The sequence below is a fragment of the Bidens hawaiensis genome, unplaced genomic scaffold (assembly GCF_021521415.1).
Source record: "Bidens hawaiensis isolate Kalapana, Puna unplaced genomic scaffold, B.hawaiensis_p1.1 tig00020431_1, whole genome shotgun sequence".
NCBI classification, from domain to species: Eukaryota; Viridiplantae; Streptophyta; class Magnoliopsida; order Asterales; family Asteraceae; genus Bidens; species Bidens hawaiensis.
In genome coordinates, this window is record NW_027493117.1 from 10,105 (window position 1) to 82,193 (window position 72,089).

Here is a 72,089-nt window from a genome sequence, read left to right on the forward strand (position 1 = left end):
CTTCTTTATCTAGTCTATATATATGCATCACTATATTTTATATATACACACCATTTTTTTTTACAAAGAGGAAATTACGGTAATAGATATATATATATATATATATTATATTATATATTAGTTATATTATATATAGGGTTCTCTGTCGTAAAATCGCCAGATCATGCATCCCCAATGTTTCTCAATCGGTTGGCGGTTTCATTTAGTTCTTCCCCGTATTGACGGAGTTGTGTGGTCAGCTCCGGTGTCATCGTGGGGTAGTTGGTAGTTTCCGGCTGGAATAGTGCGTACGGGTTTGTGGTCATTGTATGGAATTGCCAATCGTTTGTCCATCATTCCTCAACCTGAGATTGGTTTATGAGGTCATCAGGGGGAAGCGGGTTTTCTTGGTTTTGGTTTGGGTTGGTCGAGTGTTGGTGCATAATGTCAGTAGTTCATAGTCTAGTGTCTGTAATCGAGTCTGTAATGATTAATTATGTTTTATATGTCTTAAGCGAAGTTACTGACAAGTTCGCTGTTTAGGCGAACTTGTTAGTCAAGCGAAGTTATGGACAACTTCGCCTGAACATGCCAGGCAAAGTTGTCGTGTATTTAAATAGGTTACGGTTTTGTTTGAGTTGTGTTGTTGAAACAGTTGTTAGTTGAACGATAGTTGAACCAGAGAGTTCGGGTCTGTAATAGTGATATCGTATCACGTGTTTTGGTTATAATATAACGTGTTTGTTTATCGTATCGTGTTTGATCTATTCGTGTCTTCTACGCTCGTAACGACCTACGCATGGATTCCGCACCTACGTAGATCGAGATATCTCGTGTTGATCCGTCCAGGGAACCTACAATTGGTATCAGAACGGAATCCTCACGAGGTCTAGGAGTGCGGAATCCTAGACCCGGGGGGCTTCGCCGAGGGAACCTACAATTGGTATCAGAGCTTTTGCTCGATTGTGTGGTTCGGGATATTCACGCGGGTGTAGAAATCGTCCCGTTTCGACTATTCGCGGGACGTGTTTTCTGTGTTTTTGTGTCAATCTTACCTCCTACCATCGTTTTCAACCCTTTACACCGTCAAAAACCTTGAAAAATCCAGATTCCAGATCTGCAGAAACTTCGTGTTCATCAGGCAAAGTTGCCGTCACTGTTCGTAGGGTTTCGGCGAAGATATAAGGTTAAGCGAAGTTATCCACAACTTCGCCTACCTTCTCAAGTTCGCCTAACTCAAGCGAAATTCTCTACAACCTCGCCTACTTTCTAAGTTCGCTTACCCTAAGCGAAGTTACACTCAACTTCGCCAAGTCACGCGAATTTAAGAAAGATCCAGCGAAGTTAAGACTTAAGCGAAGTTATCCGTAACTTCGCCTACAGTATTTATCGAAAAAAAAAAATTTCGGGTTTCTTAGTTTTCGAGAAAGATGTCATCAATTAACATCTCTGAGTTAGTAAAGATGGAAGTAGAAGCAGGCTCAGCTACAAAAGCACCAAGGTTGCTGAAGGGAACCGATTTCGTTGCATGGAAGGATCGGTTCGAACAATATGTCAAGTACCAGGATGCAAAGATGTGGGTATGCATCCAGGATGGTTATATTCCACCAACTATGGAGTACGAAGGTCGTGATCAGATCAAGAAGTACAGCAAAATGGAAGATGAAGAGAAAAAGATGTATGAGGCCGAGAGCAAGGCTCATGCTGCTATCACTATGGCTCTTCCACAAGAGATCCTTCATACGTTTAGAAAGTACAAGACAGCAAGAGAGCTTTGGGAAGCTCTTGAGAACCGGTTTGAAGGAAATGTGGGAATCCGTGCTTCGAAGATCAAAATTGCTCAAAACCCAGTTCTCAGTCTTCAAGTATTTGAAGAATGAATCTCTAGATGATATCATCACCCGATATTATCATCTGATGACTGAACTGAGCAACTATTCAATTTCTTACCGAGAAGAAGAGATAGTTGAGAAGCTTCTTGATGCTCTCCCACCAAAATTGGAGATGTACACGGTGCTGATGAGGGAAGACAAAGACTTTCCCCAATATGATCTGGAAACGGCAGTCAACAAGCTCCGAACCTTTGAGCTTAACATGGTTAGAAAGGAGACACCTACGGATCAGGTTCAAGATCCAGGTATGTATGGTGCTAAAGTCAACTCTAGCTCAGGTTCGAAGACTGAATCAGCTGCCTACTACTCGAAGGGAGAGTCGGGTGCCAACTCATCACATGAGGGGCATGTGTCAGTCAACACGAATGGTGATGTTTGCTTTGTAGCAGGTGGATCTAGTGCTTCTAAACCGCAAGCAAGCAAGAGTAGTTGCTCTCCAAGTATTCCTAGCAACAACTACTCTAAGATGCCTATGAGTGTCAAATCTGCTGAAGAGCAGGTTGCTCTCTATGCTTCTTTTATTGCTTCCTATGAGAACTACATTCAGGGGAAGATTGTTGATCCAGCTATGTTGGATGAAGACTATGACCAGATTGATGCTGATGATATGGAAGAAATGGATCTGCAATGGCAGATGGCTATGATCGTGAGAAGAGTGAAACGGTTTATGAAAAAGACCGGAAGAAAGTTTGTCGGTGGAAGGCCAGGGTTTGACAAGACGAAGGTAAGATGCTACAACTGTCAGCAAAACGGCCACTTTGCTAAGGAGTGCAGAAATGAGCGTGTAGAACGTGGTCAAGGCAAGTCTACACAGCATAATGGGGGTAGTAAAGATTATAGTGCTATGATTTCCAGAGAAGATGGTGAATACAACTGGAACCTGCATTCTGAAGAAACTTTCGAACAGGCCAATTTGGCGAAGGTTGAAACTGAAGGAAATGAGAAGGTTACCGGAGAAGAAAAAGCTCTCATGGCAGATGTTAAAGACCAGCTCTCCGAGGTATGTTCTAAACCTACTTGTTCTAAATGTGAAAACTTGTCTGAGCAATTAGCAACTATAACTGATCAGTATGTTGGTTTGGATGCTGAGTTTAAAACTTTAAAAGAAGATCATCACTTTACTAAAGCAAGAGAAAATAGCTATAAAGTTAAAATAAAAGCTTGTGAAAAGGATATTAAAAGTCTAAAAACAAAACTTGCTGAAAAAATACAAGTGATTGATCTAAGCTATGAAGTTTTGGAAGAAAAAACCAAGCTAATAGCTGAAAGAGAAAAACAGATTGCTGATCACCAGGTGAAAGTGGTGGAACTGAATAGAAAACTTGAGCAGTTCAGAAATTCCTCTGCTATTCTTGATCACCTTGTTAGTGATCAAGGTTCCTCTGTTAAGAGGGGAGGAATTGGTTATCATGAGGTTCCACCACCTTATAATCACAATTACACTTTTAATCCTAGTGTTCAGAAATCTGTTGACTTTGAGGTTGCTCAGACAGTTCCTATTCCAGTTACTACTAAAGAACCAGAAGTTAGTAAGCCTGTTGCAAGTGTTAAAATTTCTGCTCCGAGTCCTGTCTCATCTAACTCGGACAAGTCTTCTGAGTCGAGTGAGACAAATCAAGAGGAAGTATTACCAAAAAGTGGAGAGATAAAGAAAACATCTGAAAAGAAATCTCCGCTAAACCCGTATGTCCCACCTTATGTGAGACAAACGGGCGGTAATAATGCCTCGACATCTAAAACACCTGTTGATAAAAAGGTTGAACATAGGTGTTGTTTTAGGTGTAATCAATTAGGGCACCTAGTTGCAGATTGCCCTCTGAAGCAGAGATTCAGAGGTGTGAGGCCTACTAAAACTGAGAATAAGTCTAATGGTAATCATAATACTGGTAAAAATGAAAACCATTCAAAATTCAGAAATGTGACAAATTCAGGTTTTCAAAGAAACCAATATCAGTTTTACACTGCTAATAACCAAACCACAAGCTATAATTCTTTCAATTCACAAAGGTTTGGAAGGCCTCACAATCAATCTACAAGGAGGTATACTAATAGGACTCACAGAAATAATTATAAAGAGACTAACTTTGGAAAGCCAAAGTTCGGGATGTACAGATCCAAGACCAATTGGTCTTGGGTCCCTAGATTCTAATCTTTTGCTTTAATCGTGCAGGAACAGTTGAACAGGGCTGCCAATAATCTTTGGGTTGTGGATAGCGGCTGTTCCCGGCACATGACGGGTAACAAATTCTTGTTACACGATTTGAAACCTGTTCAAGGAGGGAGAGTGAGCTTTGCAGGAGAAAGTGGAGGCAAGATTACAGGAATGGGAACGGTGTCTAATGGAAAGATGACTCTAGAAAAAGTAAACTTTGTCGAAGAATTGAAGCACAATCTGCTGAGTGTGTCGCAGATCTGTGATAAGGAGTACACCGTACATTTTACAAAGAATGAGGCGATTGTGTTACATCCTGGTTTTCAGATACCAGAGGAGTGGATTGTGATGAAGGCTCCACGTGATAGAAATACGTATATTATGGATATGAGGTCGACTGAAATGGCCACGGAAGAATCATGCCTTATGACAAAAGCGAGCGAATCGGAGTCCGAATTGTGGCATAGGAGAATGGGGCACATTCATCTTCGGAAGATGAACCACATTGTCAAGAATGGACTTGTGCTGGGTGTTCCCTTGAATAGTTTCAACTTTGAAGACAAATGTCTACCGTGCAAGAAGGGAAAGCAGCACAAGAAATCCCATCACACCAAGAAGTTTGTCTTTGTGCTCGTTTTCAGGCAAACCCAAAGGAATCTCACATGAAGGGTGTGAAGAGGATCTTGCGGTATCTCAAAGGGAAACCTAAGCTGGGGTTGTGGTACGCGAAGGGAGGAGACTTGGAGCTAGTCGCTTACACAGATTCTGATTATGGAGGGTGCAATCAGAGTCGGAAGTCAACAACTGGAGGATGTCAGTTTCTAGGTGGCAGATTGGTGTCGTGGCAATGCAAGAAGCAGACTTCAGTCGCAATTTCAACATGTGAGGCAGAATACATGGCAGCATCCAACTGCTGCTCCCAGGTTCTGTGGATTCAACAACAGTTGTTCGACTATGGTCTGAATTTCTTACTTACTCCTATTTGTATTGATAACACAGCTGCTATCTCAGTAACTAACAATCCCGTGAAGCACAGTAAAACTAAACATATTGACATACGTCATCATTTTATACGGGATTGTGCTGAGAAGAAACTGATTGTGCTTGAAAATGTGGATACGCTTGATAATTTCGCTGATTTATATACTAAAGCGTTTGACAAATCAAGATTTCAAAACCTTATTGAGCTGAATGGGATGATCAATCCCGAGTAACCATGCTTTGTGTTTAATTAAAAAAAAAAAAAACCGTCACTATCGCTGAGAATTATGTCGGTTGCCTCAGTTTGAAGGACATGTCTTAGGATATGTTTGGTCCTCATTTCTACTTGTAGAATATAAGGATAGCCATTAACCAGATGACTGAAAGTGACCGGGGCGGTTTATGATGAGTTTTCATTTTTTTGCTTAAAATTAGTCGATCATATTTAGTTCGAAGGACACATACTAGTATGTGGTCGGTCCAGCTGATCCATTGGATCTTCGGGATAGCCGTTGACCTGAAGACTTTGATTTGGTCGGGGCGATAGAAGTTAAATTTTTCTTTTAGGGAAACGAAATTATTTTTCAAGTCTACTACTTCGTAAGAAGTTCGTTTGCTATGTTTAACAGAAAACTGATCCAACCTTGGAAAATGATAGATATACTGATTCTGTGTGCTTAACTAGTGAAGTTATTAGGCTTAAAAGGCTTAAGAACAGTAATTGTATGTCATGGTAGCTTTTTATGGTGCGTAAAAGTAGATGTGATACAAACTAAATCTACTCGATTTTACGTGGAAACTCCTTAAGAGTTTTGCATGTCTTCATATATATATCTTTCCGAATGATAGGCAGAAAAGCGATTACCCAGTCATACACGAGCCCGTAAGTGTTCTGATTCCCGTAAAGATAGTGTGTGAAGAAACTGCAGTGATCCAGATTCGGGACTTGCAGTTGTTTACTACTCTGAAGTCTATGTAAATGTTTATCATAAAAAAAAAAACCCCTTATGAGTAATTGAAACATTCTAGAGCTGACAATGTCAAGACTTCTCAATCATGAAGTAAGAAAGAGAACGGGAAGCAGATAAAGAGTACTTGCAAACTTAATCAGACACTATGGGTCGAAGTCAATTCGGGGTGACTTGGGGAAAGCCAAATACGCTTTGAGAATAGATAGGAGGCATCATAATCTCTGAGTTGTTGCCCACTTAATTTTTGAGCTTAATTGAACTTAACGCGTATCACGGAAACGATGAAAACCATCTTAAGTTATTTACCTGCCTACAACCTGTTTCTTTATGTCATAATACAGCTAAACACGGATCTATGTGACAGTCACGTAGTTAGTATGATTCCTGTTCGGATCTTTTCTAAAACGTAGTAGTCCCTATCGAGACTGAAATTTGATCCCTTGTACTTTAAATTTTTCCTATTTATGTAGTTGTTGATTTTATACTTGGTTACTTAGACTTGATCGTGTCATTTAATTCTTTAAGGAAGTTTTAAAACTTAATTGCAAATTGTTCAAATTATAGGGGTTGATTTTGTAAAATTTGATATATCGGCGAACTTGTGAATAACTTCTCCCTAGGCGAAGTTATCCACAACTTCGCCTGTATAACTCCGCCCCTATATAAAGGAATTTTTAAGGTCAACAGTTTCATAATTCTCAAAACCAGCGAACTTATCCTCCGAAATTCCAGCGAAGTTATCGATCTGAACTTATCGATCTTCTGTTGTTCTTATTTCGATTCCATTCCGTGATTCAAGGTGTGTAAGGTTTCTAGTATCGTATAATCAATGTTTTTGAGGTTGATCATCGGTCGTTTCGACTCGATTATGGACCTCGTCTTTCGAAACCTTAAACACCCGATTTTCAAGCTTGATATTACGTGATAGTAATTTGCATGAACGTCTAGACCATCATAAAATCGAGTTTTACGGAGTCCACAATCGTTAAAATCACCAACTGCACGTCGTTTCGTAAACCTAACAGTCGCCGATTCAGATTCAGGCGAACTTAAGGATTAGGCGAAGTTATCCGTAACTTCGCCTGAGGCGATGTTGTGGTGAGGCGAAGTTATCATTAACTTCGCCTGGACCTTTTTACTTATTAGTTATTAGACAAACTTAAAGATGAAGCGAAGTTGTTCCCAACTTCGCCCCATCTTTAACTTCGCCTATACAGACTTTATCACAACTTCGCTCATGGTAACAAGCGAACTTGTGTTATGCCTTAACGTGTATCTAACTTGGATCGTTTGTTGCAGATATGGCTGCTGTTGCTGGTGCTGGAGGTGCTGGTGGCGATGACGGGGGAGATAACCAGAGACAATTCTTCCCTGGGCATAATATGTATATTACGTTAGACCCAGAAGCGAGTGGTGTGGAGGATTACCGCGAAATCATCACTTTCCTCCTTCGCTCGCGGATATTCCACGCGATCACCACTACTCTGCCGATATCCTTACCCAATATTGAGGATTTTTGGCAGACGGTGGAATACGATTGCCGCGTTGAGCCCCCAGTTATGCGAGCAACCGTCAACAATCAAGAAGTTCAGTTCTCTTCTGAACAAATCCGGGCGGCTTTACGTTTCGGGAATGAGACCAGGGATGACCTGACGGACTTTGTGGCTCCTTTTCGAGATGGAACGTTTTTACGGATGGGCTATTCTGGCCCGTTGGGCGATACACAAAGAAGGAAGGGTTTCCTACTCGATCAATGGCGCTTCCTCATGCACGTAATGATTGTCTGCATGTCAGGGAGGAAGGCGGGTACTGACGGGATGGGTGCGACCATGTAGTCGGCGATGACTGCTCTGACTTATAACAAATGTTATAGCTTCAGTCAGATGGTCTTCTATGAGATCGATAGACAAAGACGGGCAGTGGCGCGTGAGAGGTTCATTATGTATCCAAGATTCATCCAGATGATCTTGAACCATGTAGCTCCAAATCTACCTCAGCGCCGCCTGATCAGATACGTGGAGAGTGTGAACAAACGTATCTTCGCTCAGTGCAGGACATCGAGCGCGAGGAGTAAACCTGAGCTCCGTCCCAGGCATACTCCACTCTTTGGGTATTTAATCAACCCGGAGTATGTTCCTGCCAATGGGGACGAGTTCAGAGACCCTCGACCACAACAGGCAGGAGCACCTCAACATATACCTGCTGCGCCTGTTGTGTAACCGGAGGAGGAAGTGGACCTTGATGAAGTGTTTGGAGGTCAAGGCTACTTCGATATGGACTGAGTTGATCCTCAACAAGATGTATAGGTCTCGGTAGCACAAGTTTCGAGGGTGGATGTTACTAGAGCAGCTACGACAGTGGCTGACTCAGATTTTGATGAAGTAATGGATGAGGCAACACGTATGATGGTGACTCGAGAAAGAACGTATGGGAAGAGAAAGAGGATGGATGACGACAGTGAGTCAGAAGAAGAAGAAGACATTCATAAGTTGATCAGACGTTCAAGAAGGGACAGGACAGGTGCAGGTATGGGAGCAGGTGAGAGTTCAAGAGTCGTACGTTTCGCTCCGCCCACATTGTCAGGTATGTCGATTGTCCCTACATCAGTACATGTTACAAGTTTAAGCGCCGCGGATGTTCCCGTGGTGGCTACATCATCTTCTTTTGGCACCCCATCTATCACTACTTTCCAGCTGACGACTCCGGAGATTGTGTCTTTACCACCTCCAACTCTTACTCCTTCAGAGGTGGTTGCACAATTTGTTGAGTCGACAGTCGTTGCAACTGCAGGGTTGTCGGTCACGATACCACCTGCGGTTACGTCCACAGCTGCTTCTGATGTCCCGGTTTCATCGGAAATCCCTCCTCAGTATACTCACGATTTATCGCATATGAGGTTCGATTTCGATGCAACCCTATCAGACTCGAAAAGAATAGCTGCACTGGAACGGGTCGTGGCAGAGCAGTCAAGGGTGAATCTTATCCAGACCCAGGCTATTCAGCGCCTAGTAGCAGAAAATCAACTACAGTCGTCCCTCCTGGTTGAACATGGAAAAATTATAGATGCTATGAAGGAGTTCTTGGCATCTCAGGGGGAGACGAGCTGTAAAGGCGACGAGCTCAGAACAAAGAAGAGGAATGACAGAGACGATGATCCCAATGCATCGAAAGGTGCATGTGGTGAGTTGCCAAGAACTACTCAAGCTCTTGGGACTTCCACAGCTCAAGGGGAGTCTGCAGGTGCAGCTGGCAGTTCTGGTGGTGATGAGGTGGTGATGGTAGATGACGAGGAGATGGGAGATGATGTGATCGATGCCTTGAAGGAATTAGATGATGATATGTTGGATGATGAGTTTATGTGTGAAGATGATGTTCTACCAGTCGAAGAGATTGAAAAGATTGGTGCTGAAATAGTGATTGAAGATGATGTTGAAGAGGGTGAAATAGTTGAGGAGAATGTTGAACACAAGATCCCTGAAGTTGAAAAGTCAGATGTATGTCAAGATACAGCAGGTGATGATACAGAATGGGAGGAGCAGCCTAGATGGAAGGAAGGCTATGCTCATTGGTTTATCAAAACTAAGAAGCCTGCTGTTCCAACCATGTTCAAGAAAAGTTATAATATCAAAGGCTATGCTGAATCAAAGAAAGGAATTATCTGTTGGCTATATGATGAACAGTTAAAAGTGTTCGTGGTGAAAAGATATGATGGGATCCAATACTTTAAGAGGACGTTGAGATCTCTCAATACATTGCCTGAATGTGAGGTGAAGGATTTGGCTAGATTGGGGTTGATTAATAGAAGCGACGACAACATGGCCAGAGTTATTGGGAAGATCGTGTGGAAAGAAAGTATTAAAGAAAAGAAGTTTGAGTTATTAAAGCCACAGAAGGGAAAGCTAGTGGAAGATAAGGAAAGAGGAATGAGAGCAGATGGCAAGCCATGGATGGTAATGAAGTACAAACCGATTCGATGCATGAAAGAGGTTCCAATGAAGACTATGCCTCAAGATGTGTTGAAAGATCTTAAATGGTGGTATGTTGATTGCCAGACTGCTGAAGCCGTGATGGAAGACGAAGATGAACAAGAAGTGCTAAGAGTGTATGATCCGATGCATCTTGTTAATTTATCGAAAGCTGATCTACAGGTGTTAAATGAAAAGAAGATATTTTATATTCCTGCTTGGAAAGACGAAGCGAGGAAATATCAGCGAGTAGTCACGGTATGCGTGAGAGAAGGAGTACATGCATGAAGACCAAGAGATTGAAGATTACAAGACACGTGCTTGAAGATCAAGACATGAAGCTACTGCCAAGGGGGAGTCTGTTGGTGCATAATGTCAGTAGTTCATAGTCTAGTGTCTGTAATCGAGTCTGTAATGATTAATTATGTTTTATATGTCTTAAGCGAAGTTACTGACAAGTTCGCTGTTTAGGCGAACTTGTTAGTCAAGCGAAGTTATGGACAACTTCGCCTGAACATGCCAGGCGAAGTTGTCGTGTATTTAAATAGGTTACGGTTTTGTTTGAGTTGTGTTGTTGAAACAGTTGTTAGTTGAACGATAGTTGAACCAGAGAGTTCGGGTCTGTAATAGTGATATCGTATCACGTGTTTTGGTTATAATATAACGTGTTTGTTATCGTATCGTGTTTGATCTATTCGTGTCTTCTACGCTCGTAACGACCTACGCAGGGATTCCGCACCTACGTAGATCGAGATATCTCGTGTTGATCCGTCCAGGGAACCTACATCGAGGTTCCTGCTCCCATGTTGTTAACTATTGGTTGGAAGAACTCACACTGATCTAGGCATCGGCCTAGCCTTTCTTCCATGGGAAGTTCAGCGATGGGTTATGTTGGAGGGGGTTGTGGTTCAGTTAGTGGTTGAATTTGTGGTTGTGGTTTTGGTTTTGGTACTGGAGTCATAACCTTTCTTTTTTGTTTTCTCATTCCTTTTCTCCAGTCTATATATTGTTTTCTTCTTTTTGGTTGATTTGGGGTTGAAGTCGAGGACTGGGCAGTGAATATCATTGGTTCATTTGGTTTTTCTTCAGTTGTTGGGTTTACTGTCTCCATCTCTTCCGTACTGACCGATATGTTCTCAAAAGCCTCTATAAGCACACTCATGCTGTTTAATCAAAAACAATAAAACAACGACCTCCAAAAGAAAATCATATTATTTATATTTATGTGTAGTTAAAATTTCATCCATAAAGTAAACACATAAGTTAACACATAGGTTAATACATTTATTTCCTAACACTTAATTAGATATTGTTAAAATACCTATATTGTTTAAACCAGTGGCTTTGATACCACTTCAGCTGTCACAGCCCCAACCCCTATACCCCGGGAGGGGACCGTGAACGTTGAGTGGCGGTATCGATGTTTATTAAAATAATTTGCAGCGGAATATTTCATCAGAATCGTAGTTAGGAAAATTAATCAGAGTTATAAAAACACCATAATTCTTATTTCATAAACTGGGATAAAAACCCATTTTTTATACAAACAAAAGTTTTATAGGGATAAACCCTAATTTACAAAACACGTTTCTTTATTCTGTTGACAAGCCACATATTTAAGCTGGAAGCCCGCAGGCATCATTCCTTTGTCTCTAACAAGTCACCTGAAACATGTTTAAAAATATTTGATCAGCAGGAAATTCTGGTGAGTACATTCATTTATAAATGATACATTTTACAGTTACAGCATAAGATGTTTTTATATCTGCCTGTTACAAATTACCGAAAGGTACTTGTCACTCGATTGTATCTGTGACTGTGGTCATATTACTTATTGGCTAACACTTGTCCAATAAGTAACGTGTAATAGCTCAGTAGGCAAGCCTTGTATACAAAACCCCACAATACCAGTAGTAACCATCCCGTAAGTCTACAGAGACTTAATCACTGTAATGTAGTTTAAATCCTTTGAGAATATTTAAACTATTCATCATGAGTTTGATGGTTTTGGAAAAGCATCATGACAGTGTTGGAAAATCAATTGTCTCACGCAAATGTGAGTTATGCAAAAATTTTGAATGTCTCACATTGCAAGTTTATATTTAACAAGCCTTCTGGTGTTAAGCACCTAGATTAAACACAATGTAGTATATTTCTATTAGTATAAACCCATAATCATAACGATAATCACGAGGCATGAAACTTTACACGATAGCACAATGTCATACCTTGGTTAGGTTGAGCTTTTGGATTCGTGTTATAAAAGTTCCTTTCAATCGGAGAGGTACCGTTACAATTACTTGGTATAATACTAGCCTTATATATAAGAAATACGAGAGAAAGTATGATTTTTGGGACGAGTTTGTGAAATCCAGATTGCTGCCCTATTTATGCTTGAATTTGAGCATCTTCGTGTATCACGAAGGAAATCTTCGCGTATCGCGAAGTTGCAGAGTTAGCCCTAGCTATGCCACGTGGCGTGACACGTGTCAGGCTACGTGTCAATGTTGCGTAGCTTTCACGTCACATCTCCACGTATCGCAAAAAAGCTTAAGCATACTTCTTCGCGTATCGCGAAGATGCAAAAACACCAAGGCGTGCAAAGTGCGCCATCAAAGCGCCACATTGCGCCCATCGCCCTTCGCCCGAGCCCGTGCGCGTCGGGTGTTTTGCACCCTCCGCTAGGACTACTGGGTGTGATTTGGCACATAAGAATATTATCATGTGAACTCTCTTCCTTATAAAGAGCTTACAAGTTTTGCAATCTAGCGATGTGGGACAAGAGTTAAAAATCCTATTTATACCATGGTGGAAGCCTTCCATTTTCTTCCCTCCACCAATGTGGGATGGAATTTTCCTTTACATTTTTCATTCTTCCTTTTACTTCTTCTCTTTTCTTTCTCATTTCTTCATTTCTTTCTTTGATTAGTTTATTCTTTATTATGGTTTGTTATAACAACCCATAATAGATGCATATATTATACACGGTGTTTTAGAATATGACATGTCAAATCCAATACAATTTAAAATTTATAAGAACTCGAACATGATGTGAAATTAAAATCAAGTTAGTTATATTAACTTTAACAAGACATGGCAAATTATACCTCCCTTTAACTATATCACACTAGTTGTACAAAAGTGACAAGCCACAAAGGCACTACCCTATCAGACTCTCGTAGGTAACCACCTATACTCAAACTCTTCCCGTAGGAAGTGAATCATCAAATGAAAATCATACATCTGCTATAACAGTTGGACTCTTCCTGAAGAAAGCTATCGTACGTCCATTGTGACAATTCGTCCCAGAAGAAAGGAAGGGATATAACAAACTTGATACTATAGTTCTTTTCTTTAACATTCGTTACCTTTTTATTATATTTTAAAAGCTAACACTTTAACTATAAAGTATGTTCACTTTATGTTTAAAACACATTTCGCTGTCGCATATCCATCAAGTATGCATACTGCCCTAAAACTTGTAAAAGAAAGGAACTCACATGTGGACTTGACTAAATATGCTACATTGTCACTAAACTGCCTTTGTCGATTTTTACAAGGTTCACATATGAAACCATCAATTCTGTATCATGTGAAAACTTTAAGTTTTCGCTCACCATAAGTTCTCGTGTACTTCAAGTTCCCGCCTACTAAGTTCTCACATATACAAGGTAATCACATGCACCAACTTCACGCATATTATAACTTTCACTAAGGTGCTGTTTGTTTTTTCAGAGGCAAAACGTATGCAGTCTGCAGACCACAATTGTATACATCTATAGAAGAAAAGGTGGACCAAACCTCTACAGTCTGCAAGAAGAAGACTGTTTGTTTTTTTAACGTGTGTAGACTGCTAAAATAAACTGGTGGTTGTGTATGAATGGTGGTAATGGGTGAACGACGGTAATGGTGGATGGTGGTGCTGGACGATTGTTGTGGTGGTAGACGGTGGTGGTAAGTGGTGGATGGTAGTGCTAGGTGGTGGTAGACGATGGTGGTATGTGGTGGACGTTGGTGATGGCGAACGGTGAGTGGTGGTGGTAGGTGGTGGACAGTGGTGGCAGTGGATGGTGGGTGGCGGTGGTGGACGGTGGTGGCGGATGGTGGTGATGGGTGGTGGACGGTGGGTGGTGGTGGAGAGTGGGCGTTGGTGTTTAACCCTCTACAGGCCTTAGAAAATCTTAGAAATGGATGGGCCAAGTCTGCACCAAGAAGAGTTCGCGCAAACGTTTTTTTAATGAAGCGCATTCGAAAAAACAAACAGTTTGCAGATGTTAATGTTTGCGCATGGTCTATGCGGCACAGACAAAAAGTCTGCGTATATTTTTTTAGAAAAACAAACAACACCTAAGTTATGGCATCTGAAGTAATCTTGTGCGCAGTGCAACAACTTATGTTCAGGCAATAACTATTGTTAAGCGATGACTATGCTAAGTGATAGATAAGATCAGTGGCAGACCTGGTTTGGAGCCAAGGGAAGCCTTCGTTACCCCTCAACTTTTCACTGGTAGTGCAAATTTTTATATGTTTTGTTCATTTTACGCATTTCGCTACCTCTAAAAAAATATAACGTTACCCGTGTTTGTTTAAAGCCCAACCAAATTAAAAGTTGAAAATGATTAAAGCCCAACCAAAATTAAGCCCAAACCAAATAAAACTATTATTTGTTGTTCCCTGATGCTTGGATACTTGGTTTAGGTTAAACATCAATATTCAGCAAAACAAAGTTTCATTCAGTCGCTGCTTCCACCGCACACTGCCCTGACCCCCTTGTTGCCCTCCAGTCACCGGACTCCCATGCTGCAGCCGAGTAGCCGACGTTCGGTACTCCTTCAGTCCCTCTTCCACGGTTTGAATTTCACTTGTTTAATATAGGTATTCTTCTACTTCTATTTAAAATTGTAATTGTTTATTTATTTATATAAATTGTTAATTTGGAATCGTTTATGGGCAATTAAATGATTTTCCTTTCTTTTTTTTTCCAAACAGTGAACTTCTTTTAATTTTTGTTGTGTATGGGACTTGAACCCAAGACACCCCCCCTCCCAAACCTAAGTGTTTTAAAGGCTTTTCCATTGTCAATGGACCATCACCCCACTGCTAGCAATTGAATGATTGGTTATGGTTTGTCGGATATTTGGATAATGTAAACCGAAATTTGTAATCGATTAGGGATTTAGCGTATATGTGTAAATTGCAATTGATTATGAATTTATGATTTAAATTTTGTCCTTTCTAAAATTAGGGAACTTGGAAGATGAAACGACAAAGTCTTATTAGCAATCTTTTTAAATGAAAATTAAAAAAAAAATGATATTGGTTCAGCACCAAGTTCAAAAAAAAGCTATTGTAAGAAATACGGTTAAAAAGATATTTTTGAACGTTAACATTGAGATTTTTGGTCTAGATCCACCACTTACCAGCTAGTCGACGAAACCCTAATCTGATACCCAGCTACCGATTATTGATCTGATTTTGAAAATGAATCAAGATTCAAATTTTATGGATCTAAATCACTCGAATAACAACATGTTAAAGTCCCACTCAAATCTATCCTTAAAAAACATATAGCCTTACATTTGAGTTTCTAACCTCAAAACCAAACCTAAAGTTTCAACCCATGAACCTGATGTGATAGGGATCGTTCCAATTGTTTCTACCAGTGAATCTTGATAAAAACACGAGCTAAACGTTTTCTTTTAACCTTTATTTTGAACAAAGGTTGTTTCTCTCTCTAGAACCACACACTTTCTCGCTTTAAGGCTTTTCTTGAAGAAGAGGGAAATGAGAAGGGTGTGTTGGCTCTTGAGACTTGGCTGGATCTATTTTATTGTGTATTAAGGTTTAAGATTACCACATAACACCCTCTTTCCCTTTCAAGGTTATAATTTCATATCCATGAAAAATCTTTTATACATTGGAAAGATTCCTTTATTTATTCAGATAAACTTTACGGTGTTACAAAGCATCTATTATTGTAAGGTTTCACTTAACATGCAATTTAATGTATTGTAAAAACTACATGACATTTATTTTTTTTTACCTAGTGTAGCATATCAGTTTGAAGTCAATGTATAATATAAGAAAATTTTTATTTTAATTGAATGTGGTAAGAAGGCTGAGTTTTAGACTTTTCGCCTTAAGGCTTTGGAGTATACCTTAACTCCCACGATGTTAAAGCTGATTTAGAAAAGGTTAACGAGTGGGACATCATTCTCTTCATGTGTTAAGGAGTGTCAAAGGCAAGATGAGATAAAACATTAACGAGCTTTAAAATCCTCTAATACTAATTAATAACTATTAAATACTAATTTGAAGGATGCAAATAACTGAAAAAATATCTTGATTGATTTAAACGCTATTGTACAACGGTTGTCTCTTAATATGCATGATAATTTATTTACTTTTTTTTGTATTTTGCTTAATAATTAAATATTATTTTTTTCATCAATTACCCGTGTAATGCACATGTCTCAAACTAGTTTGTGATAAATTTCTCCCACGCTCTCTCATTTATAGCTAATTAAAGAGTTTAAATGACATCTTTGATGATTAAATATTCAACCACTCGTATTTAACTTGGCCCAAATACTAAATAGGGTTAAATGGAATGAATAAAAGCAGGATCGGATGGATAGTTATAACTATGGGAGATCAAAGCAGAAATGAGGTCCACTTGAACGTGAAATGAGTAATCTTTGAGGGTAATGATAATTGAATGGCCACTTGAAAGAATTAGTAATTAGGTATTTAAGTTGGTAGATGCGAAAGAGATGAGGTTGGGAATTACACTTATTAAAATTAACAGTATATCTTTCTTTTCAACGATAAATTAATTATTGCTCTATTTTTTTCTCTCTATAAAGCACGAACTTTCATCATTTAAGAGACTTTACTTGTTCATGTTAACAAACACCTTGATACGATTGGCATACAAGCCATTTATAATTGATTGCATACCTAAATACATACCGAAACTATTCTGTATACGTATATGCTACGATAAATTGTGCATTGAATGTGTCCGTGTTAATACTTTAAATACATGTATGATGTACTTTTGTGTGCGCACAAATTACCTAAAAATATGTAACACTTATTTTATATGAAAATTGGCAGCGATATAAAATAAATGACAAGTGACTACTTGGAAATGATGTATATGAACAATATTAATGCCATTTTCATGTCAGACATACATTTAGACATGTGCATATGATATCAAAAGCTAAAAGCTATCTAACAATTATTTTAAGGACATTTATTTTATGATCATTTATTTATGTATTCTGGAATAAGTTTTGGGCACGGAGGGCCACATAACAATTAACAAATGTATTGAAACATGATTTGGCTATTGTCATCAAATTTTAGTTAACCAAAAAAGACTATATTTATTTATGGAGTAAAATGCTATTTTCGTTTATATTGTTTCTTCAGTCTTGTTATTTTTGTTCAAAATTCTTGTTTACGCATTACCGTTTTCGAGGCTTCTAAAAGTTATCATTTCCGTCTAACTCACTAACTCCATTAATTATTTATGTTTGAAAGACATTTTAGCCTTTTTAAGTTATGTACAAGTTCTTAATGCTAATGGTACAACCATGTTCCATATAAATAAAGTTCCATTCGCCCAACCATGTTCCAAATTAATCTTGTACCCAGCGCCAAACCCGTTGCTAAAACACTTTATCATCTTGCTTTGTCTTAAATGAAAGAACTTACGACTCAATTACAAAATTTTCTTGATTGTGGGTTTATTTTGACTGAGCATCCCCACACGGGTGCACCGTTCCTCATCATTAAAAAGAAAGACGGTAATGGATTAAATATAATGACTGTGAAAAATAAATATTTGTTGCTTATAATTGATGGCTTGTTTGACGGGCTCCAAGGAGCTAATTGGTTCTCAAGAATTGATATGAGGTCAGGATATCATCAATTGAAAGTGAGAGAACAAAATATTCCTAAGAAAGCTGTACCCATTATGAATTACGAGTTCCTTTTGATGTCATTTGGGCTTACAAACGTCCACAACATTCATGGATCTAATGAACCGAATGTGTCGACCTGATTGTTGTGTGTATCGATGGCATTCTTATCTATTCCAACACTAAGGTGACCATGCTTGTCATCTCAAGGAGCTTCTAGGGACGCTTAGAAAGGAAAATTGTATGCTAAAATTATCAAACGTGCATTTTGATTGAGAAAAGTTCAATTATTGGGTAATGTAATGAACTTATGTGGTATTATAGTTGAACAAAAAAGGCGGAATTTGATATGAAATGAAATCTTCCTACGTCACTCTATGAAATTCGTAGCTTCTTGGGTTTAGCAAGTCATTAAAGAAAGTTTTTTCTAGCATCTTCATTAACTAAGCTAACTAAGAAGAATGTCAAGTTTGCATGGAGAATATATCAAGAGAATGCCTTCCAAACATTAAAACAAAAGTTAACTCAAGCTCCAGTGTTGGCAATACTAGATAGCACCGAGGATTTGGTTGTCTGTTTAGATGTTTTCTATCATGAATTGGGATGTGTTCTTATGCAACGTGGTAAGGTAATAACTTATGCCTACCGACAGCTGAAACCTCATGAAGCCAATTACCCTACCCATGACCTGCAGATAGCGATGGTTCTTACACTGAAGATTTGGAGACACTATCTATATGGAGTTAAGCTCTCATTTCAAACCGATCATAAGAGTTTAAAATACTTCTTTAAGCAAAAGGAGTTAAACATGAGACAAATACAGTGATTAGAATTGATCAAGTGTAATTATGAAATAACGTATTATCTGGGAAAAACTAATGTTGTAGCAGGCGCGTTGAGTCAAAGGCCTATTTAGGTAAAGTCATGTAAATTGATTGTGAAGCGTGGATATTTAAAAAAGTAAATCTCTATTGCTCAGGATGAAGCTTTAAAAGAAGAACGGATCAAGAAAGAACATATAGCTTGTCAGAAAAGTTTCTTAGAGGATACCCATAAAGAAATTAAGCTTAGGTTTGCGCGAACATGGATAAGCTTAGGTTTGGGCGAACATGGATACCTTTTTACGGGGAATTCAGGATGAAGCTCATGAGGCACGTTATTCAACTAATCCCGATGTACCAAGACTTGAAAAGAAACTATTGGTGGACGGTCATGAAGCGGGATACAAAAACATATGTGAGAGATGCCTTCAAGTAAAAGTTGAACACCCGAAACTGTATGGTAAAATTCAACCACCGGATATATTTGAATGAAAATTGGAGCATCTTACAATGGATTTCATAACTAAGTTACAGCATAAAAGTAAAGTTTATGAAACAATTTGGATGGTTATGGATAGATTGACCAAAAGTGCTCACTTCATACCAATTTGTGAGATTTTTACATCAGTGAAGCTTATAAAATTGTTCATCAGATTGTTGATAGAGAGGATGAGGGCATCTATTATGTCCGATAGGGACACCTGGTGCTAGAATGTCGTTATCTAGTAAAAAACAACTAAAATCAAGTCCTAATCACCTAAGCAAGCTAGGTAAGTAGGGTGTCGAACCATAAGGAATATGTGGTCAGTATAACATGTGACATATTCCTAACATTATGAAGTAACAGTAATAGTACTGATCACATAAACAAATGAAATGAGTTTAATAATAATTAATAAACTTAGCAAATTCAAGCAATAAACAAAAGCAAATCACACCCGGGAATTCAAGTATGTAATTAAATAGTCCTCTTATGCAACTTAATAGATTAACTATCATTGGTCAACTAAAGATTGCTTAATGAGCTAAATCATAGGCATCAACAATCGCTAACACACGAGACTAGTTATCAAATGGTCCCTACAGTGTGACTCAATTAAGGGATATTGTATGCTTTATTGCAATCAACTAATCAAAACAACCCTACGAGCAATTATTATAGCAACCGACAAACTAATCGTTTTGATCGACAAAAACCTAAACCGACTGAATGCATAGCAATACTAAACTTCAATACTCATAGATTAACCAACAATAATTACAATTCAATTATTCTAGTACATAAGAAAAATACTGAAAGTTTACAAACTATACATCTCGGGTATGACTCGAAGGGATTAGCCGCAACTCGTCATCTCTCGATCTTTAATCTTGATGTTATGAAGCATAATAGTGATCTTAGGATGAGTGGAATTGATGGAAGGACCCTCTTGTGCTCTAGAAACTGCTTGGAAAGTGGTTGATGTCGAATAGGGTCGTCATAATGGAATATAAATGAAAACCCTAACTTTTCCGTCTGTGCCACCCATCGCGGTATGCGATGGTTCTCTCGCTGGTCCATCGCGTATCGCGATAGACCAAAGTCAACATTAAATTATTATTAAACACCATCGCGATACGCGATAGTCATCCTTCCAACCCATTGCGTACCGCATGCTGGGCATCCCGGGTCTTCATCCCGTGCTGGTACAGGTCGAAATTAGCTACTTTAAATACCCGTGACCTGAAACGCAATAAACACGTATGAAGTACCAAAGTTCCTAAAATAAACGATTAAAACAACTAAAATAACAAACCGAACTATGTACAAACTGACCGAACATCAACACCCGATTTATTTCCAAGTTATGAAAAGAGTTTCATAAGGAGATAGGAACCAAAATTCATATTAGCACAATGTATAACCCTCAAACTGATGGTGAGTCCGAAATGACCATTCAAAATTATTTGAGAACATGCTGTACGAGTGTATCATTTTGGTGGTAATTGAGATAGTCGTTTATCGTTGGTGGAGTTTTCCTACAACAATAGTTACCATACTAGCATTGGTATGCCACCTTAGGAGATTTTGTAGGACTCATATTTGTTGGGGTTCTATTGGTTAAAGGCATTTGGAAAGTCCATAGGTTGTAGAAGCAGTAACAGAGAAACTAGATAAAGTTAGGGCCTTTATAAAAGCCATTTAAGATAAGAAAAATACTATGCGGTTAAAAGGGAAGGATGGTTGAATTTAAGGTAACAAATAAAGTTTTATTGAAAGTTTCTTTGTGGAAAGCCATCATTCGGTTTTGTAAAAGTGTAGAGCTTAGTCCAAGGTTTATTGGACCTTTTAGGATTTTAGCTCAAGTGGGTAAAGTTGCTTATAGATTGGAGTTGTCTGATGAACTTAGTGGCATCCACCGTACATTCCGGGTATCTTATCTTAAGAAATGACTAACAAATGAAGTGGCTCATGTGCCTCTTAATGATAATGAGGTTGACGATAAATTGAATTACGTTGAGGAAGGCGTTATTGTTCTTGATCGAAAGTAGAAATGATTGCGGAAGGAAGTGATTAAACAAGTGAAGGTGCAATGGGAGCACATGAAATGTTCTTAATCTACTTTGGAATCTGAGGATGAAATGATCAATGAAGCCCTACCCTTATTCCTATGCACATGATTCGAGGATGAACCCTATCGTAAGTGTGTAGCCATGTAAACTATGATACTCCTAATCCTAGCAAAATTTGGTGACCGGTTGTACATCTCTTGAGTCTTGGAGGGGCTTATGTGCCAAAACTTGAAAGTGATATTAAAACCATTCATCATTGACTTTGTCCAAGGAGTTTCATATGTTTCACGTTCAATCCACATTCCACACAATGGAATTAAACTGACATATATTTCAACTTAATGATTTGATAAACCCTAATATGCAAACACTTATTAATATATCAGTTTCTGCGTTCTTGATTGAATTATCAGCGATAACCACGAGTTGATTTGAAGTAGATGACCCAAATTTGTTAGATGACACAATCAAGTTAGTTCAACCCTTGATCTCGTCTAGCACCTAATATGAATCCTTGTGACAATGCTCGATATTAACTGTGTATGCTTGTGTAGGTTGCGGTTCGAATATGGTTCATGTGTGATTCCTTGTTTCGGTTTCTAGGACTCGGTTGTTCACTCATGTAACCCGTAGATTATGTTATTAATAAATTAAACCACTTTTAGACTCTTTAGCTTGTCAAGGAGAAAACAATATAGTCAGGTTTGTTTTATGAGCGAACATTAGTATATTTTATAATTATATTCTACTAATACACACGCTTTTTAGTTATGCTTTATGTTATGCGCACTCATGTTAAGATTGAAATCTAGTTATAAATGCATGATTAATCTGCATATATCTATGATAAATAAACCATGACGAATGCCTTAGAATATAATAAAAATGCTGTGTTATGTGCATCTGGCTATAAGCAAGAGCGGACCATGCCAACATAACAAGAACCAACATTAGGGGTATGCAAACCTAATGAAGAACAACTTTATGAAAGTCCTAATCATAACGTTAATGATATCTAAACTTAATAACACATCACGGATATGTAAACTTGGTGTAGGCACTTAAAAAATACCTATTCATGACTTTAGGATATATAAACATAGTCTAACACTAGGGACATGTAAACCAAGTATAGGAATTTATGATTATGTTCTTTAGTTGCACCATACTTAGTGTTTGGTTCAATTGTAGACATATTTAGACCGATTACCTTGATTAATTGATTAACACAAATGAATAAATTTACTGGATATTTAATACAATATACTTATTCCATTTAAAACTAGAACTCACTCAGAATTGCTAACTTTTTGCATGTATATTAGATTGATTTTCATGTAAACATGCATGGATTAGTGATGGTCGGGTATTATGTTCATGTATTAGTGTATTAATTATGTAGTTTTATTAGGTTTATTGTTAGAACTTTGGTACTTCATACGTGCTTTTATATTTAAGGTCATTGATAATTAAAAATGTTAAATTAGAGACTTGTGCGAGCATATAATGATATCCCCGAAAGACCGTACCATGATTTGGAGTCTTGGGAAGTATTAGAAGGATTCGGGAAGAGTTTGGATGAGTAACTATATGCTGATGTTAAAAATAAACAAGATGGGTGGACAGCAAAGCGTCAAGAAGTAAAACGAGCATCTCCTGGGCTAGAAAATGAGTTATGGAACCCATGTATATGAATTTTGGGTTTCCCGATGAGAGGCGAATATCAAATAAGGTTATCTTTGGTCGAGTATCGAGACATAATGGGTGTATGCTTATCACGTATATGGACATAAAGACGTGAAAAGAACGGGTTTTGACCTATCTGTTTTATTTTACGAACCCTAATAAGATATCTTCACTTCCAGCCATCTTGGGACGACAGGGGGTGATTCCGAGAGCATCGGATCACATCCAAAAACCTCGGGGTTCGTAGTTCATCATCCTGAATCAATAGCTGTAGATTAATCGAAGTTCATGAGCGGCTAATCTCCTTCAAGTCATTCCCTGTGTGTAGAGTATTGTAATATTTTTAGTTTTTCTCATGTTTTGAACTGATTTACATGTAATTATTTGACTAATGATCTATGATATTTGATGTTTGGTATTGTTTTAGTTAGTTTAGGTTTATTTCAATTCGAACTAGAACGATTAGTCTGCCAATTGTTGTGATACTTATTTCATAGGGTTTACTGATTATCTTAGTTAATAAAGCATACAAGTGCCCTTAGTTGAGTCACGCTGGTAAGGACTATCTGATAACAAGTGTCGTGCGTAAGCGATTGTTGATGCCTAAGATTAGGGTTTGTTCGGTTTAACCAACTTTGTCAGTTGATAATTAATACATGCATGAGATTACTGATTGATTACATGCTTGAACCCTGGTGTGATTCTGTTCTTGTTACTTGTTAAAAATGTTTAAGTGTTTGTTGCTTCTATACAAACCTGCTAGTGTGATCAGCACTCAAGACAAAACTTCATAATTGTCTATTTATTATTGTTTTGTAAATAATTAAATAAACAAACAAATGTATGATACTGACCACATGCTCCTCTAGATTCAATTAGGGGTGTTCAGCGATCGGTTTAAAACAGCGAAACAGCCCAAGCCCGTCATCGGTTTGGCTTTGCGGTCGGTTTTTTTTTTACCTTCGGTCGGTCGGCTTCAAAATTTTGAAACCGTAATGAACGGTTTGGCTTGCTGAAAAACCGGACTGGACTGTAGGATTTATTTATATATAAATTTTATTTTTTGATATTAGATTTATATAATTATTTATAATATATCATATGTTTTAAAAATTGGGCTTCTTGTCTTAGCCCACTATAAGATGCTAGCGTGTAATTTAGCCTAACTTTACTAAAACTCCAGTATCCCGTCATGTTCTAGGCTTAAATTCTGAACAATATGATTAATTATGGGGAACTTGCATTTTGATTATTTTATTTTTGGACAGTTTGAAATATGAACTTGTGAATTAGAGTTTAAGTTTTGACAATAGCATATTAATGCTTAAACCATGAAACCAGCCGGAGCCAAACCGTTAGTAACGGTTCGGTTCAGTTTTTATTTTCAACGGTTTGGCTTCGGTTTTTGATTAGCAAAAACCGTATTAACGGTTTGGCTTACGGTTTGCCCAAAAACCATCAAAACTGGACCGTGAACACCCCTAGATTCGATACCCGACTTACTCTGTCTATAGGTAAAATTAGGTTTTTGCATGATCAGTTTGACATGGTCATCAAATGGACTTCTTGTCAAAAGGATGGAGTTACCCGAGTTACCGACATTCTTGTAGAATAGATTATGCATTGTTAAAAACACTAGATTTAAGTGCCATTTTAGTATCTGTGGTTTGTTCAATTACGCAACTTTAGTACCGTTTTTGAATTTATTGCAAATGGCTATCTCAGTTTTCTAAAATTTGCAATTTTAGTATTTTCTTTTAACGTCGTCTATTTTGCCTGTTAAGTTAAGGGTAATTTGGTAACTTCATTATTTTTTCTTTTTTTTGAACGTTTATATTTTGTAAGGCCCTAAATTCCCAAATCATAACATCAATTCAAACTCTAAATCCCCAAACCCTTTCTCCTCAATCAATCCATTGATAAAAACCCTTTATCCACATCATCTGTACCAAACTTAATTGTCGACCTTCTTTCTTTAATGGTCGCCTGCCGGCAAGCCTCCACGATTTCCTCCTCGAGATGGGTAAAGCTAGCGAACTTCTTCATCTTCACCGGCGACTTCGTCGGAATGTTGTCATCTGATTTAGTCATGTTGTGACCATCGCTCTTCAGCTGGCTGTACACCTCATCCAAACACTCGAACTCATCGGCATTCTCTTCTCCGGCGAGATTTGGATCAAAATTAAGTAGTGCACCTACGTAGGTGCGAATATTGTCGGAATCGTAACATGCTGATGGGTTTTAACAAAAAATCGATTATCGGTGATTATTGGATTTAGGGTTGTGGAATCCTAACGTACCGTCGGAGTTCCACCGAAAAACTGAAAAGCGGCGGCGGAGGAGGCGACGTCGCCGACATGTATTGGATCTGGGTTTGTGGAATCAAAGTCAATTGTTGGTAATCAGGAGACTAGTTGGAACATGTTTTGGACTTCTAATGAATCAATGATTGATGAAGAAGAAATGGTTTGGGGATTTAGTGTTTGATTGATGTTTTGATTTGGGGGCTTAAGGATTTAGAAGGTTTAAGCGTTCAACAGAAAAGAAAAAAATAAAGAAAATAATGATGTTATCAAATTACCCCTCACTTAAAGGACAAAATAGACGGAGTTAAAAAACGTATTAAAATTGCAAGTTTTAGAAAACTGTGGTAGCCATTTGCATAAATTCAAATATGATATTAAAATTGCGAATTAAACAAACCACAAGTACTAAAATGACACTTAACTCAAATCACTATGATATGTTTCCATCAATTGTCAATTTTTCAACATGTAGTCTAAAAATTGTTTCTTTGGGCCACTGGTGACAACCCTTATTTTTATAATAAGGGATAGAGAGACTCCTTCTAACAAGACTTTTTTTTTCTTTATATTTTACATTTATAGTATAGAATATCTTATAACTATAGACTAGCCTAACAAATATAGAAATAACAATTATCAAATACAAGTAGCCAAGGGAACTATGACAGGATTCCATACATGAGTATTGATAATCTAAGTTGTAAAGTACATCTAAAAGGCAGTGTTTAGTAAGCTATAGTAGCTACATAAAAAAGAGCAAATATATACGCAAAACAAAGCATTAATCCCTATCCAAGTGCCTATAAATACTCATAAAAAGAGGACCGTATCCACAAACAAACACTAATGAAAGATTGATGCTAAGGCAACATGACGTATATGAAAAGCAAAGGTACCTAGATTCATCTAAGTCATATCTATCCCATCCTCAAAAGGTCCATAGCTTTTATACGTCGTCTTCAATAACTCTTATCCTCAATCATTTTTTAGAAATGTGTAAGTCTAGCAAATCCGGTTTGATTTCCTCATCAAAGTCAGTTTGGGTCTGCTTTTGCTTCTCCTTCCCTCCACAATGAGGGCTTCCACGATTTTCGTAGGGGCTGTTACAATGCCTCCTTTCCACATATCAAGCAATCTCAATCTCCTTTCCCATATCTTTTCTGAGATAACTTCATTTATCATTCGATCCATCCTTGCGTGCCTACACATCCATCAAAATATCATCATCTTTGCTACATCTAGCGTTTTTTTCTTCTTTTTAGCTCTAACGAATGACCTTAAATACTTGAACCTAGTATGCAACAACATACCACAAAACTAATTCTTTTATAACATCTAATTTTTGATGTTTGTTAACGTTGTCGGTTTGATCTAATAATTATTAAAACCATAAAAGTTTCATATAAAATATGATATGAAAAGGGGTGGTGACCACACTATACAAGAGACTCCAAATTTAGAGTGAGATCGACCTTAAAAGTCCAAATTTTAATATATACTAGGCCACGAACGTCAAAATCCAAAGTTTTTTATATCATGAAAATAAATTGAAAGTTTCTTGACAACAAAATTTACAGATATTTTGTTAGAAAAAAACAGTATGACATTTAGGATTATTACATGACACATTTAAAGTCAAATTATCAAACCTTGACAACTAGAAGTCTAGAAATATTTTAAAATATGATAATCAGAGTAACGGACATCTGAAAATTTCGGATTGTGAATTTCAATACATGTATCCGTATCTGAAATTTCGGATAAAAAATACGTAACATTTAGTAATTCTGAAAAAAATTTTAAGAGTTAAAAAAAATTATTTCAGATATACGAAATATCTGAAATTTTTCTGAATTATTAAAAATATTCGAAAATTATCCTTAATATTTGAAAATTATCTCGATATTTTATTTAATAACTTTAAAAACATATTTCGGGTAATTCGTATATCCAAACTTTTCTGAAATCAGTATCCAAATATGAAATTCAAATACCAGTTATCGAAGACACCAATTATCGAATATTTCCAGTTTGAAATTTTGAATAATTCTTGTTCAATTTCAGACTTTCATACTCAGATTTTTACACACCCCTAATTTCAGACCTTCATACTCAGATTTTTACACACCCCTACTTGTCCACTAGACCGACCGTTTGAAATTGAATCAGTTAGGTATTTTTAACAACTTTAAGATTAACGAACAAAACCCGACATTATTAATTTTAGTAAACTAAAAATGCACAAAACTTATAATAGAAGGTCCAAACTAAAACTTCTATTTACATACCAAAAGTAAAAGCAGGGGTGAAAGTGAAACTTCCATAAACTGCAAATACATGGTGAATGATATTAATATATTTTAAATAAATCACTACTCAAACTCAACTCCATTTCAATTCTCAAACCCCCTGAAAGCTTTTGCACCACCACTCAACCACCAGTCCACCACCACCACTTCCGGCCACCACCACCGCCACTTCCGGCCACCTACCACCAATCCCAATTGCAAATCCCTTCAACCCCAGATCCCAAATTGCTAAAACAACTAAACCCCCAAAATTATTTAACAACTAACTGCATTGGTGCAGGTAAATGGGTAATTGATTAATATTATTGCCCTCGAGAGTTTCGATCTTTAATTGGGTATCAAGTCATTAATGGGTTTTTGAATTTACACCTTTTTCGAGATTGTTTTGGTGTTTATGATCTAAAGCTGGTTAATTTATCAGATTTATAAAGCTACTTAATTTATTAGTTTATTAGTTTGTTTGTAAGTTTAGTTTTGATAATTAGCTGATTTGATTTAAAACCAGATTACTGATTACCCTTGTCGGCGATTCAACTTTACTGATCTTCAATTGCATTGTCAGGTAATTAGATCATCTGTTTTGGATTAATTCTTGAAATCGGATGGAAATTAATTAATATGAACTGGATGTGTTCATTGTAGTGTTTTAATTTTTAATTAATTTATATGATTTGGTTTGATTTATTCCTAATTGATGTCGGTGTTAATGTTTTAGTTTATTTATTTAATATATTTTTTATTTTTTTAAAATTTTTATTATTTTTTATTTTTAAAAATTTTTAGTTTATATGCATATATTATCTGTGAAGATACTTATCTCCAGATTTAGTGAAGCATGCTTTGTTAGGATTAGGTTTCCTTCAAGTTTAGTGTATACCTCATCTTCTGATTGACACCTTTCATCTTAGTCTTTTTTTTTTTTTTTTTTTTTAATATGTCAATTTGGAGCCATTGTTTTCTAGGGTTGTTGATGTTGAGTCATAATCTGTATCCTCTTTATATTAATTATGAATTAGCTAGTATTTAGGTTTCTGAAAGCCCCTAATTTTCAGTCAAGACTCAGCTATCATCTTCCTGGTTTGTTCTTCATAATCTTTGTTGTTTAATAAATAAAATATTATTATATTGGAATTCAATTTCATAAGTACTTTGTTTATTTACTGCAGTTTGTCAGTGACACATGACAACAATGTGTATTCAGAATCTATTTTATCATTTGAATAGGATAATTTGATTTATAGGATGTGTTTACTCTTATACTGTTAATTTATTTTACTGAAAGGAGTAAAAGTAAATCTATATACAGTAACTGAGATAATTCCAAATTGGTATATTGTCAAATGTGTAGATTGTTTTTACATGGATTTGATTGTTTGTTTTATGTTTATGATCATCTTTTGGTTTTACTTGAGTTGTTGCATCTAGGTAATAAATGAAAGTAAATAACATAGATGTCTTTTGTTAAAGTCACTCTCTCTAATTTAAGAAAGTGAATGCTTTTATTAAAACACCAATAAATGCCTATGCAAGTCTATAACTATTATAATTTGAGTCTTAATATTAAAGCAATTTGTTAGTTGAATTATTAAGAACAATAATTTTTTTAATTTATTTTTTTTATGTACAGAAGTTTATTAGACCATGGATCGCAGGAGTTGGCCCTGGAAGAAGAAATCGTCGGATAAGTCGGGTGCTGACAAGGCGGTTGCCGGAACCGAGTCTGTTAGTGTGGTTAGTTTTACTCTTTTGCACTTAATTATATGTGAAAAAGTTTATATATTTTTTTATTCTTTTTTGTTGTGACAAATTATATTTCAGGTGAAACAGGATAGTTACAAAAAGCCGAATTATGTTCAAATATCGGTGGATCAGTATTCACATCTAACGGGATTGGAGGATCAAGTGAAATCATACGAAGAACACGTGAATTCATATGAAGATAAAGTGAAATCATACGAAGATCAAGTGAAGTCGTTTGAAGATCAAGTGCAGTCGTATGATGAACAAGTGAAACGATATGAAGATCAACAGTTAGTGTATGAAGATCAGATTAAGAATTTAGAAGATGAAGTTAAAGATTTGAATGAACAACTTTCGGAAGCACAGTCGGAGATTGTTACACAGGAGAATCTGGTCAAACAACACTCTAAAGTTGCTGAAGAAGCCGTCTCAGGTTAGTTAAATGTTAATCATGGTTGCTTACTTTGCTTTAAATCCTGATTACAGTCAAATTTATACATTTCTAAAAGATTTTATGCTTTACTAAGTTTTAAAAGTTGCGATTTTGAGGTTTGCGGTTTTGATTTTTAACAAGTTTGGGTCTAAGACTAACCTCCTTTAATTTTTCTATAAAATTTGGATAAAATGACCAAAATGCCCCTCTAAAAGGGGAATTTTACATAATGGTGTATTTGTTTAAAAAAGGGTAAAACTGTCATTTTACACAAATATAATGAAGTTTCTAAAAGAAGTTAGCTTTAAACCCCAAACTTGTTAAAAAAGTGAAATTATAAAACCTAATTATGTTTGTTTATATATGCTCATCTATGTTCAATTGTATTCGTTCATTTATGCATGTTTATACTATTAACAAGTGAACATAAACGAACATGAACACACTTATTTTTTTTAAAGAATGAACATGAACAAGAAAACACCATTTGTATAAAACTTTTAACTGTTCGCTCTTGATCGTGTGCTTGGTTAAAGTTAAAGGAACGAATGGACAGGCTCCATTCGTGTCCATTCGGTTCACTTACATGATAAAATTTATAAAGTTTTAAAATTATAATTTAATAGGTTGGGAAAAGGCGGAGGGGGAAGCTGCAACGTTAAAGAGCCATCTAGAATCTGTTACTCTGTTGAAACTAACCGCTGAAGACCGAGCCACACATCTAGACGGTGCGCTAAAGGAATGCATGCGACAAATAAGAAACTTAAAAGAAGAACACGAACAAACCGTGCACGATATTGTTCTCGCAAAAACAAAACAATTTGAAAAAATGAAGCATGAATTCGACACAAAAGTTTCGAACTTAAATCAAGAACTCATGCGATCGGCTGCTGAAAACGCTGCGGTTTCACGATCCTTACATGAGCGTTCCAACATGCTGATTAAAATAAACGAAGAGAAATCGCAAGCGGAAGCAGAGATCGAGTTTTTAAAAAGCAACATTGAGTCATGTGAGCGGGAAATTAATTCTTTAAAATATGAGATACATATTGTTGCTAAAGAGTTAGAGATTCGAAACGAAGAAAAAAACATGAGTGTGCGGTCTGCTGACGTCGCAAACAAGCAGCATCTGGAAGGAGTGAAGAAAATAGCTAAATTGGAAGCTGAGTGTCAAAGGTTACGTGGGCTCGTGAGAAAGAAGTTACCCGGGCCTGCAGCACTGGCCCAAATGAAACTGGAGGTTGACAATTTAGGCCGAGAGTATGGTGATACACGGGTCAAACGTTCACCGGGCAAACCCCCGACCCCGACCTCGATCTCGAGTCCGCACAGTCCGCACTTTTCTTCAATTCCCGACTTTTCACTCGACAGTATACACAAGTATCAAAAGGAAAACGAGTCACTGACCGAGCGTTTATTAGCAATGGAAGAAGAAACTAATATGTTGAAAGAAGCGTTGGCTAAACGTACAACCGAGCTTCAAGCTTCTAGAAACGTGTGCGCGAAAACCGTTAGTAAACTTCAGAGTTTGGAAAGTCAACTGCAATCAAACCCTTTGAAAACCAGTCCGAGTGTGGCGTCAGTTTCAGAAGAAGGTAACGATGATGATGTCAGCGTTGCGGGATCGTGGGCTACCGGGTTAATATCCGAACTTTCGCATAATACGAAAGATAAAAACATCGAGAGCCCTCAAAGATCCGAAAGCGCAAACCGTTTGGAGCTCATGGATGATTTCTTGGAGATGGAGAAGTTAGCTTGTTCATCAAGTAATCCACCTGTCGCCACTGAGTCAGCTGCCGAGTCAAACACTGAGTCAAACGAGTCAGACCCGCTTGAGAATCTCAAATCCAAAATATCTGATTTACTTAATTCATTACCTAAGGATTCAGATCGGGAAAAACTTTATGAAGAAATAAGCCGCTCTGTTAACGTTGGAGAAAAAGAAAAAGAAGAAAAAGAAAAAGATGAAGAATTGCAGGTGGTGATTTCGAGAATTTACGATTTTGTGTTGATTATTATGAAAGAAGCAAAATCTGTTGTAGGGAATACTCTAGAAGAGAACGGGATGTTCCAGAAACTCGAGGAGTTTAAGGAAACCGAAGGGAATAAAATAAATCTGAATGATTTTATAAATTGCGTGTCTGGTATTCTTGTTAAAGCGGGCGAGCTTCGGTTAAGTTTTGCAGGGTATGAAATCAATGACACTGAAGGCGGTAGTCCCGATTGCATAGACAAAGTTGCATTACCTGAAAACAAGGTTGACTATTCAAACGGTCAATTTTCAGATACGACTTCCGATCCCGACATACCTCACGATGGAAACTCGGTCCCGACATCTGAGTTAAACGTGTCGTTGGTTAAATGCTCGTTGGAGGAGTTTGAGCAGATGAAGTTGGAGAAGGAAAATACGGTTATGGAACTTTCTAGATGTAACGAGGATTTGGAGACTGTTAAGTCAAAGTTGACCGAAACCGAACTCGAGTTATCTGAAGTCAAATCTCAGTTGACCGTTGCTCAAAAGCTTAATAGTTTGTCTGAAACGCAGCTTAAGTGTATGGCGGAGTCGTATAATTCACTTGAGAACCGTGCGGGTGACTTGCAGTCTCGGGTCAACCTTCTCGAGTCAAATATTGTAACGTTAGAGAACGAGCTTGAAGACGAGAAGAAGAGTCATGAGGAAACTGAAGCAAAGTGCAAGGATCTTCAAGATCAATTACAAAGGTACATATTTCTTTTAATTTACATAAATTTTCATTCGTATGTAAAATGACCGAAATGCCCCTTAACAGAAAAATCTAACAGAGTTAGTGAAAAGGACGAAAAAGGTTAAAAATCTGAAACGGAGAAAAAACGAGAATTCGCACTCAAAATGGTTAAACTGAGCAAACATCGGGACCGAAAACCGTAATTAATATTTATTAACCGTAATTAATATTTATTATTTTATCATACGGAAACGAAAATTGGCATCTAATTTGTGTTTTGGATATTTGTGCAGGATTGAAACCAGTGTTGTTGCTGAGGATGCCAAAAGTAACCAGGTGAGCAAGATAATGTAAAAATTAAATATTTATATTTTATTTAGTTATGGTAGATAATAAACAATATAATTAGAATAAATAATATTTCAGGAGAGAGAGTTAGCAGAGAAGCTAGCAGAGTGTCAAGAAACAATCTTTCTTCTCGGAAAACAGTTAAACGGAATGCGACCTCAACCCGAATTCATCGGGTCACCGTTAAGTCAAAAAAGTCAAACTTGTGTCGAAGAGCAAGTACAAGAAGATGAAGAATTAACATCTATGAATTTACCGATGGGAAACGAGTCCCCTATACAATTAGACAATCACCATTTCAGCCCTTCAGATTCCGAAGCAAACAATCTTTTAAAATCACCGATCAGTTCAAACACCGACCCACTAAATCAGGATCGTCGTCTTCATCATCTAACCCAACACCCGAAAAGAACGCTCGTTGGTTCAGCCGATTCTTTTCCGCAAAAGCAAAGTGAACGTGACCGTGTAGATACTATGGAAACGGTGGCATTTCGTGAATTATGAGGTAAATTTTTGTATTACATGTCTGTGTTTGATCTTGTTATTGATATATTCGTGTCGTCGTCGTATAAATGGTTAAGTTAGTGTATTTTTATTTTTTTGGTTTGTTTTGACTGAAAACATGACATAAGTTTTTCATGAGATATGTTTTTTTTTACTTACAAATCATGGTGTGTTTGTTAGTACAATGATGATGTAGTAAAACAAAAACAGAAAAAAAGAGTGCATTATTCTATTTATTATTATGAGCTGCATTTCCTTTTATATTATTTTTGCATTTATTTGTTCTTGTATGATTTAATATTATTATTGTTGAAGCAATTATGTTAGATGAAGTGTACAAAAAGCATTAATGATTCCATTCTTGGTAGCTTCAAGCTTCGACCTGCCTCCTAACATTAAATAAATAATAAATAATAGCTCTTCATGCCCCACTTCTATCTTCACTATCACTTAACTTTGTAGGGTGTAAACTAATACTACTGAAACAAGTTGTCTGGTTTAAAAACTGTTCGGTTTTGACGGTTTTTTGGGTTCATCCGATATAGAATATGGGATCAAATGTGTAAAACGAAAACAATATGAATATTATTTATTATTCAACTAGTGTTTTACCTAACGCGTTGCGCTGGGTGGTGGTAAAAACCAAGCGTTGTAGGTCTCAAGCGTTGAGACGGTAAGTCGACACGAATTCGGTTGGTTTCGGTTACGTGTGTTATTGTACCGAAACTAAACAAAAAATAAAACAAAAAAATTAAATATTGAGGTGGATCAATGGGGTGACGTCGCAGGAAAAACTCGTTCGTTGGTAAAACCCAACCGTTATTGATCCTGGGCATTGAGGCGGCCACTCTATGAGAATTCGGTTGGTTTCCGTCACATTCGTGACGTTACTGAAACTAAAAAAAATTAGCATTCGGTTGGTTTTCGTTACGTTCGTTACGGTAGTAGAACTAAAACAACACGTGGTGAGTTTACGCGAATCCGGTCGGTTTTCGTCATGTTCGTTACCATACCAGAGCTAAAACAAAAACAAAATTGATTTTCAGTCGATTTTTGTCACGTACGTTACGGACCGGAACTAAAACAAAAAGACAAAAAACAAAAAAAATTACCGAAAAATAAGGTGCCGCAAAGTGACCCAGTGGGGACTTTGCGGAACCAAAGTTCCTAATTTTTCTATATATTAATATCAGAATATCTGGTTATGTATATGCATTATAATTATGGACCATCTAACCTTTTTTTTTCCAATGCCAAACAATAAAAAAAAATTGAACTTTAAACCATCAAACTGGATGACACACCATGGTTAGTTCAGTTGTTCTTCGAAACTGTAGTTAGCGGTTCAATCCATGAATGCTGTGAAATACCGTCGTAACCAAACCATGAGCAACGCTGAATCTTTTTGTTCTTTGAAATTGTTGTCCAAAGTTGGTAGATTTTCGGTAGTATAGACGTTTGTAGTGGTGGTTGTTACAGCCTAAAGGGTGCGTCTTCGTCGTTTCGATTGTCCGGGATTTAGGTGGGGTGGTTTAGGTTCAGTAGATTTTTTTTGATTTCTTCGTAGAAATCAAATAGTTGTTAAAAGTAAGAATATGCTTTCTAACAATTATACTAGTGGATTCATTGTTTTAAATTACCTTTGATCATTATCAAATCCATGCATTAGGGCTGCTTCAAGAGCCGGAGCCGAGCTGACTCGTTTATTTTTAACGAGTTAAAAAAATGAATTTGAGTTCTGCCTCAAGTCTAACTCATTAATTGAAGAAAATATGCTTTTTTTATATTTAAATAAAAATTAACCTTAAGGTGGTCCCTATAGGGCTCGTTGGACCATATTGAGTGGGCTTATGCATAAATGTGGTTGGGTCATGGGTGACCTTATAAACATTATAATTTCAGCTAAAGCAAATGAGCCTAATAAGCGAGTTTATTTTGGCTTGCGCTCGGCTCATTTACAAACCAAGCCAACTTAGCTCAGCTAGCTTACTAACCGAGCTAGCTGGGCTCAGCATGTTCATAAGCAAGCTGATTTTGAGCGAGCTACAAAGTACAGTTGTCTTTTTTTTGTTACCATTTCTATCATTCACTTAACAATAAATTTAAATCATGTGACTTGAAATGACAGACCGATGGTTCAAGTAATTAAGAAGCAACAGAAATATTTTAAAAGCAGTATTAAAGTTCTTATAATAATACTCTACTTTTTATACAAAGAAAATATTACTCTACAATTCTTTTATTAATTAACATCACATTTCTCAATTACAAGACACGTTTTATATTATATGATCATGACTCAAGAATCAAACAAAATTAGTTGCCCAACGCTCATTTAAAACTAAAACAGATATGAAAGACTACGACAATATTATTTTATCAATAGTATGTCTTGTATATTGCTGTCCCTAAAATGGGCATCAACGTCTTTAGGTTTCCCATATAATTTAAAACATGTCAAATATATGTACAACATTATAAAGCTGTTGTTTCTATAGCATTATCTTAAACAAGTGTATCAAGTTGCATGTATAAAAAGTTTAATCTCTGGGTGGATTAATTATTCTCGAACATAAAATCTTACTATACTATTAAATCAACACAAGATATCCACATGCCCTTCAACTAGCATGTCTACATAGGCTTCCAAGTCATCCGGTTTCCATTTATAGAATTTCCACATAATTCTCTAATTAATGTTTTCTAGAATTATAACCTCACTAGTTAATGTTTTCTAGAATCATAACCAACTATATCTTTTCAAATGATTTAAAACCCGATTTTGACTACAATTAATTATTTATAACTGATTTTATGCTCCCTTTTTTTCGCATGACTATTATTTTATCAATTCAATGATTTGTATATTTATATAGTTTCTCATTCACACAATTTATACATATTTTTCCTACATCTTGTAGTTTTGTAAAGAATAATGTAAAGAATTCTTATGATATCTGCATATACATGACGTTTGAAATATTTTTCACTCGTGTGTAACACGAGCCACTATCCTAGTGGAATAATATGGAAAACCTAAAGACGTTGAACGTAATTCGAAGCATGTGGTTACTTAAATATAAATTTAATGTGGATGGCACACTTGAACGGTACAAAGCGCGTTTAGTTTGTGATTGAGGCTCCCAACAGGTTGGTATTAATTATGGTGAAACTTTTAGTCCGGTTGTTAAACCGGTTACAATTCGACCGTACTATCCATCGCCTTATCGCGATCTTGGCCTGTCCATCAATTGGACGTTACTAACGCATGGTAACTTGAATGAAATTGTTTACATGTATCAACCTATGGGTTTTCGTGACAAGGCATACCCAAACCACGTGTGTCAATTAAAGAAATCGTATGGGCTCAAACAAGCCCCTCGGGCATGGTATCAACGATTCACGGATTATGTTCTCAAACAGGGTTTCGAAAAAGTTCCTTATTTATTTTACACAAAGGTATCAATTAAGCATACTTTCTTCTATATGTTGATGACATCCTCCTCAGTCCTCACCACATCATCAGAAGCTCTTCGTTGAGAGTTATTAACTCACTTAGCCAACGAGTTCGCCATGAAAGATCTTGGACAACTCAGTTTCTTCCTAGGTATTTCAGTTACACGAACAGCTGACACAATGTTCTTAAATCAAAGTTCTCATGCTCAAGATATTATTAAACAAGCCGGTATGTAGTCTTGCAAACCCGTTGCCACCACGTTGACACAAACGGTAAGTTAAGTGTCACCTCTGGAACACCATTTGATGACCCCACGCTCTACCGAAGCATGGCTGGGGCCCTACAATACTTGACTTTTACCCGCCCCGACATTAGTTATGCGGTGCAACAAATTTGCATGCACATGCATGCCCCAACGACCACACATTGGGATGCTCTAAAACGGATTATCCGATACATTAAAGGTATCGCGCAACTTGGACTTACGCTCGGGAAAACTGCCACCCTTTCCCTTCTTGCCTACACTGATGCCGATTGGGCTGGGTGTTCGGACACCCGACGTTCCACATCAGGGTACTACGTTTATTATTGCTTAAACCTTATTTCTTGGTCTTCCATAAGACAGCCAACGATATCTAGATCGAGTGCCGAGGCTGAATATCGGGGGTAGCTAACGTTGTTGCTGAAATATGTTGGCTTCGCAACCTTCTTTTGGAACTACATCGCCCCTTATCTTGGGCCACCCTCGTTTATTGTGATAATGTGAGTGCCATTTATCTATCTGGTAACCCTGTTCAACATCAGCGAACGAAACACATCGAGCTCGACATTCATTTTATTCGAGAACAAGTTCAGCGGGGTCAAGTTCGTATCCTTCACATTCCTTCTCCATATCAGATTGCAGATATCTTCACTAAAGGTCTTCCACGTTCTTTATTTGAAGACTTTCGCTCTACTCTCAGCATTTGTTCTCCTCCCGCTTCGACTGCGGGGGTGTATTAGACTTATATTTAGTATTTATATATTACCATGTAATTATAATAATTGTATACATCTCTTTCTTAAAATAAAGGATTGAGAGATGGTATTTATATTGATCAATGAGAAGGATACGATTGGGAAGCCAATTACAAATTCTCAAATAATTCTTTCTCTTATGAACTGAGCTAGCTGGCTCAACATGTTTATAATCATGCCGATTTTAAGCGAGCTACAAATTACAAGGGTGTTTGTTTTTTGTTTCTTTTTTATTTTTAACATTCCTATCATACACTTAACGGTAATTTAAATCATGCGACCTGAAGTGACAAACCAGTGGTTCAAGTAATTAAGAAACAACAAAAAGATTGTAAAAGCAGTATTAAAGTTCTTATAATAATACTCTACGACTTTTTATACAAAGAAAATATTCTACAATTGTATTATTATATCACATTACATTTTTCTCAATTACAAGACACGTTTTATATTATATGATGACTCAAGAATCAAACAAAATTAGTTGCCCAATGCTCATTTAAAACTAAAATAGATATGAAAGACTACGGCAATATTATTTTATCAATAGTACGTCTTGTATATTGCTGTCCCTAAAATGTGCATCAATGTCTTGAGGTTTCCCACATTATTCCATTTTATATTCGAGAATAATTAATCCACCAAAGAGATAAACTTTTTATACATGCAACTTGATACACTTGTTTAAGATAATGCCGTAGAAACAACAGCTTTATAATGCTGTACGTATATTTGACATGTTTTAACATGCAAGCAATATACTTTGTTTATGCTCTTATACACCGTCTACTATGTGCGTAAATGTACGATAAATTGATCGAGTATCTTACCGATAACATGCATCGATGCGTCTCAAGTTTGTATAATAGTTTTTGAGATAATTATCAAAGTACGTATGTTGACCCAAAATATTCTTAAAATAGGCATGGAAAACTTCGTTTATCAATACAAGCATGACCACTCACATCTTGGCACATAAGTTTTTTAGGCACCATTAGGTACTAAAGGGCCCGACACAAATACCATGTAAACTGAGCTTAATTAGTATGAATCTATGATATGTGTCGCGATCAGGCTATAGAGGTGGATTGCAATAAATCCAAGCACCGAAAAATATCGAATTAATTACAGGTAAAAAACTTTTGCTTCGTCATTGATACCCAGTGGTGGATCCAGAAATTTTTTTCATGTGGTCACTACTTTTGTATGCTTCAATTTCATAGAATCAGGTATAACAAATTCCGGGTCAGTTCGAGGTTCGGATCGGTTTGATGGTTCGGGCAAAGTTCATTACAAACTAACAAATTAAACTAACAAAAACTAACAAATTAAAACTAAAATTTAACAAATAACTTAACAATTAACAACATCAAGAACAGTTAAATATTTAACTAATGAATATAAACTTACCTTTATAGTGGGGTGATTCAAGGAAGAGTAGCAATGGTGAGTATGAGGAAGGGAGAGAGACCCCACTGTCTAGGTGTGTGTTTTATAAAACCCTAAATTGATATAAGGCTTACTTAAAAAATTCACATGTTGCTTGGAATTGAACATGCGACCTTCCGTCTACAAAACAAGTAACTTACCAACTAGTCCAACGCTTATAATGCAAATAGAGTTGTTTCTTAATTTATAAGGTGGTTTCTCTAATATTTTTTATATATCGATACACTATTATTTCGAAACTCGGGTGGTTCGGAAGAACCATCTATTTGCACTCTAAATCCGCCCTTGCTGATACCGCTAGACTAGAAGCATGTTGGTCATATCTACATACGTACACTACTTCCTACCCACATGCGGTATAATATACTGTCTTTAAATACTTCAACAGATAACATGGATGGTCCTTGGATGGTACGTGGAGTACTTAAAAGTTTAAACTCTCAATAAGTTCCCAACACCTTTGTAAGGGATGGGTATCTGAATCTCCAACAAGTGTTTTCATCAATAGCCTTGGCCTTTTAGTGGCCATCATGCCCGGACGTGTATATGTTAGTTGGCATAAATTTTATGTATTCAATGGAAATGAAAGCTATTTCTTAAGAACTATCATTTTCCCATATGCTTAAGTTAAGTCTTTCAAAACCCGAGTTTAGTTACTCTCGTGAAAGCCTTTTGGGCTTAATTTAGTTTAGGTGGAAGGCCCGCTTGGCTTTCTTCTTATCTAAGCTTCAAATCCTAATCTTAATCTTAATCATAATCTTAATATTAAATATATATAAACTCGATTTTATCCCCCCGTATTATGGGAGTTGTTTTACATTATTCGTTTTTAATATTTATATATGTATATTTGGATTTTAATTTTATTTATTGTAAGAAAGTTAATAATTAATATACTTGAGGTTTGATGATAAAATGGTTTCACAAATAAATTATATGTTATAATCCGGTTTAAAAGCTATCTAGGTTTGGTGATACCCATTACCCGTTTATTTTCTTTATTATAAAATTGTTTCTTAATTATAAATAATATCTTCTTTTTAAATAAAATAGGATATTAATTTTTACAATATCCATATTTTATTGGATTTTCATATCAAATATTTTATGAGATTAAATTTTAATATAATGAGAGGTTATAACCTGTTTAAAAGTTATATGGGTTTGGTGAGACCTTTACCCGTGAATTTAGGTCAAATGCGTGAAAAACATTCATTACAAATAAAGCAATCTGAGGGCTTGAGAGAATGGTTGTTTTACATTTTTTGTTTTTTAATATTTATTTTTTGGATTTTATTTTCTTTATTGTAAGAAAGTTAATAATATACTTAAGGTTTGATGATGAAAGGGTTTCATAAATAAATGATATGTTATAACCCGTTTAAAAGTTATCTGGATTTGGTGACCCATGACCTGCTTACGTTTTTACTATAAAATTGTTTATTAATTATAATAATGTCTTTTTTTTTTAATTAGATATTAAATTTTAGTATATCCCTATTTTATAGGATTTTCATATCAAATAATTGGTAAGATTAATTTTAATTTAATGAGATGTTATAACCCGTTTAAGAGCTATATGGTTTTAGTAAGACCCATACCCATGAATTTGGGTTAAATCAATGAGAGACCTTCATTTAAAAATCAAGCAATCTGGTGGCTTCCATAAAAGGGGGAAACGACCACATCGCGACACATAGGATTTTAGGGGTTTCGTTTATATATATTATAGATTAAACCTTCATATTTTCCCTCAAGTCACCAGATTGTTTTATTTGTAATTGGCGATTTCTCATGCATTTGACCAGAATTCATGGGTATGGGTCTCACAAAACCAGATAGCCATTAAACGGGTTACAACACCTCACTAAATTAAAAATTAATCTCACCAAATATTTGATATGAAAACCCTATAAAATAGGGATATACTAAAAATTAATATCCCATTTGTTTTTTTAAAAAAAGATAATATTTATAATTAAGAAACAATTTATAGTAAAAAAAATAAGCGGGTCAAATGAAAACTTCTCTTAAAGAGAAAACTTAAAAGCTCTTAAAGAATTATTTTTAACCTTTTAAATTTCATTATTATTATATGTTGATATTGTTTCTGTCACACCCCAACCTAAGGCGGAAATGTCGGAGCGTGATCCGATTGCTCACAGCTCGAAGATACTATCAAAGTAAAGGTGACAATATCTAATTAATTATTTTATTACAATTATACACACCACAACCAAATACAATAAACAATTTAAACATACAAATATAAACCCAAATAAATGTTAACTTGATTATATCCTAAAGTCTCTTCTACGTGTCCAAACTTCGATCTTCAATACAATCAACCTGCATATGTGTATAAAATGGAGTTTTTGTCAACATAAAGTTGAGTGAGAATATCACCAGTTTGACACAATAATATAAATAAGCATGACGTGATAAGTGCGGTAAATATAATCAAAACACAAACAAGTATGTAGACCGTTGTCAAGCGAATCGGGCATTGGTCATCAGCAGGAACATCCGCTATATGATTGATTGAATAGTAATTCCCAATATATGATTGATTGAATGGTAACACAAGTAAGCAAGTAGCACGTATGTTTGGTTAAATCACTTCACAATAACACGTATGCATTTGTTTGAATATATATATAGTATGAATACGTACGCATATGTCCCCAAAACGTTTAGAAAAGTTGTAAAATAGGGTAATGATAAACTCACCTGAGCGAATAAGTCAAACGGGAATGTATACGAGAAGAAAGCGAAAATCACGCTCATCGGGAATTACCGACAAGATCCTAATTAAATAATATTACGAATGAATTATATATAATCTAATACGTTTAACAAATAGATTATGGATGGAACGATATGATTTGAGTTATATGTAGGATGGAGTACGTATGGATGGAACGATTGCTCTCTATGATTATTATTATTCAATTATAATAACCATTGTTTTACGTATAATGAAATTTACAAATAATTAGTTTTGAATAAATATAAGTTAAGATCTATTATAATAACAATCGTTCAAATATATAATTATAGTAAAATTTATATCTTAAAACCGTTTAACGAAACCCGATAGCAAAAGCACGTTTTAACATGTTAAAGACGTTTATTATAATTTTGATTATAATAAATAATACATATATATATATATATGATAAATACGAAATTTATAAAGACACTTTCATGACGAGAAATCATCAATATTGATATTAAGACTTAACACAATAGTTGTTGGTTTATTATTAATAAAATACATACATACATATATGTATATATATACACATGAAAACATGTAACGAGATCAACCGACAAGAAACGTTTAGCCTTATGATGTCGGTTTAAATAAATAACGTTTAATTGATATTTAATATTAATTATAATATTTTTATAAATCATTGAAACAAGCTAAAATAATCAAAATACAAAAAAAAAACTAAAACAGTTGGCCGGCCGAGACTCGAACCCGCGCCTATGGCCGGCTCACTGGTATTAAACACACATACAACACCAGCCATGCGTGCTGGTGTGTCAGCTGTTTATAAGTTAGAAACAAACCTTTGTATACAAAAACAGTTGGAACCAATTTGGATTATTAAACCCTAAAACCACAATCGTCCAATACATTAATCGTTTGATGCATTAATGTTAGGGCTATTATACAGCTAATCAAAACGAACGCATTCGTACAATTGATTACCTAATTCGTTAATTATATATGGGTAAATTGTGAACTATCAGCGACGGCAATCAGGGGTGAAGAACAGGCATGTGCAGACTTCAAAAACCCAATTAACCATAGGGGTTTAGGTCGCCGAATATTGTAGGAGGTTCAGACGCGAGGAATTGAATTATAATTCATCCTAGGTTATATAACAGATTCTAGGTTAAGACGGTTTGCATAAGATCTCAATATAGGTTCAACTTGATCTTGTTTCTTAATTAAAACAGTTGGTTAGGCCGATAATGGCAATAATAATCATAAACACAATTCAATTCTAAGTTTAGATCGTTAATTTAGGCTCAAGTAACCTAAACGGGTCGCGATTATGAATAAACGGGTATGGGTCACGGATACGGGTTCGGGATCCAATGGATTATAAAAGTAATATTCAGAAATTGCAATTTGGTCCCTGAAGAGTTGAGGTGGAAACACGTAAGGATTAAAGTATTCTTTTGGGTTAGAAATGAACATCTTTCAAAGTTTAATTATATATTAATCAATATAATAAATAAATACAAATTGTATAGGCATCCCTCGATAAACGTGATTATTTTTCATTGTTAAAATTTCCCGAACATAAATGGGTCGGGAAAAGATATAAATTCGTTCGTTGAAAAAACCCGAGTTGTTACAGTTTCAAAAAAAGAATTCCCTCGTCGGTAAGCTTGTCAGTATAGTGTATAGGTGCAATAGTGTGTATTGCATATATGAAAGAGTGTTATATTGCATATAATACAACACTATTCCACATATTTGATACACACTATTGTATATATGCAGTATGAGACTAATGTACACATTGAATACACATTAGTACCTGTGTGTAATACAACACTAATGCACATGTGCACTACATCGACTTTTATTATTTTATTATTTTTTGTATAATACATCATTACTACACATATACCATACATAAATATTGAATATATGCAATTAAACACTATTGAACATAAAAATATACAGTATTACACATGTATAATGCACTAGTGTCGCACAGTAAAACGTATGTGCATACAATATCTTATTTTTCCGGTGAAGAGTAACAAAATTTAAGAAGAATGGAAGAAACGAAAATTTGAAAATATTTTTTTATTTTTAATTAAAAATAATTCTTTAGGGGTTTTTTAGTTTTATCTCTAAGGATGAGTTTTCTTTTAATTCTCGCCCTGTATATATATATATAGGGGAGATTTTAAATGAGAACCACTTTGAGTTTTAAGAACTCGAAAGAAACTCAACGTAACAATTTTTTTTTTGAAATTTTTTTACACATACGTAATATGTCTATGTTACATATACGTAAAAAAATTACAGAATGTTTACGCACCGAGTCGACTAATTAGATATGTGTAACGGACGTTTAAATTTGTGTAATCACCTTACATCTTTATTGATCTCTCTCATACTTTAATTTTTTAATCGCATTTAATCCCGACCACATAATCTAATCTATTTAATTAAATGTGTGATTAAGAATGAAGTTATTAAGTTCTTAAAATTCAACAAGATTGTCAAAATATCCCTCCTATATATATATATATATATATATTGATATGGCTGTCGTGGGCTTATAAAAAACAAGTATTTTAATGCTTGAATACTTATAACTAGTATGGGTGAGTAAGGTCGTTTTCTCATGTATCAGTGGAAAAATGCTAATCAAACTCATGACTTATTAACTAACAAACTAGGCGGACATACGATGTCAAGCGGTTTGAATGATTTAATTGTTAAAGCACGGTTACTCTTTGATTGTAAAATAGTATTAGAGGGATAACCAAACTCTAGGTTTCAGGTTGTGTAGCAGACTAGACCAGTTGATTAAACCTTCTTGGCAAACTCGTTTGTTTATACATATAATCAAAAGACCAAATATTTAACCTTACTGATTGATAGAACTTAATCCAAACAATTGGTTTGGTGAACAATAACCTAATTGATTACTAGTTTTAGGGTTTGATAAATGCCATTTCCTTAATGGTTAAAGATAAACGGGTCAATGACTTTAAGAACTTAATCCTAAAAGTTGATGACCACAGATCAATTAACTGATTACACTTTAAGGCATTCAATTACGAAAAAATGCTCAACCACATAAACAAACATAAAGATTCGACTAACCGAATGATTACTTAAATCCAAATCCAATCTCAAAGGTTAAAGTAACGCGAGTTTAGCTACAAACACAACCCTACTCCCGGAGATGTCACAAAAGCTTTAGCCTAGCATATGCATCCTTGAAGATCTTGATGATTGGTTGAGATGATGAGAGTATGGATGATTATGATGATTAAAGGGTGTTCGGATGGTGGAATATGGTCCTCAAAACGTCAAAGTATGATAAGGTGTAAGGCCCCGTTACCGTTAGCCCTACTTTCGTGTTGGATTTACTCATAAACGCAGTTCTAAATATCAGAGTTAATTAAAACATTCGCGAAATATAAAAGCTTTCATAAAACATTTCATAACAAAACACGTCTTGTCTTAAAACATCATTTTGTCTTTCAAAATAAACGAAACATTAAACTTAAACGTCTTGAGTCTTCCGATGCCAGCCTCTTATTCAGTGCCACGTGTCTCCTCAAGCGAGCTGCCTCATCCTACTCACCTGCGTGCATACTAAAAGTCAGCTACGCTGAGTGAGTTCTAGTTAATCATACATTATACAATACACATAAACTTATATTCTTTCATTCATACTTTCATACTTTCTTTTGTATTAACTTACTTTCATATCTTACGTTATAAAGAGCATTACGCCCTACATTCCTCGAGTATTATTAGGGCTCGGTACCCTCCTTCCTTGAGTATTATTAGGGCTCGGTACCCTCTTTCCTCGAGTATTATTAGGGCTCGGTACCCTCTTTCCTTGAATATTAGTAGGGTTCGGTTCCCTAGTTCTCGAATATTAGTAGGGTTCGATTCCCTCTTCGTTACCATACAACCATACATCATACCTCGAGTATTATTAGGGCCCGGTACCCTCTTCGTAACCATACAACCATCCTTTCCTTCTTTTATTAACTTTATCACATTCATACACATAAGCATACATATCATACTTACCTTATACTTAGCGTTACCACCTGACAGTACGTGCAATATCCGAAGATCGTTCACGTACCGACAAGCCATCATTCATACATATCACATCATTCACATAAGGCATACACTTATCTCTTAGGATAAGCGTATTAACAAACATATCGAGTATGCACACAGACCCGAAAACATAACACATAATTGGGGCTAGAAACTTACCTGAACACGGTTACGTTCACCGTTAATCGTAATCCCTTTCTTCAGTTGTGCACGGCTGACTGTATAACAAGTATACGTATCAATTAACTATCACTACTCATATCATCTTTCTAGTCTTAACTACTACCCACAACGAACGGGGGTCCGGGGGCAGCGCCCCTGTCAGCGGGGTCTAGGGGCGGCAGCCCCTAGCAGGGTCCAAGGGGCAGAGCCCCTGGCTGGGGTCGAGCTGGCCTTAGGCGAAGTTATGCCTTGAAGGCGAAGTTATGCTTTGAAGGCGAAGTTAAGCTTTTGCAGGCGAAGTTGCCCAGTTCGCAGGCGAAGTTGCCCAGTTCAGCTACGGGTTTGGTTTTTATCAAGCATTTTGGCGATTTTAATACCCTTGTTATGGTTCGACATCACCCACTAACGTTCCCTAACCATTTTCGGTCGTATATATATCCCGTATATACTATAAAGCTTGGATCTTTAAGTAAAAACGTTCAATACTACGTAAACTTTAAAGGTCAAGAACATACCTTTAGCGCTCGTTCGATCTTGGTTAGCTTGTTTATGCACTCTAGATCTCGTGTAATAAGATCTAATACCAACTAACGTTTACTCTCTCTCGGGTCTTGCTCGTTTATGGTGTGTGTGTGTGTTTGGAGTGTGTAGAGATTATGATGGAAATGAAATGAGGGTTTAGGGTTTTAGCTTGGTTTAGGGGATATTTATATCCCTTAAAGCCCATGGACCTAAGGCTCATTCTCATTTAACCCATCTCAATTAATCTAAGTCCATGATCCATTCTTTACTCGATATTAATTAATTAATAACGCGAAATCACTAAACGTAACTTTCTTTATTCAACATTATAAATTTTAGGATGTTACATAAGGTATCAAGAATAATCGATCTAGGGTTTTACCCACCTTAAACATGGAAGAAAAATTAAGAAAAAACAATTTTCTGTTAGCCCCAGCCGTAAGCTGCGGCCTGAGCTCTCTGCCTTGCGACACCTTTACTTCCATTTACATACACGTCTTGTCTAGAAGCCCAAAATTCATATATTATGGGTCCCATAACTCATTTTCCAGCCCTGAATATGACAGTTTTACTAAAAGACATTTTCCTGTTAACCCATCCTGTTTAGTTTTCACTTCGGTTTCAGGTTTCTCATCCAAACATTTCTCTTGTCCTTCTTAACTATCCATATATGTTTCCCTATGCTTCCATCTTTTCGAGACTTTCTTAATTTTCATTTGGATGGCTCAGAATTAACTCATTTAAGCTCCGGACACCTGTGATAATAAAAAAACTCAAAGTAATCGTGCTCGCGATATATAAACAACAAAATACATGAAATAATACACATATATATACATGCTTTATACCCGACCATCATATATATATATATATATATATATAGTATCTTGTGCCATTGGGCGATAATAGAAGAAACCCTAGTTGCTTTGATAGGAAATTAATGCATTTAAAACAAGTTCATACATATGACAATTATGCTGATTTGCTTACCAAAGAATTTGATCATACTCAATTAAAATTCCTCGTTCAATCTTTGGAGATATCAACTTTGATTGATCGACTGGGAAGATTTTACAAAAACATTTTCATATTGTTTATTTTTCTTTGCTTGTTTAAATTGTTCTTTTTTTCGTAAGCATAAATTTAGGATGACAAAAATATCCAAAGAAAAGGTAAAAAAGATTTTAGCTTTATTTTTGTTGGGGGGGGGGGTAATTATATAAAAAAAAGTTTAAAAATATTTTATTCGTTAAATGATTAAAAATCAGATTTTGTAAACGTGAAAAATGGTAGTACATTTTTTTTATAGTATTATTACAAGAAGGCTTAATGAAAAAGAATTGGCTTTATGTGTGATGTACTAGCAGACGCAACCTGTATAAATAAAAAGTTGTATAACTTTGAGATCATTTAAAGATGAATTAAGTGAGAAACATCCAGCTACACTTTATAGTCTACGTTATACTCAAGAACTATTACTAGTCATCTATATAAAAATGTGTTTATGTAAAGTAGAAAAGTTTTATTGTGAATATATTAAACTTTATCCTATGTTTGGTAGTGACGAAGACCTGGAAATTGGCTGCTCTCTATCACGTACAAGAAATTAACACGCAAAATGGGGGCATATAAGACCTTATTGCGTGAATTGCAAGTCCTAAACATCTTGTATGAATGCTTGTAAGTTCGTCTTAGCCAGGGGCGGACCCACATAGTGTGGATCGGGGTCCCGGGACACCAATGTTTTTTAAAAATTTATTAGAAGCGGTATATTAAATTTTTTGAGGACCCCATAAGATTTAATACTTGGAACCCATACTATTAATGTTGATGTGGTCTGGTGGAAAGTCCCTTGTTTTATCTTTGAAAGGTCATGGGTTCAAGTCTTACAAGGCTCAGTTTTTGGTTTTTTGTGTTAATTTTTAGTGTTAATCAATCATTTGATTGCTAATGTTGCAATGATAACTTTGGAAACATTCAAACACTTCTAAAATACATATCATTGTTTTCAACTTTATGCATGGTTTTCTTTAGAAACATTCAAACACTTTAAAATATCAGTTTTATTTTTCACTAGTTTAAGTTAATGGTTTTCAACACATGCTTATGAAAGGGTGGATCTAGGTTCTATCTCAAAAATGTTTAAGAAAGGGAAAACAAAGTGTTTATGTGTCAACCCGACCCATTTTGACCCGTTCAGGTAGTGATGATTGAAAAGAAAGTTTTATTATGATATTGTTTTTTATTATGTTCTTCGCCTCGACCCGACCTGAACAACGACCGACCCGAAAAATTTGAACACCGAAAATATGGGACCCTATTGGCAAAAAATCCTGGGTCCGCCACTGGTCTTAGCATGTAGGCCCAACTGTTAATTCTTAAAGTTTAGAAAAGTTATAAAAATATGACAATGCTTTATCATAATAAAGTTTTTGAAAAAAAAAATGAGAGGTTTAGGTAAGTTATGGTGACATCATAGAACATGATATGTAATTACAAAGCTTTAAGTGTGGGATCTTAAGTAATTTTGATATGTATTAACATGATAATTTGTCCGGTCATATTAATTTGAGTACAACATGCGGTATGGATTTAAATTCTTATTCTTACAATATTAATAAAAGAAAATGTTAAAGTTTAGGTGTGAAGCCCACATTTCATCTAATTCCTAATCTCACATCTCATTCATTCTAGATATTCATGGGTCATGAGTCAAAACTATTTTTTCAAATGAGTTATAACATAGTGTGGATTATTTCATTATTGAATCAAGTGTCATTTCGTACCTAAGTTTTGACCAACTACACAACTTTAGTACCTTATATTTCTTGCAAATCAACACATGGTGTTTCCAAAATCATGCTATTTTAGTACTTTTTGTTAACCCTGTTTGTTTTTTCCATTAAGTCTACATTAAATTAATTCACAAGTATTTTGAGAATCACTACTGAAATAACAGACCTTATTTATCTTTACCATTTGACAAAAACCGAATAATACACGGGTTCAAAAGCTAGTAGATCAATATACTAGTAATCTCCAACATTCAACATCACCACTCAACCTTACCACTTAACCTAAGTTATACACATGATTGCTCATTTCTTTTTCTTTTTAATATAGTTTATATTTAATATTTATAATGTTTTTCAAGATAGTATTTAATAAATTGATCATATGATAAGAAAAAAATGAAAACTACATTACATTTAATTAAAAAAATACATATTATAAACTAAAAAAACACTAGATTGTTAGGCCATATTTTTCTACGAATTTTTCTCTTTAACAGCGCCACTTCGAGGCGATCTAATAAAACTAACGGTCAATATTTCGTATTATGATATCGAAATCTTTTCGCTCGACCTCTTAATCGGAAGCTTTTCCTTTAAATGAATCTTTTATCCTTCTATTTTAGCTGCCTCATAGCTTAACTTCTCTTTCAACCACATCTTTTTGATTTGTAAATCTTTAAACTTTGCAAATCCATCCTTTATAACTTCCAATTTGGATATTCATTTTCTTCATGGGGATCCCACCTTTGCTTTGTCCCTCCTCATGGGAAGTTGTTATTCCATCGGTTCTTCAACCTCCAAATAATTCAAATTAAGGTCAACACTATAATATGCATCCAAACTACCCATGCTAAATTCTCTAAGCCATGCTAAATTCTCTACTTTTAGATGTTTTTGTCCTTTTTGCCGAATCAACATCATTCGGAACCGAAAAGCAGTTCAGACAAACCCTAGCAATATCCTAACATATCGGGTAGGGAAGACATTTTTATGTTTAGAAACATATCGCTCGTTAGTTAGCTTGTAAACATAAGTGTCGCTACCATCACTCTTTCGATTGTTGAGAGCATTGTTGTTAAAACCGTTAAACCACATTATTTTCTATTCATCTCTCTCCACTTTCCAATTAGATAACGGCTGTAACATTCTTTAAATTTCGCATCTTAAAACCCGACGCATTTTTTTATTTTATTTATTTGCTTATTTAATTATTTATTTATTTGTTAACATCAAATATAAAAAATATACGAACCTAACCTTTAACTAAACTTTGATCATCCTTTGCACCCTTGACCAAAGTGGACGGACCAAATAGCAAATAATATTAAAAAAAACCCTTCTTCTTCCTTCCTAACCATTCCCGCCGTCACCTCTCTCTCTACCATTGCAACTCGCGTTTTTCGGCTAAAATCATGGAATTGATTACACAAAAATGATTCTCCATTAATATGCGATTCCTCTGACACCTTAAACTTGGAAATCGATTAAAATTGACAGCTAATTCGTTGCAATTGAACCCGCGACCGTGTGAACCTAGTTACACTATAAATACATGACCAATTTACAATTAAACTCGCTAACACATCCCTCTCAACCTCGCGAACCATAACCCTAACTCAATTCTCTATACGAAACTGTTAAGATCGGATTTAAATTCTAGTTTAAGCCGGCAGCATTTTCTGCAATCAACCCTTAATTCGTTATGTTATCTGGTAATTATTACATGCTTATAGTTAGTTTTTATCTGTTAATCAAAAGCCCTAAGTCAATTAAACCAATTTAAGAATTAAGGCTTATGGATTTAAATTATGAAATTGAACCTGCGGATATATTTAATTAGTTTCAATATCTAACTAAGTTAGACACCTGCCATCATGGCAGGTGCATTTGTGTTAACCTTCGAACCGGCTTGGAGGCGCGGGTTCGAACCCCTCCCGGCCCGGTTTTAATTAATTTGCTTATTTCTTTTGTTTTTTTTACATTTTAATCATAATATAATACCTAATAAACCTTATTTTGTTAAAACCGAACCTCAAACTATTATTTTTCGGACCGTTAAGCTTTTTTCATGACAACATATACATGCACAAATATATATATATATATATATATATATATATATATATATATATATGGGAAGTATAGAATGAAAACCCATTTGAGATGTGAAAACCCATGAAAACCCTATGTAACATCGTCTTTTTTTTGCACACGTAATATATGTTGTAACATTTAATATAACACATCAAAAAATAAAAATAAAAATTCTTTTGCTATTTTTTAACATTTTTTTACTAATTTGTTTATATGTTTTTAGGAGCTAGAAAAAGTTATATTTATGTTTATATTTTTTATCATCTTTAATTGTGTACGACATGATTCAAATTTTAATTAAAAACATGTGGTTGAGGATGGGTTTCCAGAGTTTCACAACTCAAGTGGGTTTTAATTTAAACCTAACCCTATATATATATATATAGGGTTGGTTTCATTTGAGAACTCAAAAAAAGTTAAGAACTTTTAGGAACTATTTAAAACCAAATATTCTTTTAACTCTTTTTATATATTAACATTATTTGAGACTTATTTTATCATATTTATAAAAAAAAAATTTAATTACATATATAAATCACAAGTTACACATGTGTAAAATTTATGTGATAAAAATTTACATATATGTAAAAAATCCATAGATATGCGTAAAAAAAACTAATTTTTATAATTGTAATCGTAAATATAGATGTCAAAAGTGATAAAACTACACTTAAATAACATTAACATACAAAAACTTTTATAAAAAAAACGTTAGTTATTAAGAGTTCCTTCAAGTTCTTAAATAATTTAGGAGTTCTCAAATGATACTAATCATATATATATATATATATATATATATATATATATATATATATAATTTGAATACCAATAAACATATATGCTTTCGTCTTATATTAAAATGAAACGATCTATCTTAAGAGGTTCAAAATAAATTTCCTTTTCAACTTTTTCTTCGTTAATGCATATATAACTCTTGATTAATATTTAATAAATATGATATATTGTGCTTATAAATAATTAATATTGTTTATTGATAATGATTGTTTATAAATACATATAATAGATAGATAGATATTATAAACAATATTTCTTCTTCAAAATATACATATAGATATATATTATATAATGATTACTTATTCTATTATAATAATAATAATAATAATAACAATAATAATAATAATAACAACAGCAACAACGATGGTAATAATAATATTAAATAACAAATATAATAATGATGTAACCCGAAAGGACTACAAATTATTTAAATCGATTAATAACCTTATCAATTAAACTAATAATTCGTTAATCTTAAAAACTCTAATCCATTATAAGTCTTGTTAATATTAATTTATACTATATTTAACGACTAGGAATCCTTTTCGGCAAGTCTCGAGGAGCTCGATTGTTTTCACTTTAATTGTCTGTTGTCGTTTCATCTTCACTAATCTGCTCGCTAAAGATAAGTAAATTCACATTCCCCTTTTTACCGTTTTATATTTTGGGGACGTTATTACGTTCACAAACTCAATTACTTTATTTCACACTACACTTCTATTATTTGCGTTATATGATATTGCTTAATTAGTTATACGTGCAAATGTGACTATGTGTTTATTTTATGTTCTGGTGGTTGGTATCTCATCATCATCATTGTTAGGGCACGGATTTTCAGTATCCTCAGCAAATATTATATTCAGAACGAATCCAGGTATGCGGTATCCTCCAAGGTAACAGGTATCCTAATTATGATATATAACTAACGCAATATTTGCTACTTTCCATGTTTACCAGGTTAAAGACCGTTGCTTGATCTCCCGGAGACTCGCGCTTTCAGTTGATAGATCGTGGCATAAAAGGAAACGTGTTGATTGAGAGATTAACGGCTAAGTAGATTTAATCCAAAAGTTTCCTAAATTATAGGCAATAGTTGGTAGACTTTGTTTATTATAAGTAGAACTCTAAACAATGATCATAACACACACTCTAGCACTCGAGAACTTACTAGTACTCGCATTCTCTGTAATCACGATCAAGTTTGTGCTTCACATTTGTAATCACCTTTATTATTAATAAACCGGTGGTAATAGTTTTCACCACCCGGGGTTTTTTTCTTGTTATCCTAAGGATAACATGTTTTTTCCTCGCAACAAATCTCTGTGTTCATACTATCTTTACAAGCACCTAGTCCCGATTTACTAAATTGGTTACAAAATCACTGTTGTTAATTTTTGACCAAAACAATTTGGCGCCCACCGTGGGGCTCACGGTGCTTTAATCCATTAAATTCGTTTATTTCATTCCCAATCACTTTTCACTTTTTTAACAATGGCCTCACAACCAAAAACTAGTTCAGTCTTTACTTCGGTGGTCACTACTGCTTCAAGTGTCAACCCAAGACCTTCACTATTGCCGAAGAAAAATATTCAACCTAGAGGAGAACTTCCACCATTCGCGTGATCCTCTACACGGGTAGACCCGGTTATTTCTAACAATGATATTTTTGTTTTGATGAAACAGGTCAAAACGCACATGGAGCAGCAAGAAAAGACCAACTCAAGGCTATTTAAGGAGATTGAAGGAATCAAAAAGAAGCCAGGGCAGAAGGCTACTCCAATCATGCCCAGGGTTCTTGATTCTGGTTCTCTAGGATCAACCATCCTTCAAAATCCCGGATCCTTGGGGACACAATCAACAAGGACTCCGTCTCAGCAGCAATCCGGATACGGAGGAACTTATCTTCCGATATCCTCGGAATTATCTAGACTAACGAGGCCAGAATTCATCAACATGCAGCCTCGTTCAACCATGCCAGCCGGCATATTCTCATCAGGATCTCCCATGGTGTCCTCTGAAGTGCATGTTGGAGATGACATCCCAATGCAGGCGTCGCCTTATCCTGAGGATACCCTCAATGGAGGAACTAGCCGTCAAGGCTCAGGATACCAGAGACCTAACCATGACCTCGGTAACAGTTTATTTAATTCTAACTTATACACTAACCGTGGACATGTGCAGGATAAGGGGATAACCCCCGAGATAGCCAGGGAACTGTAGAAAATGAAGGATATGATTTCCAGTATCCTGGGGATAATACGCCCCATAGCTTAAGTGCCCGCAGGTAGCCATAAGTTATCTAGGTTTACTTGGCCTATATGTGACGTGGAGATCCCCAAGAAGTTCCAGACGCCCAGCATGAAGCTCTACGACGGCACTACGGATCCTGAGGAACATGTAGCTCAGTACAGAGAAAGGATGGTGATCAACCCCATCCCCATTGACATCAAAGAAGCTTGCCTATGCAAGGGATTCGGCTCAACATTAACGGGGCCGTCACTCAAATGGTTATTGAGTATTCCTTCCAACACGATTACATCATTTTCTCATTTGATTAATTTGTTCAATAACCAATTTTCTTGTAGTAGATCTTTTGAGAAAATGACAGGTGACTTACATAGAATTGTTCAGCGTAATAATGAATCCTTAAGGGATTACATAACCAGATTTAGCAAGGAAGCTTTGGAGATCCCCAACCTTGACATGGCAGCTGCTGTCGAGGCCTTCAAAATGGGACTAAGGAAGGATTCTCTTTTCTATGATGACCTTGTTATGAAAAGCCCGGATCCATCAAAGACAAGTCCAAATGGTGTGCATTCCATGAAGACGACGGCCATCGCACTGAAGATTGCATAGCATTTCGGAAAGAAATATGATATCTTCTCAGCAAAGGATACCTGAAGGAACTATTGGGAAAAACAAGAACAAGAGTCAGGATCCTGTCAAGATACCTGAAAGGGCACATTCTCCTCCACCCGGAGCTAAGGTTGTATCATTTATCTCAGGAGGATCCGACATCTGTGGAACCTCATATTCAGCAGCTAAGAAGCATTCCAGAGAAACAAAAATTGACAACGGAGAAAGATGTAACATCCCGAAATTTCAAGATAATATTAATTATATTACTTAATAATAGAGGGAAAGTTTACTCGGGTTGTCAGGAAATAAATAAAGAATAGGAGTTGGTATGGGTCGGGCTAGTGTCGGGTAATGGATGTGGGTTATGGACTTGGATTAATTGAGATGGGTTAAATGAGAATGGGATTTCGGGGGTACAAATACCCCCAAAATCCCAAAATATCTTCATTCTATCTTTATCCAAGCACACTCCACACACACATTCTAACCGATCAAGATTCGAAGCCGAGACCCGAGATTTTGTTGATAGATCTGAGTTGGTAAGTCAGCCGAGCTCAGTTAAGGAAGGGATTTACAGCTATCAGAAAGAAGCAGAGTTCAGGTGAGTTTCTAGCCCCATTTATGTGTTACGTTTTCGGGGCTGTGTGCATACTCGATGTGAAGTGTGAATACACTTACTTTAAGTGGTAAGTGTATGCTATAGATGTTATATGAGGTATATATTTATAATGCTTGTCGGTACGTGAACGATCTTCGGATATTGCACGTATCGCCAAGGATAGTGGTTGCCAAGTGGTTGATAGTGTGTATGAATGTTGTGATGTGACTTGTTCACTACGTAAATACTAAACTAATATGAGTGTGACCAAGGCAGGTTGAGGTAGAGTGTGTTAGAGGTAGCAGGAGACTAGTAAGGGTGTTAGTGGCATAGCGTGAGTGCGTGATAGGGAAAGCCTATACGTGCCTTCGTTATTAGTGGCATAGCGTGAGTGCGTGATAGGGAAAGCCTATACGTGCCTTCGTTATTAGTGGTATAGCGTGAGTGCGTGATAGGGAAAGCCTATACGTGCCTTCGTTATTAAGTGGCATAGCGTGAGTGCGTGATAGGGAAAGCCTATACGTGCCTTCGTTATTAAGTGGCATAGCGTGAGTGCGTGGTAGGGAAAGCCTATACGTGCCTTCGCTATTAAGTGGCATAGCGTGAGTGCGTGATAGGGAAAGCCTATACGTGCCTTCGTTATTAAGTGGCATAGCGTGAGTGCGTGGTAGGGAAAGCCTATACGTGCCTTCGCTATTAAGTGGCATAGCGTGAGTGCGTGATAGGGAAAGCCTATACGTGCCTTCGTTATTAAGTGGCATAGCGTGAGTGCGTGGTAGAGAAAGCCTATACGTGCCTTCGCTATTAAGTGGCATAGCGTGAGTGCGTGATAGGGAAAGCCTATACGTGCCTTTGTAATTAAGTGGCTAAGCTGTAGGGGTAATTAAGTGGTTAAACAGTGGCATGTTAGACAGTGGATTATGTGTCTCCGGATACGTATATATATTGTATGAAGTGGTTGTATGATAAGTTGCTTGATTAACTAGAACTCACTCAGCGTAGCTGACTTTTAGTATGCACGCAGGTGAGCTGATTATAGAGTTAGCATGAGGATGACACACGGCATGGATTGAACGGCTGGCATCTGAAGAAAGAAGTAAAGATGTTTTGAAAATAAAGTTTTGTGTTATGGTATCAAAGAAAAGATTTAAAGTTTTGTAACAAATGATTGATGTTTTATATTCCGCGAAAAGTTTTAATAAACTCTGATTTGAAGAACTGTGTTTATGAGTAAATCCGACGCTAAAGTAGGGTCACCGGGTTCGGGGCCTTACAAAAGACCACTCCGCACTTCCACTCTGACAACTCAAAGGATCATATCCTTCGACGAGGAATACTGATGTGATCTTGTGGATCCCAACCATGATGGTTTGGTAATCACTTTATGTATAGCTAACTGTTTTGTGCGTAGGATACTCGTTGATAGAGGAAGCTTTGTGAACATTACCCAAATGGATACCTTAAGGAAGATGGATATCCCGGAAACGGAGATTGTCCCAAAATCCTCAGTTCTTGTAGGATTCAGTGGCAAGACCAAGAACACTTTGGGAGAAATCAAACTTCCAATATATATTGAAGGAACTAACTCTCTACAAAAATTTTGTGTTATTGACTCATTATATTGTTGTAATGTGATATTAGGCAGGCCCTGGATCCACAGCATGAAGGCAGTACCCTCAACTTATCATTAATGTGTGAAACTACCAAGTCCTTGGGGGGTTATCAAGATTGAAAGCGATCAGCAAGATGCCAAAGAATGTTATGCATCATCAATAAAGTGGACTACATAGCCTACTCAAGCATAGCAATTACAGAAACAACAAGGGAAAGTCCTGCAGGCAAGAGAGCAGGATGTAAAAGAAGTATCTTTGAATCCTCAGGATACTGAGATCAAGGTATTATTAGGAACAAGTATTCCTGAGGATATTGAGATGGAGTTGATATCCTTCCTAAAGAAAAGAGCTTCTACCTTCGCCTGGAAACATGAAGATATAACAGGTATCTCTAAATCTATAATTACTCATAAACTTGGTATAGATAAATCTTTCAGGCTGGTACATCAAAAGCGAAGGAAGTTTGCTCCTGAGAGAAACGTTATCATACAAGAGGAAGTGCAGAAACTGCTCAAAACCAAGATGATAAGAGAGGTCCAATATCCTAGATGGTTGGCCAATCTAGTTGTTGTCCAGAAGAAAAATGGAAAGTGTGTGTGGACTTCACAGACCTGAATAAGGCCTGTCCAAAAGACCCATTCCCACTCCCACACATGACTCAATGGTGGATGCAACTGCTGGCCACGAGCTGCTAACCTTCATGGATGCATCCTCAGGATTTCATCAAATTCAAATGGAGCCTTTTGATCAGGAAGATATAGCCTTCATGACTCTCACAGGTATATACTGTTATACTGCAATGCCTTTTGGACTAAAAAATGCAGGTGCAACATACCAGAGGCTAGTCAACATGATGTTCAAAGACCAGCTGGGGGACACGATGGAAGTTTACATAGGCGACATGGTGGTAAATTCAAGAAAGGCTGAGGACCATCTCAAAGACTTGGCAACAGCATTTGACATTCTGGATGAGTATAACATGAAGCTGAACCCAGCCAAGTGTCATTTTTGTGTCAAAGCAGGAAAGTTCCTTGGATATATGGTTACCAAGAGAGGAATAGAAGCAAGCCCTGAGCAGATCAAAGCCATCCTGGACATCAAGTCACCAAGAAATGTCAAAGATCTTCAAAGATTGACCGGAAGAATAGCTACACTTAACAAGTTCATCTCAAGATCTTCAGAGAAGTGTAAAGACTTCTATGATATCCTGAGGAAGAATCATTCAAATGGGGAGAGAAGCAAGAAAAAGCATTGGTATCCTTGAAGGAATACTTATCCTCAGCACCACTCCTAATGAAGCCGGTCGATGGTGAACCATTACCCTTGTACTTAGCTGTTTCTGGAAGTGCAATAAGTGCTGTCTTAGTCAAAGATCACCAAGGTCAACAGCATCCAATATATTATGTAAGTAAAAGTCTACTAGATGCTGAATCCAGGTATTCTTATCTTGAAAAGTTGATTTTAGCACTCATAATGGCTTCTACCAAATTAAGACATTATTTTGAAACTCATGTTATTCATGTGAAAACTAACTATCCTATTAAAGCTGTTTTGAGAAAACCATAAATGTCAGGTAGGATGGCAAAGTGGGCTGTGAAGCTTAGTGCATACGATATCTTGTATGAACCAAGGACAGCCATAAAATCTCAAGCACTTGCCGACTTTGTGGCTGATTTTAGCCAGGATATACTTGAGGAAGTAAAAAAGGAAGTTCAACAACTGGAGATTAAGGAGAGTTGGATTTTGCATACCGATGGTGCCTCCAACATAAGAGAAACAGGTCTAGGTATCCTACTAAAATCGCCACAGGGGGACATAATACCTCTATCTATATCTTGTGAATTTCAGACTACTAATAATGAGGCTGAATATGAAGCCTTAATAGCTGGTTTGCAGTTAGCTAAGGATATGAAGGTCAGGTATCTTCAAGTTTATGTTGATTCTTTGTTGTTAGCTAACCATTTTAATGGCTCTTACGCAGTGAATGCAGAAAACTTAGTAAAATATTTAGAAATAGTTAAGAAATTAGCTATGTGTTTCGAAACATTTGATATAGTACATGTACCAAGGGAAGAGAACACTGAAGCAGATGCCTTAGCAAATTTGGCATCAGCTCTCAAGATACCAGATGATGTCAAGATACCTATCGTGCATATCTTGACTCCAGCAACGAAGGAGAACCAAGAAGTCCTGGAGACTTCGAATCCTGAAGATAATCCAATATCCTGGACCCATCCCATAATGCGGTATCTTCAAGATAATGAGATTCCAGAAGGAGAAAATCCAAGGGCTTTCCGAATGAAGGTATCCTAGTACATTGTTTTAAATAATGTTTTGTATAGAAAATCACTTGCAGGTCCATACTTGAGATGCTTGGAATATCAAGAAGCACAAGAAGTTCTGAAGGACATACATGAAGGTGATTACGGAAACCACACCGGGGGCAGAGCCTTAGCATCCAAGATACTGAGGACAGGTTACTTCTGGCCAACCATGAAGAAGAACGCAATGAACTTCTCCAGAAAATGTGATGCTTGTAAAAAACACAACAACATCCTGCATCAACCAGTTGAACCATTATATCCTATCATATCCCTGTGGCCATTTATGAAGTGGGGAATGGATATTGTGGGAAAGCTGCCCAAGGCTCCTGGTGGAAAGGTTTTTATGCTAGCCATGACAGATTACTTCTCCAAGTGGATCGAAGCAGAGGCATTTTCCAAGTTAAAGAAAAGGATGTGATCTCATTCATCAAGCGCAACATCCTAACAAGGTTTGGTATCCCGGCAGAGATTGTCTGTGACAATGGATCACAGTTCATCGGTAGTAGAACAACCAACTTTTGTGAAAGTTGGGGAATCAAGATGGTGACTTCAACTCCAGTACCTCCTCAAGCCAATGGTCAAGCAGAGTCAAGTAACAAGATCACCATCAACAATTTAAAGAAGAAATTGGGATCCAAGAAGGGAAGATAGGCTGAAGAACTACCATTTATTCTTTGGGCTGATAGAACCACTTCAAAAAATGCAACAGGATAAACACCTTTCTCCTTAATATTTGGGGCCGAAGCTGTTATCCCTACAGAGATGGTGATCCCCACAGCAAGAACAAGCATCCAAGATACTGAGTCCAACAACCAAAGCCTTACTGAATACCTAGATACCATTGATGAACTCAGAGATCATGCCAAGATCAGGATGGCAGCATACCAACAAAGGATAGCCCAGTCCTACAACAAGAATATTCGGATTCGAAGATTCCAAGTAGGAGATATGGTGTTAAGAAAGGCATTTCAGAATACCACTAACCCAGCAGATGGAAAGCTAGCTCTAAAGTGGGAAGGTCCTTACTTGATTGATTCAGAAGCAGGAAAAGGGGCCTACAGGTTAATCACTATGGAAGGTATCCCTATACCAAGAGCTTGGAATGCTATCCATCTTAAGGCATATTTTTGCTAGTATCCTTAACTGGTATGTTCGTATCCTCAATAATTCAGGATAAAGGTATGTCCCTTCATCTATTATTACATATTTAAACTTTTTATTATCAAGTTTACTGACTTAAGCATCGAGGGGTGTTAGCCAGGCTAACACCCACCCCTCGTCAAGGGTTTAGTGTTTTTGCAGTTATCCCAAGGATACGTTATCTTCACAACAGTCAGAGGCTGATCACCTCACACACGAATAAGATATCCCTGATATCTCCTGAGGTTTAAAGGTTTTCACCTTTCCAACGAACGCCTGGAGCTCACGAATAAGATATCTTGGATATCTCCTAAGGTTTAAAGGTCTTCACCTTTCCAACGAACGCCTGGAGCGCACGATGAGTCGGGTATAGTTCGAGGTAGGCGGACCAGACCAGCTGATAATTCGTTTGTCATTGGCTATATACCGAATCCTTAAGATAAGTGGCAGACGTGTCACACATACGGTTTATAACATTTTTATGTTATCTCAAGTTTTGGCATTTACATGCCCGTACGTTTGGGACTTTCCCCAGTATTATCTCAAGCTTAGACATTTTCATGTCTCTCAAGTAAAGGCCTAGTCGCCAATGCAAAGGCTTTATCGCCAGTAAATGGGCTTTATCGCCAAGATTACCTAACTTTGCTTTGACAGATTGAAGATCGGACAATCACTAAATTGAGAGATTTTACAAGGTTTTTTTTTACTTAGTAAAACTCAAGAAACATGATACTCCAAAAAGCTCAACAATTGGGGACATCATATGTAAGCTAACTAGATCTATAAATGATCTCAATGAAGGTACTCCTTACACTTAGTTCCATCACTCAATTTATATTTCAAGGTATGATCTTTTGGTTTGATAACTCACACAAGGCATAAGGATATATTATTCTTAAGATATTTTATATCAATTCCTAACAAGTCTTTTTGATTGTGTTTACTAAAAACATAAAAGTATTTTTATGTGCAGGATATATGATCCTAAAGATATTTTAATACAAAGTCGTTAAAGATACTTTTTCTGATATTATAATTCTCAAAGTATTCCAGGAGATTGTTTTGAAGATACATTATTCGAAATAGTAACTTATTTCAAAAAATTAAAGACATGTAATATTCCAACTAAAACTTGTAAGTTACTGAACACAATACTTAAAGCCAAAAGATTATATTATTACTAATCATAAGTGCAGGAAAGTAAAAAGGCAACACTGGGTTTCGTCTTGAAAAGCCAAGATCCCTCCACCCAAGTATTGCCAGATGTTCAAAAGTCAAGATAACATGGGCTTCGTCTTGGAAAGTTAAGATCCCTCCACCCATGTATCCTAATATCCTAAGCATACTATTGTTCAAGACAGAAAAAGTAAATTGTTCAAACAACCATTACAACCCATCACAAACCACCGAACATCATAAACCTTAAAAATCGTGCTCAAGCTTTTTCTTTACCGCCATCACTGCCCAATTGATCTGCATCACCAACCGCCTTCGCCGCTCCCTTGATCGCCACATCCACTTCCTCCTCCGCGACCTTCTCCGCTCCGCTTGGACCAGCTTCCTCCACCGTTTCCCCATTAAGCTCAGCCAAGACCCTCTCCCAACCAGCTACATCCCAAAAAGGAGTGTCCAGACCAGCTTCCTTTGCTTCTTTAGCCATCCTGAGCAGGGATTGAAATATGAAAAAAGCAGCAGACTTCTTCGCCCCCTGCATAGCCTCATAAACCTTTACCAAGCATTCAGCTTCCTGATGAACCAGTTCCTTCTTGGCCATTGCCAGCTCCAGTTTCACGTCGTCCAGCTCTTTGGTCTTCTTATCAAGAAGACTGGTCTTTGAGATCCCTATCTTCATCAGTTCAGAGATACGAGTGTGGGCTTTGTGAAGTTCAAGGCTCATGGCAGCAAAACGGGAGGAAAGAAACTCAAGGCCCTACAAGGATAAAGAATCCTCAATATAAATGATCCTCAAGATATATGAGATCATGACAGACTGAAAAGATACCTGTTGAGTCTTATTCATGGCTTCGTGGAAATCAACGTCGTGCACAGGAATGGACTCGCTGGTCTCTTGACTCTTTCGTTTCTTAGAACCTTTCGCTCGGCTGCCTTTTGGAAGAGGGATAGAGTTGGATACGGGTTCCTTCTTGATAGTGCTTTGGGTGGATACCATACTGTAAATATCGTCAAGAGCAAAAGCGGGAGCAGACTTGCCTACAAGTACACAGGTTAGTATCTCTGATCCTTTAAAATCCTACTAAAATCTCGAATATTTCTTACCAGACATAACGGAGCTAACGGACGGAGATAGTTCTTGAAAGCCTGACTGGAAATGAAACGTCCTCTTTCCTCGTTAATAAGAAAGAAAGAGGCAAGCTTATCCTCGGTTTCTCTGGTGGGAGGGGCAATCTCGAAGAATTTCAAAGCTGCAAAAAATAAAAATATCAGTTACAAAGATATAAGCGTATATCTTCAAAATAAAGTATCCTACTTTTGGAAACCCAGAAATAAGGAAGAATATCAGGCTGTGGGAGGGAAACTCTCTTAACAAAGAAAAATTGTCTCTTCCACTGGTCGTTATTCTGGGTGTTTCTCAAGACAAGCGGGGTTTGGCCGGATTTGGTTTTAAGAATATATCATGAAGATCCGTGGCTGCGAAGGTCATATACTGAAGCAAGTTCAGAAAGGGAGAAATCAAGAGCATGGTCGGTGATTAGTCTCTCTAAAACAAACAGGGTCCTCCAAACCATGGGCATGGTTTGGACATAACTAAGACCAGTTCTGGAAAACAACTCAGTGGTAAAGGCAAGAAATGGGTAGGAGAAACCGATTTTAAACGGAAAAAACGGAAAGCAAATCCAGGTTTTTCAAACATAATCGGAAGAAATAGCGGCATCAAATGGTCTGAAAATAGTTTCAACAGGAAAACAACCCCGAGATCAAAGATTCGCGATATCAATGTTGCCAAAAACACATATCTCGTTTGCAGGACTTGCGAGGAGATTCTGAGGCACAAAATCCTCAATACAAGAAGGTAAAAGCTTTGGACTCATGATTTCGTGAAGATAAAGAAGAAAGAAAAGAGAGAAGTTACCTGGATAGAAGAGAAGATTGATAGAAATGTTATTTATCCGGGTAATTATAAGGACGGCCTAGGGTTTGGCGTGTTATCAAAACGGCTGACACGTGCATTAAAGATCCACCACGCAATATTTAAAACTCAAATTTCAAAAATTTTACAGCTGTAATGCATACCTACAGCTGCTAAAATTTGGGGACAATTGTTAGGGCACAGATTTTCAGCATCCTCAGCAAAGATTATATTCAGAACGAATCCAGGATGCGGTATCCTCCAAGGTAACAAGTATCCTTATTACGTTATATAACTAATGCAATATTTGCTACTTTCCATGTTTACCAGGTCAAAGACCGTTGCTTGATCTCCCGGAGACTCGCGCTTTCAGTTGATAGATCGTGGCAGAAAAGGAAACGTGTTGATTGAGAGATTAACGGCTAATTATATTTAGTCCAAAAGTTTCCTAAATTATAGGCAATAGTTGTTAGACTTTGTTTATTATAAATAGAGCTCTAAACAATGATCATAACACACACTCTAGCACTCGAGAACTTACTAGTACTCGCATTCTATGTAATCACGATCAAGTTTGAGCTCCACATTTGTAATCATCTTTATTATTAATAAACCGGTGGTGATAGTTTTCACCAACCGGGATTTTTTTCTTGTTACCCTAAGGATAACAGGTTTTTTCCTCGCAACAAATCTCTGTGTTCATACTATCTTTACAAGCACCTAGTCCCGATTTACTAAATTGGTTACAAAATCACTGTTGTTAATTTTTGACCAAAACAATCATCATCATCCTCATCCTCATTAGTACGATCATACGCCGTCGGAGTAGCTCACTATCTGTGTGATTCGAGTGAAAAGATAATTTTTATATGTATTGTTATGTTAGCTGTAGTAGTTCATATTTATTGCAAGGAATTGTCATTTTCAATATTATATGTATTCAAAAACCGTGATTACTTGCTCAACTTTATGTTGACAAACTATATATTTTCACGCATGCCGTAGGTAGCTATATTGGATGAAGCAAGAGATTAAAGAGTATATTGGACTTTAGGTTGCATGAGTAATAAAGATGGATTTTGTTCTTATTTATTTAAGTTGTAATGTTTATTTATTTCGAGAGAATGTTTGTGTTTTTGCGTACTTGAATTATATGAAATAAATAATTTAGATATTGACACGTGTATTTACTTTAGTGTCTTTTGAGCTATGATACAATGATGTCACGCCTCGACATATTCCGCCGTAGGTTGGGGTGTGACAATGGCCCTTACGATACCATGATTACTTGCAGGATTTTATGAACTTTTATTTTCATACTCTCCAAAAAGCATGGGCCCAATTGTGCATTACCTAATTAAAATAAACAATTTCAAATTATAAAAAAGGCTTAAAAATAATCAAATTTTAAACTATAACTAATTGTACTTAAAATATAAACAATACGTAACTTTAAAAAACCTTTCTTTGGATTCTCCAATTCATCAACCCAAGCTCATGCCAAAGCGTTTTCCTCGACTGCCATCTAACTTATCGTCTTTACCAGATGTTTCTACGTGTTCTTTATCAGCCAATTTTCTCATCTTTTTCTTTTTTGCATGTGTGGATGGGTTACGGTAAAACCTCTTGGATATCATCTATGGGTAGAGGTGTTTGTTATGAGTGAGAATGCATTTGTTTTTGTTGTTATTGTAGGTAATGTTGGCACCATAGATATAACATTCCGTTACTTCAAGGCTTATGAAATTATTCTGGTTGAGATTCCTTTGGCAAAGTGTATTTTTTTGGTTATGAATGAAGGTTTGTGATACAGTTTTGTGATTGTGTGTAAAAAATTAGGGTGAATGTATATAAATAAATGGTAAAACGGGTGGAGAATGACATTGCGTGGTCCAGGCCATTCCACCACGTTCAACGACTAGATATTTTAAACGGATGGAGAATGACATGCTAGGTCCAGACCATTTCCATTGTCGGTATTCAAAGGGCAAATTCACAATTGAACAAGAACGTTTAACACAAACATGATTTCATTAAACCAAAACCGTCCAACAACTTGTTTTAGAATCGACGCTTTATATACAAAAAAGCGAATTAGTGATCCAAAACCCCATGATGTTTTGGAGTAAACACCGTATAATACCTATTACTAATCACAAACAAACCCTTCCTATTTACAATATACTATTTTAAACCAAAATATACTTTAACCTATTGACATTTATATCCATAAGTTTATTTTAATTTCAACACCCTCTTAAACTAAACTTAGTTTAAGTGAGGGCCTTCATCTTCTTTCTTTAAGATCCGATTCAGCCTTCTTTCATCATTTTAGGCTCGTTCATGACCTCTACGCTTGCCACATCTAAATTCGTCTATATTGCAAAATGACACCATGAACAGCTTGCGATGTCACTTTTCCTTCAACTTAGAGCTTTGAACTTTTCATGAAAGCATAGCTTCATTCTAGAATTAATATGGAAAATATACTGCAACTCCAACTATTTGGATCGAAATTGATTTCAACTTTACTAGTTTCGGATCAAATCGATGTCAATCATTACATATGATTAATTTGATATCAACTTTATTTTCTTGGATAAAATTAACCAACCATTAGTTTGATATCAACTTTAATTATTTCGGATCAAACTAATCAACCTTTAACTATAACAATGCCCTAGTTTTCGATCGCCTAAAAACTTAAGACGAATCAAAACCAACTGTTAACTCCAGACAAATATTGAAACCAACTATTTCAATACCAACGGTATACGAGTTTTTTCGGTCGCAAAGCGAATCAAAACAATCTATTACTAATGACCACGGTACACGGGTTTTTCGGTCACAAAGTGAATCAAAACCAACCATTTTATTTAGTAGTACATGGGTTTTCCAAGACAAATCAAAACCAATTGTTCATCTCAACCGACAACAATACACAGTTTTTTCAGTGAATCAAAAACCCGGTGAGAAAGTGAATCAAAACCAACTGTTATCTACCAAGAAAAGTACACATGTTTTACAAGGCAAGCCAAAACCAACCGTTTATCTCAACTAACAACAGTAAACGGGTTTATCCATTGCCTAATCCAACTATTCTAAACACAAACGATATGCAGTTTATTGGTCACTAAGTGTAACAAACCCAACCGTTAATTACCTAAGCCAACTATTCTCATACTTTTCTTACTTGATTTTCTTTTCTAAAACAAAATCAGCCCTTCTTGATTCAAACCAATTGTTTATTCTCAAAAGATCAAACCTACAAAAATTGATTGAACCCTTTAGTTTTTAAACAAAAAACAACCTTCCTTGATCATGAGCCTTTCCAAATTTTAATTAGACCCTCTCCTGTTTTTTTGATTTTTTATTAGAACGAAATAGAAAAAAAAAAAGAATCGCACCCCCTTTTTAAGGCCTATTACTGATTCAATTAGCACCTCTATGTTTAGAATCACTACAACCAAGATAGTTCGTGCCTTCTGATTTCAATGAAAATAAGGATTAATTATTCTTGCATACAACACATAAGTAAATTAAACATTAAGAAAACAAATATTGACTTATCATTGAGTTTATCTTATCATAATTTTCTAACTTTACCAAATCTTAGCTTTCTATAATCCTTTTTAAACGAGATTGCAAATCATCTTGTGGCAAATGATGGTGATGGCTTAGATTATATATATGCAACATGTAATGAGAAATTACTATTACAATAAGAATACAATTTTGCGGTTGCAATCATGTTGTAATCCTTGTCATACCCATTGTACTCAAATAACATATTGAATGTGGTTGTCGCCCAAGATAGGTTATGCAACCAACTTTGTCTAACCTTCAAGTGACCTATTGGAAAGCTGCGAGAGATGTCCATCAAGCTTTAAAAGGTTAGGCAATGTTGTGTTGTACAATTGTACATTGTCAAGGAGGAAAGATATGGGACCTCCTACCATAAGGGCAATTAGCTTTGGTGAAGAAGAGAGCATCCAACAATTTCTATAACCAAACGGTGATTTGTTATCACTCACTATTTCTCGGTTTATTTCTCGTAATTTTATTTGATATAATAAACAGAAAAAATTTGTGTATTTCATTTTATTTTCAAAATTAATAAACAAATAGGTTCACAAAGTGACCTTTTCTTGATTTTATAGCTTAACGTAATGTATGGAATTTAACACATAATAAAACAATGAACACAAACTTTGTGTTAGAAATTTATATGATAGGGTTGGTATATATAATGGTCAATATAAATCACTAATTCAAATTATGATTGTGATATAATTATTAAAAGTTCTTATTTTAAAATATAGTTTAGCCTTAAAACCGATATATTGAATAGGTCGTTTGTAGTTCCAAACTAAGCATATAGTGGGTTTTGAGCTATAGGATTTATAAACACGACTTAGTTCTTGATCAACAAAACAAGTTAAACGTGCAACAATAGTCATACATAGTACTTGAGCGAAAGGTGAACCTGTGAACTCAAATATGTACCAAGTTAGGCTTGAGTTAACGAGAAATCAACTTTAACTCTTTCTAGCATTGAGTATGCTCTGCTACTCTTTAAGTATAATTCGATTCAATATAATGGTATAAGCTAGGCACTAATAGTGCGTCCTCATTGAGATTATATACTTCATTCTAAACTTAAATATAATGGTAGAACTTAGACCATTCACAATAGTAAATATCAAAATACAGCCACGCTAGCACTCAACCCCACCATCTCTCCCTTCACTCATTCTTTCTCCTGTGTTTCTCCCTCTTTAAATCTCTCATAAGGCTAATCGGCATACCTCTCTCACGGTTAGAGAACAGTCCTAGGTGGACTGATCCTCATGCAATGGTCTCATTTGAGCTCCACCTCTCCCTAATCACGCGTGAGGGGATCCAATTGAGGGTAGTCACGACTGTTGCGGATCATTTGAAATGGTGGGGATCGATCTTGACCCATCAAAGTATTTTCCCTTTTCAGTTCTTTATATTATTAAAAGATATTAATAGAGGGGAATGATGGCCAATTAAATTGATTCTATGTCAATTGTTTCCAATCGATTGATTAAAACTGAATTTAATCTGATTTGTACTCAGACTCAAAAAGAATCTGTTCGTCTCCCACCGTGGTATGCAAATTATGATGATACGCAAATTCATTTTTGATTAAACAGAAACATCGCAGCCACAGATTGAGATCGATTTCTTCATTTCTTAAACGAGAACCCTTCTGATCTTTTCTTAAACCCGGGATGCTCGATGAAAGGCAATTCGATTAACTTGTTCTTCTCATGACCGAATTCTTTAGAAAACCTATCAAATGCAATCGATTGATCAATTGTCTCAAAACCTTCTATCACAGCCTTTTTTTTTTATTTTGAGCGACGGTCATAGGATTACCAAACCTTGGCTCTGATGTCAATATCAGTAATCAGAGGGAAATTCACTACTGAACAAAAATGATTAACACAAACATGATTTCATTAAACAAAAATGATCCAACTTGGTTTACAATCGACACCCTATATATAAAAAGCGAATCAGTTCCTCCAAAACATTAGACGTTTGGGAATAAACACCATATAATACCTATAACAAATTACAAACAAACATTTCCTATTTACAATATACTATTTTAACCCTAAACATGCTTTATGTAGCATCGTGAAACTTTCAGGCCAATTTAGACAAGTTACGAAACATAAAGGGTCAAAAGCGAAAATTTTGAATTCAAGATCCCTAGTGCTACACAATGGATCAAAATAAACCCATCGTGATACGCGACATATATCTCACAAAACCCAACATATAGCCGGTTTCGCAATAGGCGATGGACCCAGCACAGGACCATCGCGACACGCGACGTGGTCACTACGATCGTGTGACACGTGCCAATGCACCACGTGACTGTCCACTTGGCAACACGTGGCAGGTCTAGGGTCGACATTGCAACCCTAGTGGCGGGGTCACGCTATGAGAGACCAACCATTATATGACAAATTAAAATAATAAAAGTCGGCTAACACACCCATCGTGCTACACGATGGAGTGTTTTGTACCCCCCCCCCCATCATGATACGCGACCACCCCAAAATTTTGCATATAAATAGGGTGATCGGGCTCTGCATTCCAACATCCAAAACTCATTCTCTTTACACACATTTAGTGTCGGTTCTCGTGTCAAAATCCTGATGATTCGACGAGCCGAGTTTCTCGAAGTACGTGCAAGCAGTAGAAGTTCTAGTGATTGTTTCTGCAAATACCCGGCGACTAGTAGAACTGCTGCCCGCTTAAAATTTAGGTATTTAATTCAAGTACCCACATAAGGTTGGGGTTCTGTCTACATATTTTATTATATTGACTTAGACTCTAGTCGGGGATATATAGCTCATACCTTGATCAAATATAAGTTAAACATAGCTTTTCATAAGCCAAAGTTATAGGAAAACCTATGTTTCCTTATAATTAAGAAACACAAAGTTTAACATACAAAAGGTATAGTCAAAATTGATGTTTCTTCTTGAAGAAGAAATCTAATATACACATTTCTTCATGAAGAAAAAACTTAACACATAAATAGTAAGTAAACTAAGGAACTAAAGGTCCAAATGTTTTGTACATACAAATGATATATCAAAGTTAAAGTTATGCAAAACAGACTAAATGTCTAAAACTAGATTGATGATCTAGTTATTTACAAAAGATTATTCTTGTAGTATAGGTCTAAGGTAATGCACAATCAGAACTCAGCATTGTACTAATCATCATAAACAAAGGTGAATATGTTCAAACTTTTATAACTCTTTAGATCAAGTCATTAACAGTTTGCATGGGACCAAGTATCCCTAAAACTTTAAAAGCAAAAGTAATTGCTGGCCCTCAGGCTAGCGTATACGTCTGTCTGAATACTTACATATATGGGAAGTTGGTGGCATACTGCACCACGCTTGGTTGCTCCTCCGTTAGGATGGGCCTGGTCTAAGTTATACTTGCGTGGGGAATGATTTTGTGTATATTGGTAGTTGCCAAGTACTCGGATGCTACGGTATTTGCTGAGTGGTTTCGAGTTTAGCTTGAGTTTATAATAACAATTAAGAATTTCATAACTCAGCTATTTCCTTTGTCGTGACGGGCCAGGTCATAAAATACCCGCAGGGATAATTAAAGTATATAAAATGTTTTAGGATCAACGTATTCATCAGCACATGGTGCTGACATATTTTATAAACTTTTTTATAGGTGATTGGAGATGGTGATTAGCCATTAGATGATCTGATGACCCAGATAAAGTTTTTATGTTATAAATGACGCAAATTATAGTTTTGCAAGTTAAAACTCTTTTGTAATCACATCGGGTGTTTAATTCCCGACTTTTGAATATAACAATATTTTAATCAAAGACTTCCGCTTTACAACCTTAAAATCTGAATATTTACAAAACACGTATAAACTATTGGTCACACGTCTAGACCCTAAGTTGAGGTGTGACACGTTAACCTATTAACACTTATGGGATGTTTGGTATTTCTTATTTTAGTCTCCTTATGACTTATAACTTCTCCAAAAAAGTTTTGAATGTGTTCAATGTTGTCGGAGCAATCAATCATAAGTTACACTCTTGTAATTTATGACTTACAATAGTAAGTTATAAGAAGGCTAAAATAAGGAATTCTAAACACCCCCATATACACCTAAGTTTAATTTAATTTCAACATTTACCATATCATGCGGAGAATATGATAGAGGGTGGCATGGTGTTCCCCGTGTGGTTTGCGCGCCACATCAACACCCCCGCCACATCATTTGCTAACACCCTGATGTTATAAGTGGTATACAAAGAGGTAGGAGGGATTTGTTTGGGAGTAAGAAAAATATGCCCTTTGCTAGCCAGAGTCTTTCTAGAATAATCCATTAATGTCTAAATATGGTAATGGAGCTAACAACTATCAAATTAATTTCCATTGGACGAAAACATTTTTAGTGTAGCAAATCGATTTGAATGAGTCAAATTAGACTGTTGCAAATAAAGTCCTTGCCCGTCCCG

General features: G+C 36.2%; 1 protein-coding gene across 1 annotated transcript; it reads left to right on the top strand.

The window, feature by feature from the left end:
* The first annotated feature begins 28,086 nt into the window (after positions 1 to 28,086).
* On the top strand, positions 28,087 to 33,526 carry LOC143560717 (filament-like plant protein 6). Its single transcript, XM_077048959.1, has 6 exons — positions 28,087 to 28,108; positions 29,174 to 29,277; positions 29,365 to 29,719; positions 30,346 to 32,440; positions 32,718 to 32,760; positions 32,851 to 33,526. Exons 2-6 carry the CDS (start codon positions 29,188 to 29,190, stop codon positions 33,274 to 33,276), a joined length of 3,009 nt encoding a protein of 1,002 aa, XP_076905074.1. The 5' UTR covers positions 28,087 to 28,108; positions 29,174 to 29,187; the 3' UTR covers positions 33,277 to 33,526.
* The last annotated feature ends 38,563 nt before the right edge of the window (positions 33,527 to 72,089 follow it).

What these genes read in the sequence shown, in the direction of transcription:
- LOC143560717 (XM_077048959.1), top strand. Translation starts at nt 29,188, where the DNA reads ATGGATCGCAGGAGTTGGCCCTGGAAGAAGAAATCGTCGGATAAGTCG. An exon ending in TGCTGAAGAAGCCGTCTCAG is followed by an intron (nt 29,720 to 30,345) that starts GTTAGTTAAATG and finishes ATAATTTAATAG; the next exon opens with GTTGGGAAAAGGCGGAGGGG. An exon ending in AGGATGCCAAAAGTAACCAG is followed by an intron (nt 32,761 to 32,850) that starts GTGAGCAAGATA and finishes ATAATATTTCAG; the next exon opens with GAGAGAGAGTTAGCAGAGAA.